Source organism: Numenius arquata, chromosome 19, assembly GCF_964106895.1.
Source record: "Numenius arquata chromosome 19, bNumArq3.hap1.1, whole genome shotgun sequence".
NCBI classification, from domain to species: Eukaryota; Metazoa; Chordata; class Aves; order Charadriiformes; family Scolopacidae; genus Numenius; species Numenius arquata.
This window is the reverse complement of record NC_133594.1, coordinates 1,817,108-1,886,315: the sequence shown is the minus strand read 5'-3', so window position 1 is coordinate 1,886,315 and position 69,208 is coordinate 1,817,108. Positions and strand designations below refer to the sequence as shown.

Sequence of the window (69,208 nt, the reverse complement as noted above, 5' to 3'; positions counted from 1 at the left end):
AATTCATCCTCAGTGCTACGTAAGGTAGAAAAGCCAACAACCCGTGAGTTATTGCCAGAGCCAACAGCTCTTATTACGGCAGTTGGTTTCCAAACAGCTCGGTGACTGGTCACATGCTGTCAGTTCTTTGACAAATGACCCCAAAAAGAAACGGGAAAGGCTCATTTTAGGGCGATGGAGCCCAGTTTGGGAGGGCAGGGTGGGGCGGGAGCTGTCCGTGGTGCTGAAGGGCCCCTCCAGCGGCCACTTGGTACAGGGAGTACAGGGAGTACAGGGGCTATAGGACCCCCCCACAGCAGTGAGACACCCCCTCGAAGCTGCGCGTGTTTCCCCTCTGCCCCCCAAGTCTGCACCGGTGCATAAATTCAGCCCAAGGGCAGAGCTTCAGGGTTGTCCTCGAGAGGTTTGGTGGGAGTGGAAGAATCTGCACGGGTCCTGCAATTTGCGCAGATAACCTCTGAGCAGAGCCAAGAAGCACTTAGCAAACTCGCTGGGGACTTCTAAGGGCTTGGAACAAATATTAACCGGGCTGCTGCACACTTCTATGGTCATCAGTACAGCACAGGTACACCAATAAAACACGTGTACAAGACTACTGTGTAACACAGGTACCTGGGCGCTGAGGCAGAGCTTGCTGGCAGATGAGTCTTGATCTGCTTCTTGAGTTGTCCATTGTTCTGCAAATGGTTTTAATTAAGAGCCAGCACTCCTCAGATACGCCATCTCTCTCCCCTGCTGTTTTCAGACAACTCTACAAAAATGACAAGCAGGTCAAACACGGATGAAGGCTGTGCAAAAGAAGTGGCATGGAAAAACGTCCCCCAAGCCTGAAGTGAGAGGGAATTAGGACTGAGATCATATCAGAGCGCCTGGAATTCAGGCAGGCTCTGAAGGACAGAAGGAAATGAAAAGCAGACTCTGGGGTACAAAACAGTCTGTCGCAGTTTTGGTGGGGCAGAAACCCATGCAGAGGACAACTCTTTCAACTCACAGTTTAAGCAGGTGCAAAAGGAACGGCGACGTAGCTGATCACTGATAAAATCTCATTCTTAAGCAGCAGCATGTGCAGGTTTGCAATTGCTTTGTGAAACCAGGGTGGAAATGAGGCCAAGCCCCTTCCTCCGAGGCACCCAGTCCAGCTAGTTGGGCTGGAAGGAAAATCCAGGACACTGGAGTAGTCACTCAAGTCACTCAGCCTTCATTCCTTGCAAGCCTGACGGCTGCAGCCTTACCATTCTTTTGGGTTGTTTATTTTTGGAGCAAAGGCACTGAGGAACTGGACTGTGTCATTCTGCTACTCGGGGCCTATTTCGCTCTTTGTTGGATGACCATCTGAGCCTCTTTACTGCTAAAGAGGCTTTAAAAAAATGGAGGTGGTAGTCACCAGTCGGTATTTATATTCATTGCAGCCCCAAGGGCACACTGCAACACCAAAGATCACCTTCCTTCAGGCTCCTTGGAAGCACCCATCGCCCCATTCCTCCACTCGGAAGATGGTGTAACTGACAAACCAGGAAACCCACCCTTTCTAAGGCTCGCCATTGACCCAAAACTCACACAGTCTCCAACCTACATCACAGAAACACAGCAATAATTGTTTTGTTACAGTAAATCAGAGTTGATCTAAACCGTGTGTTTGACTTGTTGCAAGTATTGGCCTTTTAGAAGGAACTTCTGAGCTTCACGTTCCCCTTGTACAGGGCCCAAAGGCTGCAGGGATTCCTCTATCTAACAAGATAGTCAAGGACTGGAAACACCAAACCTCCCACACACAGGCCAGACTGAAAGATCAGTCCAAGCAGCCCCTACAATAGGCCATGGAGTCATGATCCAAAATTCCTTTGGCATCCAGAAGATACAGTGATGCCCCACAGGCAGCAGTCAGGCCACAAGCATCTTCAAGTGGAAGTACCTCCACCCAGATACAGTGCTAGTAAAGGTGGCTCTGGGGTCCTAGGGTCTGGTGTCTTCAAATACCCCAAGCAGGACCCTGTGAGTTGCAGGGGTGCTTCCCACATCTCCATGCTCACTTGTCCTCAGCCAAAGCCCATGAATGTGTCCTGCTGGGACAGGGGAAATGGAAAACAGATTCTCTGCTCTGCCCTTTGGCTGCTCTTCAAGGAACCTGCTTGTAAAAAGCCCTCTGTAATTATATGATTATTCATTGGAGATTAAACAGACACCACGGTGCTCATTTGGAGCAGGCTGTGGGTTGGTAACTGGCTGTGACCTACTGGACCAGATTCGTTGTTGCTACCCAGGCTTCATTTCAGAAGTCAGTACTGACTCTGGCCCAGTGACTCCGACACCTCAAATGAGGCTTCATGTGCAATTCAGGGGAACAAACTTCTCCTGAGGACGGATCTCTCTCTCTCCTCTCATATTCACATGCAGCTTCTCCTTCCTAAGGACCCTAACAGATCTGGAACAGAGGGGAAAGTAGAAACGCAGCTGCCAACAGATCCAGAAGATCTCAGCCTTTACAGCTGACAAGAAAATGAATTTTCAGAGTGAAAAAGAAAAAGAGGTACCGCAGAGTCTGTCAGCACCTTCCACAGCCTCATACGAGTCGACGGTTAATAAAAGACAAAGAACAGATGCTCTGAGACATATTTCTTCTGAGGATTTTAATTGCTTCTACCTACAAATGTGGTTGAAAAATCGGCAATATGAAACTTGTGCTCTTAATCATCAGGTTGCTTTGGATCAGATTGCCAGTGACTCACCACTCGGATTTTATAAACATTTCGCCGCTTTTTAATTCTGTTAACCCTGATCAGCCAACACAGCCTTGGCACAGCAAAATGATGCGAGTCTGAGGGGAAAAAAAAATAATATTAAAAACTACTACTAATAGTAATAGTTGCCTGAGTTCTGGACTTTTTTTCTATGACAACAGCACAGGAACCAGCAAGGGTTTGGTCTGATTCAACCTGGATGGTTGGTTACAGGAATTATCTCCCTTCCTTCCTTCCTTGCCATGGACCTGACATTCGCAGAACCTGGAGAAGAAGGAAAGACACTGATACCCACTTCTGGGTCCAATACTGCTGCTTTTCCTCCTCCCTGAGCGCAGGCCCCACTGACCAGGAGAAGCACCTCAGCATAGCAGCCTGTAAGCCCAGGTGAGACACCTTTGCCCCTTGTGCAATTGTTTTGCAGGAAAAAGAAGCCGGTTTCGCTGCATCCAGTTGTTCAGCTTTGTCCTTCTCATCAAACTCCCCTTGCAGGTCCAGCCGGCCAAAATCCACCCACGCAGACGGTTCAGTTGCTTTCTGTGAAGTTATCCTTCAAGCTGGACTGACCTCGATATCTTTAGTATGGTCTCCACATGCTGATGGACACTCCTCTATTCGCTGTTGGCCCTTCTTGCACCACAGAGGATGGTATTAGCCAAGTTTAAAATCTGATTCCTCTAGAAAGCAAGAAACTTTCCAACATCAGCGTCTCCTGCCAGAAAAATCTTATTATTAGGGGCTGACACATAAACCCAGCGCAAACTAGAGGCAGTTTGTAAGTGAATTCCCAGCACATGAGATTGCCAATAGACAAGTAGAAGCTGCTCACAAGGTCCCTCAACAGCCCAAGCTGAGCTGCGCTTTACCCCCAGGGCAGAGGCCACGCAGCTGTAAAGGCGGAGGGAGCTGGGGCTTTAGCACACACAGCCACACATCACCCTTCTCTCTGGACAGCCAAGCCACCAACGCCACACATGGCTGGACGTCCTGCCACCACAGCCATAAAAGCACCAAGTGTCCTTCCCCAGGAACCCCCCTGGAGGGAAGGGTTAAGGCGCCTGCCCTCATCTAGATGGGAAAGATCTCTGCCATTCACACTGCCTGGTCTGCTGGGGTCAGGTAAGGGAGAGGAGGCATGAGCAGAGAAGACAACGGAGCTGAAGATGATGGCAACCAGTGCCAGGTGACCCAGGTCAAGAAGCAGAGAAGAGAGGACCTGGGAAAGAGCAGTGAATGCGGAGGATATCCACGAATGGCAAAGTCTGGAGTAACCATAGAGCTGAAACCCAGTTGATGTGTCCTCAACTTGTTGATGTGACCTGAACTTGGGTGGAGTTGCCCTTAATCCCTGTTTTACACCCACCTGAAGCTCCAAGAAGCTGACTTGCCCCTTGTTTTTAACGCTGAGCCTGGCTCTGGGGAGGAAGAGTGCTGGCAAGGATGCCCACAGCATGTCTGTGGGTTCAGAGCTATGGGGATGGAGCTTGGACAAGTCCAGGAGTCCTGCTGGGCTCAGCCCCGATCAACGTAACAGCCTAATGGAGAAATTAAGGTGAGACAGCAAGCAGAGAAAACGGAGCTCTGTGGTCACAACGGGATCCATCAGAGCTGCAACGGTAATTGCAGAAATACTTACTCCTCCTGAAAAGCTGCTCCATCAAGACGTCTCTCCCGAGACAGCTGTATTAATAATGGCATTTGTACGCCAGGACAGACTTCTTACCGCTGGACAACAGAAAACATAAAGCAGCACCTGTGTGTCATCCATCAAAACTGCAAGAAAGGCCAGAAACTCTCCAAATCGCCCTGTGCTGCTCAATCTCCTCTGCTTCTGGGCGAGACCCACAGCGCTCGGGCACCGCTCCTGCCCCACACAGCCCTGCCGATGGTCACCCCCCAACACCACCTCCCTTTGGCTGAGACCCAACCCCAGCGTACGGGGATCCAAACCAGCATTTAGAGCAGCTACAAGTACCTTTGTACGCACCCGCGGGCAAAATCTGTGGTGTTCTCCAGCCTCACGTGGCTGAAAAAGGAATTAACAAGATTTTTCATGTCACTGCCTTTTCTGGGCCAGATTTAACACTCCCAAAGTCAAAGCAAGACATTCATCCCAAGGAAGCTGGATGAGGGGACCCTCGCTTACAGGGAAAGTCGCGTATCAAGTCTCCCACCTCACGCAACTCATCGGAATTAACCTAAAGGCGACTGTAAAGCCTGAACCACACAGCAGCTCTGCTGGAGAAGTATCTTGGAGAGTGATAATTGAGTTTTCTGCTGTGCAGCATCTGCTCCAGCCTTTGTTAGACACTCCTTTTAACTGTCGATCTTCCCCCCGGCCATCTGCACCACGGCCCATTGTTCCCCACCACTCTTCCGATGGATCCGCTGCCCACAGCGCTAAGGAGAACGGCGTGTTCTGCCAACAAGCAGATGCTTTTGAGCGTTCAGACTTGTGAAGACGCATGACGATGCCTTCCAACTGCTGGGTCCCCACCTCTTATTACCCTTTAAGTCCCAGTGTAGCAGAGCCCACCCTGACAAGGGTCCCAGCTGTGGCTTTTGTGGCACTATTTGGGAAATAGTGTCAATGGGTTGGAAACCAGATGTTGGCAACCAGTGCTCTCCAGGCGGATGATTTCATGGCCATTCTTTTCCAACAACTTTGGTTTAATTCAGAGAAGCGCAGGAGTTTCAGGCTCCCAGAATCCAGCCCTCTTTTAGAACAAGAGGCTTCCTTTCAGGGCTGAAAATTGGTGCAGTGGAGTTTCGCACTGCACTCCTAAAGATCCTACCGAGGCCACAGCACAACCGAAGGGTTCCCCAAAAGAAAGACCCCCGAACACTCTGTCGTGGCAGCAGCTATACCTTACCTGCCAGGATCTCCAGTCTCCTTGTCCTCCCGCTGCTTCAGAGCAAAGGAGATGTGAGAGATAAAACATTTTAAGTCTTTGAGACTTCTCCTAAAGGCACTGGGTGAACACATGTGGACTCTTATCAAAGTCCAAGGTTTAAATGCCTTAATTGGATGGATCTCAGTGGGAGGGCAGGAGGGAAGCACTAAAATACCTTTTTATTTTTTAAGGTAAAATGCTCATGTTCTTTCTGAGCGTGTTCCAGCCAAGCAGGACCCGGGTAGACGTCACCAAGGCACTGGAACAGCAGCAGCAAGAACCACACCAGTGTCTTCTTCCCGACTGCCAGGTTGTGGCATGGCTCTCCAGGCAAGGGGTGTGCTGCTCTCCCACCGCTCCTCTTCTCTTTCCTCCTGGAGAAATCCATCGAGCAACACCCCTGGTGAGCTGCAGGAAGACTTTTTAAGGTCAGGGAGATCTCACAGCACATCCGAGCTGGTGCAGCAGGTCAGCACTGGCCAGTGAGAGGCTGTGCCTCTGCCAAGTGAAAGGACATGCCCTTCCCCAAAAACCAGCAGAGGTGGTCATCCCAGCCTCAGCGACACCAAAGGCAGAGGTGTCATCCCAGCCTCAGAGACACCAAAGGCAGAGGTGTCATCCCAGCCTCAGGGACACCAAAGGCAGAGGTGTCATCCCAGCCTCAGGGACACCAAAGGCAGAGGTGTCATCCCAGCCTCAGCGACACCAAAGGCAGAGGTGTCATCCCAGCCTCAGGGAGCAGGAATAGACTTACTGAACTGCAGACAAAGCCAGGAGGGTCAGGACCCCCCAACAGCCCAGGACAACCAGGGTGATGGCCACATCATGCCCGGGTTTGACCTCCCACTCCCACCAGACAAAGGTGCACATTGGGAACTGGTACCTACCGCACAGTTCTGCATTTCTCTGCAGCAGAAGTCTCACCAGGCCAGGAAGATGCACCTACTCTGCTTCCACCACACGCTGCCCCAGCAGCCAATCTTTGAAGGATTTGGTGGGTCTCCAGGCACTCCAGTAGCCAGGAGAAAGGATCAAGATGGCTGTTTGGGACTGACAACCTCTGCCCTTTCCCAGGGAAGCCCTCAGGACCAGCAGTCCTCCTTCCGTTGTCCAGAGATGAACAGGTACAGCACAGGAGAGAGTGAAGGACACACCACGTGAAAACACCGTGGATGCTTCTCTGCGGTCCCCTGGCTGCTGAAATTATTAAGATCAAAAAACCCTGACAATTTATTTTTTGAAGTTTTAAATGTTGAAGAAAGGAAGTGCTGTGATTTTTGTATTTGTCAGTAACTTTGCTGATGAGGCTCACTGATGCATTTTCAGAGCCATTCCCCTGGCGAGGAACATGCTGGGACAGTGTTTGGGGCAGCAGAGACTCCCCACAGGAACCCACCTCTGCCACTCCAGAGAGCTTTTGAGAAGGAGGGGAGGGCAGGTCGTAAGCCTGATGCCCTGCTCCTTGCTTTGGCCAAAAATCGAGCTTTACTTGAGGCAGCACAGTGGGCCGAGACATGAAATTAAAAGAATTCCTTATTTTGAGGGTGATGAGACCCTGGCCCAGGTTGCCCAGAGAAGCTGTGGCTGCCCCATCCCTGGAGGGGTTCAAGGCCAGGTTGGACGGGGCTTTGAGCGACCTGGTCTGGTGGGAGGTGTCCCTGCCCAGGGCAGGGGGTGGAACTAGATGGTCTTTAAGGTCCCTTCCAACCCAAACCATTCTATGATAGGCCCAAGTCTTGTAGCCAAGTTCAAGCCAGGGGAGACGACCATCAAGTACCATTTCCCTTACACAGGGCCGTGCCAAGGCCTGCTCAGCCTTGAAAGGTGAAAGCTGGTCCCTGGCCATCACTGACAACTCTCCATGAGCTCTGCATCTGTAAAGAGGAAATCTGGCCACTCCACCGACAAGGCAGAGCGGCATCACCGAAGGAGCAGTAGGGGAGCTGCCAGCAACGACCAGTTCATCCACCCCAGCAGAGCAGACTCCAGTTGGCCTGCTGGGACCTGTGCTCCAGAGCCAGACACATGGGGACCATGGACATCAGGACATGTGTATCATCATGGACATCAGGACCATGAACACGTGGACTTCAGGACAACCCGAGTTTTGTGTTCACCTCTGCGAGAAGACAGCCCAGACGTGGAGGCCATGCACGGTCCCAAACTCCGCTGCTTTAGCTCAGCAAAGGAATCAAACCGCCCATGAGCAGGACGTGTCCTCCTGCCGCTCCCCAACCCCCAACGCTGCACTCGCTGCTGGAACCCCCTTCTGGTCTCGGGGAGAAACCTCTAAGGTCTCCCTCAGACCTGGTCTCTCTTTCGACTCAACCCCTAAGCCGTGGCCATTTCTGAGGTTAGACTAACACCTCTCTTTGCCCTGTTGGTTAAGAAATCCCACTGCTCTGGGTTGCAGTTAAATACAGAAATTGGGAGAAAAAAATATATTTCCTCTGGATTTCAGCCGATTCCTTTCTTAAAGTGTTTTCAAGAGAGTCAAGATAAGCCATCACTTTCCTTTGGGAACTGACCTTCTCACACCCCAAGAAAGTCTCCGGCATCGCACTCCCAACAGAGCAGACATCCCCGACCAGCACCGTGAACCGAAACCAGATGCCTGAACCCAACAGGCTCCTGCTTTCAGCACTGAGCGTTCACATTAACTCATTCATTTATCTTCAAAATTAAACCTATGGCAGGTTTCCTTTACACTGATGTACAGAGAGAAGGCCAGGAATCACCTAAAAACCCAACAGTTCCCAGCAAAACAGAGAGGACCGACAACAACTGAGGGGTATCCAAGGGGTCTCCCTATTCTTTCTGGCCAAGGAGATCTGCTTGGTCTCCTTTTATCTCGGTCCACACAGAGCTATCCTGCATCAAATCAGTACATCAAACGGAACCTGGCTGTTTTGAAACGATGCTAGGCATGCTTTGGGTGTTGGGTAGTTTGGCAGTAAAGAATATTTCGCTATAATAATCATCTTTTCCACTAATTTTATGTAAGACCTGGTTCCTCTGCTGGCACAGGCCTCACCAACTGGCTGCTCCTATCGACCCCTGCAGTTGCAGTGCTCAATCCATCTCCTTACCCAGCTCAATCCAAACTGTTTGTTTCACAGCTCAACGTAGAATTTCAGTTAAACGTTAACCATCCAAAAAGCCTGAAGAACCTCTCTGGACTATTGGTTACTCCGATCTCTCAGGGTAAGCACCCAGAGGACCAGGCTGCTCAAGCTAATTACAATTCATAGTAAAAATTCACTCCCTGGTCACACACGGCAGGTTTGGAGAGAATACACTTTTTTTCCCTATCACAAAGGTATCACACTCCTGTTGTAAAGACAAACTATGACCTAAGCGGGACGGATTTCCAGCAACAAGAGGACAAGGCAGGGCCGGGGGGGGGCACCCCCCTCTAGTGCACACCCACAGCACTGCATCCCACACAGCGTCCCGGCTGCGGGCACGGACACGGGGCTGCGGACAGAGACACAGGAAAAAGAGACCAAAAAAAAGGAATTCTCTCACACTGTCCAGCTGTGCTTCAGCGGGTCCATGTGCCTGCACCCGTCCGGCACACCAGGATCTGGAGGAGCAGCAGAGAGCACACAACAGGAGCCTGTGTGATTTCTGGCACTGGGGGGAAACCATTCTCACCTCAAAGAATGGAAACAGACCAAGATGTTCACCACTAGAAGAATGTTTTCTGAAAAGCATCTCCTCATCACACCTTTGTGCAGAAGGCAGCCAGGAGACACGGACTGGCAGCTATTCCCACTCTCCGCTGCCCAGATTTCCCCTCCTTGGCCAAAGTAGCCACCACCACAGGTAACAGCCAGTTTGTACTCTGGGATTCAGTTTCTTTATGGATCTAAAAACCTGAAAAAAAAAAATAATCAGTATCTCAGCACTGTGGGTACAGGCTGAAACACAAGAGGCCTTTCCACCAAGCAGTATATCACAGAGTCAGCCTGGATTAAAAGAAGTTCGAGCTGCAGGACAGCACCAAGTCAGCACATGGGAGGAGGGAAACCTGTAGTGACAGAGAGAATCCCCAACACAAACCCAAAATAACCTTAAAGTCTAAGCAGAGCAGGGGCCTGAGGAGGTTCATTGCGAAAGGTCTCCCAGCAGCGTGGGATGTTATTTTGTGTAAGTTACCATGACACTTTAAACCGTTTAAAAACAAAACCAAGCAAGAAAGATCTGATTGTTATACCCAGTTCCTGTTTCCAACACGTACCGCCGAGAGCCTGCCAAAGGCAATACCGACCCCGGGCGCCGCGGTGCACAAAGGTTGTGTGGACGGGAGGACAGGGCCCTTGTCACATACACAAACCTAACCCGCCTTCCCCGTTCTCCCGCAAGGTACAGACCACCCCTGCATAAAAGGAGAAATAAAGCACCAAGGCGATGAACAGGGGCGACGCTCACTTTCCTCATGCGGCCCTTGAGAACCCAAGAGGAAGAAAACCAGGGAAAAAGGGAGTCAGCAGCTTCAGGGAGGGATTTCCACCTCTATTTAACTAGTGTCTGTTTCTTTCTTTGTTTTTCCTTTTTTTTTTTTTTGGACACAGCTTCAGGAAATGGAAAAGTCTCATCAACATGACTTGGCACTGGGAGTGCTCAAGTCCCAGAAAAAAAGGGGAAATGGGGGAAGAAAACCCAACCATCATAACCAGAAACATGATGGACAAGAAAGTGACAGGGCACGGCCGGCACGGATGGGTACGTTCCAAGGGTTAATTGGGCCTGACAAACCCAATAACCTTCCACTGAGATGCCTGGCTCGGCGGATGGGGGAGCGCGGTGGCAGCTCACCTTGACTTCAAACAGCTTTTGGCACAACTGCCTGGAGGATCCATACGGCCAAACCGGTCTGATACAGTTCAGATCACTGCATGGAAAACTGGGAGGACACCAGGCTCACATCAACAACACAAAGTCCACGGGGCAGCCCCCGTTACTCACGGCATTCCTCAGGGGTCATTAATTGGGCTAATATTGTTCAAAGGGACCCCCCTCAACAGGCTGGAGAAACAGCCTGACAGAGACCTCACCAAACTCAACAAAGATAAATACAAAGCCCTGCTCCTCAGCATCCTCCCCTACGCTGGTCCTGCTGTCGGGGCTGGACCACGCACCCTCAGAGGTGCCCTCCCACCTGAATTATTCCGCCATTCAGAGTAATTCAGAGAGGCAGCTTCCTGCTTACAGGGGACTGGCAAGATTCTTTTTGGGCATATTGTACCTGGTGAAATCAGTGTAAATTCCGTTGTAAACTCACACAACTCATTCTTCTCCCGTGCCCATCTTCCTCTACACTCCACCTGAGGCTTATACTGAGGCAGCAATAAAAGCCAAACAGGAATTAACTGTAATGGTACAGGCAGCGACACAAATGAGCCATGAAGAACACGCTACTTTTGCAAAGACAGAATTTCACTCCACCTACACTCCAACTCCAATATCCCAGTTTGGGTTTTTTTTTTTTTCACTGGCTCCAGGGCCCATTTCAAGCCACTCCTTTGGAGAAAAGCGAAGAGCCTACTACAGAACTAGGCTCTGTGTAAGAGCCTAGCTGAGAAGATGGCTGTTGACTGCTTCTTGGTCTAGTGACAGTGGTGGACATCTCTGACCAACGCTGCACATCTTACCATGTACCAAAAGAGCTAGAGCCTCAAACGGGACATTGTATCAGTGGAGCTTATCTCCTCTGACATTTCCTTCTGTTGAGCATCTTCTCCAAAGACCCAGAGGAGCAAATGAGCGGCCGAAGAAAGCCAAGCTTAGCTTTTGGCAGTTCACACCACCTGCTTCAACCATAATGGAGTTAAACACTCAGTGATTGGTTCTTCAAATAGAATTTAAAAACACAAGATGCCAAGCTTAAAAATACACGTTTTCTTTTTGAAAAAAAAAAAAAAAAATGTACAGTCAGATTTTAAGTGGATCTACAAGAAGACATTCCGCTATCTTTAAGAAAAGTAAACCTTTGCAATGCACTGCATACAGAGTTTTCTAACCAGCAAGAGCCAGTGAGTTGGGTAAACTGCAGTGTTTCCTGAAAGAGCTTCAGTGGCTTTTTTGTTTTGTTTCCACCCCATAGGGCAGAGACACTTGAAAGGCAGAAGAGGGCCTTCACGCTGCAGAGCGCTGGGTTAGTCCTTCTCCCGTCTCGCTCTACAGACACAGCTCAGCGTGAGGCTGGTGTGGGCACAGTGGGCAAGGGCAGTTCCATGGAGGGAGTCTCAGTTGCTTCAGCTGGACTTGGCTTGCGAAGCTCCAGTTTCTCTGTGAGCTGGTTATAAAGCTCCTTCACAGCTTCCCCGCTCTGCACAACGAGAATTAGGGAGGGGAAGAACAGGAGAGTCATACTTCATTCCAGCTGCCACTGGCTCAAACACTAAGTATGCAATTACCCTGTGTGTTTTAACACAAACCAACACAGAAAGAGGAAGTGACAAGGTAATTAAGACAAAACTTGGTACACTTGGAAAGCAGAGCTCATGTTCCATTGAGCAGCGTCTGGAAAGGCAGCTGCTTTCATTTGCAATTAATTTTCCCTTTCTCGTGCTTCCCTTCTTACCTGCTTGGTGGGTTCCAAGGCCTTCTGGAGAGACTCTAGTTTGGCAGGTGCCACTTTGTGATGCAGATGAAGCAGCAGCCTTAGCACATGTCTGTGTACATTCTCCTTTCTGCAAAAACCAATTTTAAAGCAGAGTAACCGATATAAACAAACACCATATTGAGAACAAGAAAGCTACAGCGACAGTATCAGAATAATTCACACACCCACAGCTTGGCAATTTTGTTATAATTTTCCAAAACACCTGAGAACTGTAGCCTGTGTGCTCCAAATCCTTACATTTTCAAGCAATTCATGTAATTATTCAACAGGAGTGGACTAACTGTAGCAACCATGAGGAAGGAGGGGGAGAGGTTTTAGGCCCAGACTGTATAATCAACACTTAAAAATTTTGCTGATAAAAATTTGATCACCAAATACGAGCCTCTCCTTAAAGCAAAACAGCAGCAGGCTAATATTTCCACTATACACAAAGAGTTTGCTGAACTATTAAAGTATAGTTCAAAGCAGTAGAACCTCTTTCGGGTATCCTGTAAACTCACTTCATCTGAGGAAAATCAGGTTTACCTTGAGCAGGCAGTGAGAAAGAAGCCATCAAAGAGACTGGTGCAGAACTCCTCCAGTGCAAATTCATCACCCAGCAGCGTGAGGTTACCAGTGAGCAGATGCAGAAAAATATCACTGAAGGCCAAGTCACTGAACGTCTCAACTATACAACATGAAAAGGAAAGAGACTGATGTGCCAAAACCTGACCTACACAAGATGTTCCTGCTGAAAACTTTGTAGTGAGATTTCCTTTTAAAACAGGCAGCCCAAGCAGGTGGCTTTGATCTTTCCCACATAAGAGATTAGGAGCAGAGGGGTGAGAAGAATATGTAGAAAGCCCATGTTTCCACCGAGGCTGAAGTCACAGAGCAGCCTGCTCCTGCCAAAATCACAAAGTTCCCTACTAGTGATATGGTTTAGCAATGGTTTTTGTCAGTGTTGGGTTGATGTTTGGACTCTATGATCTGAAAGGTCCCTTCCAACCAAGGCAATTCTATGATTCTATCCTTCTCTGCCATCCTCTGTTCACAGTCACATCCACCTCCTCGCACTCCTCAGACCCCGCAGTGAGCAGATACAAATCACTGACCAGTGGAAAACTCATGGAAATGAGCTGCCAGTTCAGCCAAGGGTTCAAAGATCACCAGAGCTGGGCGAGGGAGTGGGAAGTGAACCCCCGCCTCCACTACTGGGAGCTGCAATTCCTAAGATTGCTTCAGAGCTTTCCTACAACTTACCCCCGAGAAGTCAGTGAAGAAGGTAATCCCAGGGAAGAATTTAAGGCTGTGTTTGGTCCTTTTTTGTTACCCTTTTTTTCACAAGAATTTCTGGCCACCTGCAATTACTACGAGCAGTGGCAGAATTAAGGCACCTGCTCTTCTATCTTTCTGATTCACTCCAAACAGTTCTCAACTGATCTCATTATTAATACAGCCTTTGACCTAAGGAACTACTGACCTTCAGCCACTATCCCTAAATTCTCAGATCAGCAGAGAAGTATCCCAATTGCAGACAGAAACAAACAATTCTGCAGGGCCTCATCAGAAGAGCCAAAGGCAGAACATTACATCTTTGACTCTGAAAGCACTTTCACTCCAGGTTTACTTCCCTCCTGGGTGTCCAGCACAAGAACAGAGACAAGACAAAAATTTACCTAGTGCTGGCAGGAGCCTAAGGAAAGCGTTCTTGTTCCTCAGTTTCGTGATGTGAAGGATGTAATACAGCCCGATCTCACAAGCTATTCTGTTCTCCTGCAAGAATCTGTTACGGCAGAAGCAAAGTTTCTTAATCAATAAAGCTAAACCAGGTTTTGGGGTTTTTTTAAAGAGGATAGCAATCAAGCAGTCACAGCAGTGGCTAACCTCAAACCCACCGAAGAGCAGCTACTTGGTGACCGAGTGTGATGATCATCACTATGTTCTCTACCACGGTCCAGAAAAAGCTAGCATTCAGCAAACATTATGCTGTCTCCCAATCAAACAGCTGGATTTGACTGTGAGCATTTATAATAGTATTAACGGTGAAAGTGCTATTCAAAATGGGTTTTAGAAGAAGCTCAAATACTCAAAAGTCCAATACTGTTTTGTTTTAGTTTCCCAAAGGTCAAGTATCAACACCATCGTAGAGGAGAGTACAACCACCCAGATACAGTACTCCAGATTCTGGCACACAGACAGGAGTTGTGTTGGAAATTAGTGCAAATTCTGAGTACAACAGAGAACACAGAGGTTTTATTTATCTTTTTGACGTCCCTGGAGTGATAGGTTATCAACAGAGAGTGAGTGTCTGTGTGACAAAAATGCCAGCTTTACAATTTACAATAGCACTCCTCAGAACCAAGCACAGGCACTCGTCCAGGTGTGCACAAATATCACTCAAACACTCCCCATTCCCTGCTTGGGAAGCTGCACAAGCAGCGCATTTGAAAGCAGTGATACCAAATACTTTCCTATTCAATCTGCCAAAAGAATGGTCATTGTAAGAAATATTGCATTATGTAAATGTTATTTGAGGAATCACAGTGGAAACCTGTTCTGCTAAAGGAAAAGTTCAGGCTTGATTAACTGGGATTAAATTTCACCCCAAGAAAGTCTTCACTTTACCACATACAGTATTTTTTGTTGGCTTTGGTAACAAGACTATTTGTACAGAGTCAGAAAGAGATTACATACTTGGTGAAAGCTTCAGGAATGGTGCTGGGGTAAGGAATTGGTCCCTTCTCTTCCGAGGGCAGTTTCTGATCGACATTGAACGTGTGGTCATCCACCACGAAGGACATCAACATAGGCAAGAACTTCGTGATCAGCTCAGCTTCCTTAGAGGGATGGAGGAAGAGAGGGAAAAGAACAACACGTTCATCAATCACTTCATGCCACCTAATGGTCCCAGAGTGCTGTAACAAATAGCGAGGCAATACTATGAGCCCCATCCTACACTTTGGAAAACAAGCTGTCAGACATCCAGTTCCAGTCAAAATTATTGACTGATTCACTTCTACACGTTCCACCAGTAATAAGGAAAACTGTACTTCACCTCATCTACAGAAACACTCCTGCGCAAATCCTTTCTTTTGACAGTTAGGTAGCAGTTCTTCCGAGAGACCTTTTCCAATCACTGCACAGTAAGAATGGTACCAAACTGCTTTCACCAAGTATTACAAATCATTTTGTTCATGCCCTAAACTGACAGGAATCGATGCACAGCTGGAATAGCAATATTAAAGAGTACCTCCTCACACAAAGCAGATCAACCTACGCTGTGTCACATTCACAGCGTGGGAGGTTACAGCTTGTGGCAATCACAAATAAAACAAATAAAGATTTGGAGATTCTCTTTAGGAAAACGTTCACAGTTTCTTTCTAAGAGATTCATGATAGCACCTCCACGAGTCAAATCACAGTTCTACCCTTGGAGTTTTGGTCACCCTCACTGTTACAATGTAAGTTTAAAACACATCCCTCCCATGGTATATTTAAACACACAATCAGCGAGTAATATATATTTTGGAGACTTCAAATGTCTCCCTAGGTAGACATTTGCTGCTTTATAGTTCAGAACAGAAACAGCAAATTTCTCTTGAGAAACAGTCCCACTGTGCACCACCATGGGTAGCCTTCCTGCCATCAGCTGAACACAACCTGCTCCCAAACTACACCGGGGCTGCCTGTAATACTGGGCAAAGTACTTCCAAAGCACGGGGAGATCGTAACTGAACGTGGCACTACACGAAACTGCTACAACAGACAGCTGGAAGGAAAAACATTTTTCACATCAATGCACTGCTACCAGAGCTTCAGACCAGCCTCTGAAATCCTGCTTTGCTCATACAAAATGTCTTTACAAACTCGTCCGTTTTGTAGAAGTTCCCAGGAACAACAAGCAACCAGTGCAGAATTTAAGAGAGGTACAGTCTGATTTTTAAACAGTAAGGGCCAGGCATTCTTGTAAATACAAAACCGGGTAAAAAAAGCTTACAGCACGTCCACCTGAGCTGCTGCTCTGGGACCGCTTACGCATTTTTTCTAAGAAAGCTGACAGGTATGCACAATGAACATTAAAACAGGGCCGCAATAAAATAATAAACAAGTCTAAATCTATTTAATTAAATGTGTTAAATTCTAAACATCAAAATGGCTCACCATTTTTGGTTCCTTGAAGACTTGGCTGTCAATCATGTCCCAGGCCCCCTGTCCCAAAGACAGCATCCGAAGGAGCAGCAGTAGATCTGGGCTTTCCTCGAATTTTAAGGGGAGAAGAAAAACAGCTATTTTGATCTTCCACAAGTTGCACATATAGGCATTTATTTGGAAGTAGTGCTTTAGATTCAAAGCTCTCCTGGATTAGCAGCTTTATCAAAGACTGCTACAGGCATTCAGTTCTCTGATTTAATTCACAACTGGTTCCTCAAATGGGAATAAAGTAACAGACACACCTGAGTGTTTGTGGGTTTATGTAACATTTTATGTTGTATGTATACACCAAGAAGTACGCAGCCAATCTGATCACAACATCATTTTTAAACGTGTCCTGCCAAATTAGTATTCTGAAATATAATGTGTGACAGGACAAATCAAGTCATCTCAGCAGAAGTAAGAAAGAGAAAGCGCATGTAAGAATGACAACGGGTTTTTGTTTACATCATGCCCTGAAACCAAAACAGTTTTCAGTCTTAAATTGTCATGAAGAAGTTGTTAAATTTTATTGTTGGGTTGAGTAACTCAGGGATGAAGCCAGCAAATGGCTCACACTGTTCAGGCACCTGTAAGGCGACCCTCCTTCCCTCCTCTAATGCTTAAGCACCTCCTGCAGACACTGCTTCCAAGAACCGTATTATATCGCAGCCAACAGACCAGAACAGTGTAAAATAATCCACTGCATTCAGTGTGGCAGGGAAAAGATGCTGCTGGCACTAGGCAAACCCATGGAAGGACAAAGCAAGGAGGCACATATTCTATATACGATTGTATATATGCATGGGTTTTAAGATAGAATGAGTCACGCAAAGAATGCATTGTCAATTCATAGAACTCCAGAAGGCCCACCTCCAAACAGTGCTCCTGCAGAGCTCTAGGGTATGTGCTAAAATGGAAAGATAGTATCATGTTTCCCTTATTTCAATTTACACAAGCATTTGAGAACATAATGGTATTTCTTCTACAGTGCCAGCCCTTTGTTGATGAATGCCATTTATTCAAGTAAGACTACAGTTCAGATTAAGTACATCAGCTGCGACACTCACCCTGGGTAAGGTGTCCTGCCCAACCAGGTCCTGGAGGTGCCTGATGGTACTCAAGGCCAAGGTGTTAATGGCAAAGGGATCACACAAGATCATCGATAAGTCCCTGAGAAGCACAAATCAAACACGCCATACATAACAAACCCCACCCTACAATTCCATACCCAGCTGTAGGACACCAGTGTGTTTCACTGGAGCAAGATGTTTGAGCCTGTTCTTTGTTGTAATCCTCTCAACCACCAGATGTAACATCAAAGTATTGTGTGCATGTGTACACTGTGTTTTTATAAACACACACACTGGTGAGTTTACAAAGAGAAGCAGACACAGGGCAGGTACTGTAACAATACCCTCACTGTGATAATGTAAAACCTGAATTTCTGTCTTTTGTCACCTACAGGTGTCCACCTGACCAACCTTCTCCTGCCTTGTAAAAGCACCACGAATGTTATTACTTTAACTTGAACAAGCACATATTCTGAAACAATTACTGAAGGTCTTCTGCACTGAAATCAGACAGGAGACCTCCCCCAGTCATTACAAAGGCCACAGGGAAGACTCGAGGGTGGTGACCGTGAACGTACTGGATGTGACCGCACAGAAGCGCTGCTGGCTGTCAGCTGGCTCTGGAGAAGAATTAACACCTACAACACCCATCAAACGTTGTGACTGTCAGGAATCCATTTCCAGTTTCTCAATAAACAGCCCAAGAGCCTCACCCCAACACTTGTTCTTGTCCCTTCTTCACTCCATCCAGAAACCCTTGCAATTCCCGAGCTCTCTTGTTGTCCACAAACTTCTCCCGAATGCAAGCATCAAGGCACCAGGTGAACTGTTAGAAAAAAGGAGAAAGCTTTGTGAACCCCAGCAACTCAGTAAACCAGCAGTAAAATACACAATGCCAGAGAAAACAGGCTGGAATGACCTCCAATTATCTGGAATTAATACACTTAGGTATGGTAGCAAGCTGGTCGCAAACACCGAGGTCAGAAATAAACATTCCAAAAGGAGGTCAGAGATATCAATGTCATTTAACCCGGTGCCACTTTCTCCCCTTCCAACAGAGGAATTCCCTGGCAATTAAGGAAGAGGCATGTATAAAATATATATTTCTCAGCACACCTGACTGAGGTGGATCTACACAAGTAGGAGGCTGACAAAGAAGCAGCATCACTTAGCAATAATAATATGGGATATTTTAGCCATTGCAACACCAGTCCCACCCTCTAAGTAGGGGACATGAACAGCGGAGGTGCTTCTGCTTTAGAGCTGTGCTATCAAAATGTAAAAGAGACAATTAAGTGAAATGTTTTATCTGACCTAAAAATAAAGGCTTTTTTCCCCTTTCAGAAAACAACATACATTTTCCCCCAACGTTTCAGCTGTCAAAAAAGAACAACTTTCTGAATTTTCTGAAATGCTTTCATCGTGGCTTCCTTTCCTTGCAGCAGTCACTGCATTTTGCAGTGGCAAAATGAGGGCACTGAAAACAATCTGCAACTTGAACAAGAACTGCCCTTTTTTACTGTCTGTACACTGATTTGGGGACTCTTGATCAGAAGACATTAAAACACATGCGGTAACATCATCACTCTAGGAGATATTCTCTATAAGCTGAACACACATAGAACTTAGCAACATTCCTGAAAAGAAAAAGCTTTGTTCTAGATGAGAGTGATGCTGACCACAGAAAAGATCCTGGTGTGACATTAACACCACATCTGTTACTCCCCAGTATTTTATTAGCTTAATGTTTTCTTAAATTTCAAGATTCAAAGTATTTAATGTTCCACACACAGTTTACTGACCGATGGAGTGTATCACACCAGGCACAGCAGGGAGGGAAGCAAGATTTGATTAAGAACCTGGGGCTACCTAGTGCCTGTGATTATTTTTTGCAGCACCTACATAGATCAGATGTTGTTTTTAACACTGCACAAATACCATAAATTTGAATGATTTATGGGTTATGAAATGAAAGCAAGCTGCTGGTTAACCAAGATGAAATTTTCACCTGAGGTTCCAAGGAATATAAGATGACTTTTGGATTCAAGGTCTGAACTCTCTTCACAGAGAGGAGTCATCTTCTCTGGGCTGAAGTCCTGCAGGGCAGCAGGTACGCACAGGAGTGGGCGAAACAGAAAATGCTCCAGTAATATTCCTATCTGTCCCACATGATTAATACCTTGTGACAGGGGTCAACGGTGCAGATTTCACTGATTTCCAGGTCATGCAGCGACATCAGGAGCTCTGCCCGTAGCGTACAGTAATGGACATTCCTTGTCCGAAGGAACAAGGTTCTCAGAAACTGCAACACCATATCATAGAGCTTCACGTTCTTCCCAATCATCTGGGTCAGCTTCTGAACCACCTACACTCAAAGGGGAAAAAAATGTGCACTCAGTACCAAGAGATACTGTTATTTCACACACAAAAAAAAGGTAAAATAATTCTTTTACATTATTTATCAAGATTGAAACTTCTGCATTGACATGAGTTCCTGAAAAGGAACTATTTACACCAAGATCTCCGAAAGTGTTTGTTCAAGAGCTGTTCACTGAAAGTTTCATAGCCATAATGAAAGAATAAAGAATGTCAAGAAAAAGCTCTCTCGTAAAAGGAAATTGAAGTATTTGTGAAATAAGGTGCTCAGCTTTGTGAAACAGGTAAGAAGTAGTACCTGTTATTGATGAATATAATTTACGATTATTGTAAGCTGAACAAAACTCACTTTTCTTGGGAAGTCCTTCTTTATTTCTCTCTACCTTCTGGCTACAGGCACAAGAATGATAGTAAGGCTCCTACTGGTTTTGGCTGGGATAGAGTTAATTTTCTCCACAGTAGCTTGTACAGAGCTATGTTCTGCATTTGTGCTGAAAATAGGGTTGATAACACTGATTTTTAGTTACTGCTGAGCAGGGCTTACACAACATCAAGGCCTTTTCTGCTCCTCACATCGCCCCAACAGTGAGTGCTGGGGGTACACAAAGAGTTCGGAGGGGACACAGCTGGGACAACTGCCCAAAGGGATATTCCAGAGCATACAGTGTCCCGCTTGGCAATAAAACTCGGGGGGAGGCTGAGGGGGGCCACTGCTCAGGGACTGGCTGGGCATCAGTCGGTTGGTGGCGAGCAATGGTTTTCATTTGCTCTTGGGTTTTATTTTCCTCTCTTTTTGTTGTTTTTTTTTCCTTTTATTTTTTTTTCTATTTCTTTTTAATTATTAAACTGTTTTTCTCTCAACTGATGAGTCTCTTTCTTTTACCCTTCCAATTCTCCCCCCATCCCACCGGGGGGAGTGAGCAAGCGGATGTGTGGTGCTGAGTTGCCCGCCGGCGTTAAACCACAAGCCTGCAGTGTAAACCTGAAGTGAATTGCACCAGAGCACTTACACTAAACGGGCTTTAGAAAGCCAGACCCAAACCAACCCCCCCACGTAACAGATGTGCTACCCTCTCCAAAATTAAAGCTTTCTACTGCCACATCACTGCAATTCTTTAGCATTCTCGATAGCAAGGTCCTTACAGAAACCCTGGTATTTCCATTTTGGAGCAAAAGCCCCCCAAGGTAAAGCGACTCATTACAGCTGAACCAGTGTAATTGCTTGCTGTTGCCAAGAGGAGACCCCTTTCTGACACTTAGAACACTGCTCCCCCCCGCCTCCAAACCTGCCTGTGTCACCCAGCCCTTCTCCTTGCAATGGTGTCGGTGCCAGCTGATCTCTTCTTTGAGCAGGTCCAACTCACTGCCTTGGAAAACTACTTTTTGGCTTTATTTGCTGGAGTTTCTGTGGCAATTAGTGAGCTGAATCGGCTCATGGGAGGGTCTGATAATCACCAGAGCTGCAGAGAGGGAGGGAAGGAGCAGCACCTGCCCTTCCTGCAGCTGAGTGTTGGATCGGCTCAGCCATCTCATGTAATTCCATTCAAAGAGCAACTGTCTTCCAAATGCCACCTTAGCTACAACTTTCAATGTCCCTTTCCATCTTTACCAAGGGAAAAAAAAAAGCTTTTCTCGGGCTATGTCCTGCTAAAAAATAGTCCCAAGAAAAGAAATTAAAGAAATTCAAACTGATTTGATAGAGATGCTCATCCTTCACAATACCTGAGGGTTATCAAAGCCAGACTATAAAAGAAAAGAGCCAGAGTAATAAAAGAAAAAATTTAGCCTTGCTATTTTTTAAACGCTCATAAACAGTTTAAAACATTAATCAATTATTACACAGCACTGAGTAACTATTTAAATAATTCCTGTTGCTTTCATCAACACACGCGTGAGAAAACAGCCTCGTATTTCTTGCAAATACTTTGTTTAGCCAAACATCTTCAGTAGCGAAGTTGGGTGCGTGAAATGGACACTGTTATTTGACGAGGTTGACTGAAAGCTAACGAGTTCCATTCACAAGCATGTAGTAAGAAGTCTCCTTGTCCTTACCTCTCCTTGACGTCTCGTTTTGGGAGACGGACTGAAGAAATTGTGCAAGACAGAAATATCGTTGCTGAAGAGAATATTTTCTTTCTCCAGGATATACTGCTTCAGCAGCGGAGACACCTCATCACCAAACAGAGCCTGGTTATCCTGCCAGATCTGGCGCTTCACCTCCACTGCACATGCTTTATACAAATCCTTATCGGCCATTACTAACTTCAGCTTCTTTTCAGGGACCTAGGATCAACAGAGCAGTCACCAAAGTCCAGAGCAGCTTACCCAAACCGACTGTCCAAGAAATATGTAACTACAGACTACAGAAGACATCTATATCATCATCTCAGGCACTCTGGGAATTTATACAACAAAATAATTACACAACAAGCAGTATCACACTCATCTTTGGCCTTCCCTACTCCTGCAACAATAAGCCAATCCTGAGGCACTTAAGACTTCCTATAAACCTACGATGCTAAGATTTGAAGTGATCTTTCAAAACTCAGTAATTTGTAAGTTCTAGCAGTGGTTTTGAATCCATTTCCTTAAGTGCAGTAAGATGCTTTTAATAAGGCTACTCCTAGAGATTTTTGTTTCACAGATCTGAATCTCACTCCTGTCTACTTCTGGTTGCATTCTTCAAATCTTATTTTCCACTTGTCATAGATTTTTAAATCAACTATGGAAAAATCCACCTATCAGTGAACTTGACTGCTTTTAGGAAGCTGCACATACTGAGTAAAATAGGGAAAGAGTCTCAGCTGGTTATAAAAATCTAAAATGCTTTTTGAATTAGTCTACTAAGTTGTTACCAGATACAAGAATGTAGTAAATTTTCAGTCAGTTCCTAACACTGAACAACAAACTTGCAGAAGGTCAGCAGGTGGATACACAAGGGAGATGTAACGGAACAGCCCAACCGGCGGAGGGTTTTACCTTGGGCAAGTGCTTCATGACACACATCACCACAGGCTGTATGGAAGGCATCTTGACCAGGGAAAAGCTCTTCTCTAGGAGATCTTCCAGCTTCTTGTATCTGAAAATACATAAGAGCAAGAGACTACATACCATGTTACAGCAAAGGACCAAAGTGGCTCACCTCAGAGCTACTGGAACTTGATCCCCCAGGAAATTCTCTTTTGCACAAGTCATTCATCCACTGTAACTAATTTTCATACAAAATCCCCAGCTCACTCCAAATAACCGACAAGACTGACGACAAACCTCTCCTCGACTTTCCCTTCCAAAGCGATGGCAGAGACCCTCTCCAGCAGCTTCTCCCTCAGCTCATCGAACACCGACTGGTGGAACTCCAGCCGGGGGGTGCCGTGCAGGTCCAGGAAGGGCAGGGCCGACTGCAGGGAGGGCAGGAGCACTCCATTTTCCGTCTGCCAACACAAACAGCGGACAGGGACGGTGGTGAGGGGTTAACCGGCTCAGCCAGCCACCAAACAACAGCAGGGACTGCTAAAGACATGCTGGTTACAAAATAAAAAGAGGAAAATACCACAAAAGACCCCCACTTGGGGCATTTCTCTGCTCTCTACCAGCCCACAGCCCCGGCCCACCATGGGCCCCGGTGCACCCCCGCCATGGGCGCTGGGCATCTCCATGGCGACGCGCCCCACCTGGAACTGCTCGATGGCCTTCAGCGGCTCCGTGCAGTTGGTCAGCGTCTCCTTCAGGTCCTCGCCGTTGGCTACCCCCAGCTCCTGCAGCCCCGCGTACATGGCGGCCTGCCCGGGCCCGGCCGGGCCCGCTCCCGCCACGGCTTCCCCCCGGCCCCGCTCCGCTCGGCGCGCTCCGGCGCTTCTCCCCGCCCCGCGGAACCCGCTCCGCCGCAAAAAGGTTCCGCCGCACAAAGGTTCCGCAAGGGGATGCCCGGTCTCCCCGCGGGCTCCTCCGGCCACTGGCCACCGGCTGAGAGGTGGGGGAGGTGGCGAAGCCCCAGAGCCCTGGGCTGGGGCACGCTGCCCGGCTAACACCATCACAGGAGCATGGATGGTTGGACTCCGTTATTTTAAAGGTCCCTTCCAACCTAGAGGTGTCTATGATTCGGTGCCGGGGTTCCTGGAGAACTTGGGTTCAGCCTGGAGAAGAGAAGAGCGAGAGGGGATCTCATCAATGCTTATCCATATCTAAAGGGGGGGTGTCAAGAAGATGGGGCCAGACTCTTCTCAGTGGTGCCTGGTGACAGGACAAGGGACAACAGGCACAAGCTGGAGAAAAACTTCTTTACTTTGAAGGTGCCAGAGCCCTGGAAGAGGCTGCCCAGAGAGGTGGTGGAGTCTCCTCTGGAGATATTCCAAACCCTCCTGGACACGTTCCTGTGGGACCTGCTCTGGGTGACCCTGCTCTGGCAGGGGGTTGGACTGGATGATCTCCAGAGGTCCCTTCCAACCCCATATCATTCTGTGTGATTTCTGTGGGTGCGTGAGAAGTCCCTTGCACTTGGCTGATCCCTGGCAGACAGCGATGAAAACAAGAAACGCAACCAAAAACAGCTTCACAAAGGAGAAGTGGCCTTTCCCCATTCGCGGTTTGACCTTGGGAGGCTTGGACTTTCAGGATAAGCTGCTACAGAGCGAGGGGAAGAAACATTCTAATTTGTCCTTCGTGAGATCTGCAGCCGGGCACCAGGACTGTGTAGAGCTGCATCAGTCCAACCCATCACAGAAACCCCTTTGCCGTCTGCCCACCAGCCAGTACAACTATAGAGCAAAACCTACGTGATTTAGAGCCCCGCAAACCACTTGGGTCTGTCGACAGACCCCTGTGAACCCCAACATCCAGATGGCAGAACGGAAGCGCTCCGCTGTTCCCAGCCCTTAGGTCCCTCATTTTCCCTCTCCGTGTCCCAGATGGAAAAGCAACCCCCACACGGCTCAAAGTGGACGCTGCTCTGCTGGTGGAGCAAAGCAGGACTGGCCTGACCATGGCAGGATCTGGCAGCTCCTGGCAGGATATCCCTGCTGGATATCCTTAGGTGCTGATGATATATCGGGATATTGGTATAAACTACTGGTACAAGCTCATGGGCATGAGCCATCAGCCAACCCTCAGCCACTCCACCCATCCCATGTGCAGCATTTCTTTGAGCCAGGAGGATGCCTGGGGCTCCTGTTTTGTTTGAAGCGCTGCAGCAAGATGAACGCTGCACAAATCCTTCCCAGCAAAGCACCTGAAAGCCTGCCTGTCCCCCAGGGCAGGCACAAGAGCAGGGACAAGGAGGATTCTCAGCACTCTGACAACATTAAGTTTTGTCCTGTCCCCTTTGCAAAGCAGAGCACTGTCAGTCCAAGTGTAAGCAAAACAAAGAATCATAGAACGGTTCAAGTTGGAAGGGACCTTAAAGATCATCCAGTGCCACCCCCCTGCCCTGGGCAGGGACACCTCCCACCAGATCAGGTTGATCAAAGCTGCCTCCAACCTGGCCTTGAACCCCTCCAGGGATGGGGCAGCCACAGCTTCTCTGGGCAACCTGGGCCAGCATCTCACCACCCTCATCCTAAGTCCCTCATGTCCAATCTAAAACTCCCCTCTTTCAGCTTAAAACCCCTGCCCCTTGTCCTGTCACTACAGGACATCTGCAGACACATTCTAGTTGCTGACCAGGAAAATCTCAACTGGAGTCTAAACTCTGCAGGAAGATGAGGGAATTCTGGCACTTTGCTTAAAACAACTCTAAGACAGAGAGATGTGTCAACAAATACCCCTGCAACACCAAGAAGGTGTCATTCCTTTAGCTCTGCAGAGGCCTGGCTGGTGAAGCCCTCTGGTGGGGACAAGATGGCCTTGCCAAGAGATGGTCCAGCTCACACAAACCAAAATATTTCTTTAGAGAAGTTGCACTTTTATTCCTAGACCTAGTCACTGGGAGGCAGATGGGGACAGCCTGAAAGAAGCAACTCTCCTGGGACTAACTCATTTTTCTTCTGAAATTCTGGTTTTGGGGATGTGTCTTTGTGGCACCGGAAAGAAGAAAGTGGGTGCGTGTTCTGTAAACCCTGGGGGTTGGTTCTCTTTCACGGGGAGGCTGTCAGGAAGGGGAATGCAAGCACCTACACTGACTCTGGCCTTCTGCGGGGAAAAGACCTGAGCAGACCCTGCCATCTCCCCCCACACCACCACCAAAGACCAAAGCAGCCAGAGTCTCCTGCGGGTGGAAACCCAACCGTGCAGATGTTCTCTTGTCCCAGGTGCCACCTCAGAGTGACTGAGGAGGCAGGAGGAGTCTGAAGGAACCGAGCAGAACATCCGCTCTCTGCCCCAACCGATGGACGCGTGCTTGAAGGAAACCCCCCAGGTCCACCCCGGAGCCTGCAGATATAAGGTAAACCCAGCGACAAGCCGGTTGGTGTTTCCACGCGCAGCATACCAAACGCATGAGTTTTGCCTGCTTTCTGCTTATTACACAGCTGAGTTAACCTCACATTTCTGTTTACCTCCAGCCCGTCGCCTGGGGCGGTTTCGAGGTTGCACCGCTGCCTTTGCAAAGCCAGCACTGGAACGGGCACGAAGCCGTCGTTTTCTTTACTGCGTGGAGCGATGGAAGGGAGAAATGCCTGACGCATCGCAGCCGGGCCCAGGCGCTCCTTGTGGTCCCTGTGGCTTGGGGCTGGGCTGAAGTCAAGAGCCTGGCCCCGGCCCCGCCTCTCTCCTCTTTTTAAAGGTTATAAAAAGCCGCCGCTGCCAGTTTGCTGCTCCGCTGCTTCCTCTTTTGACTCTTTGCAAAAGGAGAAGGCGCTTCATGTCTTGGCGTGAACTCCTTCCCCCCTGGCTGGTGATCGTAGCAGGACTGACAGGCATCGTGCTCCTGTGCGTCTCCACTAAAGATGTGCCCGTCACCCCTCTCCGGACCAAGGTAAGGGCATCCCCGAGGGGCGGCCAAGCTGGGGGTCAAGCGGGGCAATAAACAGAGGACCTTCTCCTTGTCTGCGGGGCTGCTTCTTAAGGAGAACCTTGTTTCCTTGTGCAAGCCGCATATTTAAACTAAAACCTGGTGTGTTTTGTTGCTTTTTACATTCATTGCGCTACTGAGTTAGTTACTAGCCCGAAACAACAACCTGAGAAGGGGACTCGATCAAGACCATGAGGATGGGTTTGCATCCTTCAACATGCTGTAGCTTTTCAAGCTGAAAACAAGCCAAGCCCTTTGGCTGGTCAGGGAGATACAGGCTGGATGTCATCCAGCAGAGATGCTCACCACAGGCTGAGGAGAGGCAGCCCATGGCAGGGGCTACCCCAGAGCAGCAAGGGACCAGCGGTGTCTGTGGAGGGAAAGAGCTAGGTCCTTCTTGAAAGTCAGGAAAAAATTTGGCCCTGAACTTCTGCTTCTCCTCCATGCCTTCTCCTCTTCTGTCCTCTCTTGATTCTATCTGAAGAGCCAACCTGCTCTATACAGCAGGGTCAGACCTGCCCGGTGACCAGGGGCTTAATGCCCATCTGCTCTGCCTCTTGTGCACCCGCTGCTGAGGTGGCATCAGTGGCACGTTGTGGTATAATCAAAGGTAGGTTAACCTGTGCGTTTAGAGACACCACCCCTCCTCCACACTCCTCTCAGAAACAGAACTGAATCAAAAAAACCTCTTATTGCTCCATACTCTGCCCTTCCCTGGTGCTGAGCTGCGGCAGAAATGCGGTGATCCCTTCTCCTCCCTTGTGCTCCTCATTTTGTGAAGGAGGAAAAAAAATTCAGGTTTCTCCACCAAAACCATTCAGTTCTTCCTCTTCTGCGGCAGCTGACATGTCCCTGCGAGAAATACGAGCTGTCACTCCTGTGGGAGGGTGCCAGTAGGCTCGGGCAGGGAGTTCCATCCTCCTTTCGCATTTCTGCTCCAGCTCCAGTCCCACCAGTTCCTGGCCCGGGCGCTGTCTGGTGCAGCTGGGAGTGCCCAGGAAGGCAGCAGGCAGCCAGCTTCACTCAGAGGCTGCAGCCAGGCTCTGTCTTGTGCTAAAACCTTTCTGACGGTGTTAACACCAACCTCTCAGGATGTTTTTCCTCCCACTCAGTCACAGCTACCCCTATTTCTAAGATACAGCTTAGACCACGCACTACCACATACTTCCCAGATATCAAGTTCCTTTCCCGTCTGTGTAGGAGATGTCCCAGTTTGAGGTCAGGTAATAGAATCATAGAATGGTTTGGGTTGGAAGGGACCTAAAGATCATCCAGTCCCACCCCCTGCCCTGGGCAGGGACACCTCCCACCAGACCAGGTTGCTCCAAGTCCCCTCCAACTGGCCTTGAACCCCTCCAGGGATGGGGCAGCCACAGCTTCTCTGGGCAACCTGGGCCAGGCTCTCACCACCCTCACAGCAAAGAATACTTTATTGAGATCTCATCTACATCTCCCCTCTTCCAGTTTAAAACCATTCCCTTTTGTCCTATGGCTCCCCTCCCTGATCAAGAGTCTCTCCCCAGCTTTCCTGGAGCCCCTTTAGGGACAGGAAGGGGCTCTAAGGTCTCCCCGGAGCCTTCTCTTCTCCAGGCTGAACCCCCCCAACTCTCTCAGCCTGTCCTCACAGCAGAGGGGCTCCATCATAGGAGAGGTGCTCCATAGGGGAGGAGGAGGAGACCTTAGGCTAGCACTGGGGCTATTTTGAGTGTGGGGACATCCAAACCAGGAACAGGGCTGTGCTGCAGGTACCCCAGTGCCCTCTCATTTCTTAACCTCACACATGAGGTGTAGCTCAGCAAGGCTCAGTCAGCAGCAAATAGAGCAGACGCTGGGGGCTGCAAAGAGACTAAGAAAGCCCTCGGCCTCGCCACTGGACAGTAGGAGAACTGTCAGTGGACAAGGTGTTGAGAAATCTCATGTTTGCTGCTGCTATTTCTGCCAAGACGTAACCTCGTAACCAGGGCTGTTGCACTGGACAGTGAAGGTGCTGGTTGGTCCCAGCGCACTGCAGCTCCCACAGGTCTGGCAGGCATCGGGGCAAACCCAGCCCATGTCGCACCACCTCCGCAGTGGGGCAGAGTGGGAGTCTCCGCTTGCTCAGAAGCCACAGCACTCCAATTCCTGCACAAACCCCTTATCTCTTCAGCAAACCAATCCAGCAGCAGTTTGAGTCCCAGAATCAACCAAGAGCCTGCGCAGTGCCATCTCCCACTGCTTTAGGACCTGTTTTTCCTGAGCTCCAGGCAGCTCAGCTCTCAGCAGGAGCCCTCTGCCTGGTTTCAGGAAGAGCTACAGAGCGTGCCACTGCAGGGCTGACGTATTTCTGGGTGTTTCTCCACTCCTACTGCTCCTCATGTATATTCAGAAATGCAGATGGTTCCCTGAGAATCCACTTCATCTTCTGGCTTCACCCTTTCTTTGAAGGGAACAAGCTAACTCAAATACTGCAGTGCAGGCTCCGGGCTCACCGGCAGTACCTACATAATGCCAAGCTACCCTACAATAACAGTGGCATTTATCTAGAATGTTTTGGGGGTTTTTTTCCAGTATGGCATTGTCCTGGATGCTGGCCCATCCCGCACCATCCTGTTCATCTACCAGTGGACCACCATCAAGGCAAACAAGACCGGGGTGATCAGGGAATGTAGTTCCTGTCCCATACAAGGTAAGGTGCCTGATTCATGGTCTGTGGGAGTGGCATGGGATGGATGGAAACCTAGAGATCTGTGCGCGGACCATTGCTGCAATTTCCTTGGCTCCTGGATCATCTAGCAGTACGCTGAAATAGTGGTGATCGTGAAGCACAGGCTGCCTATTTTCAGCTTGGTTCTTCTTGACACGGGCAGATTTAGCCCTGCACAGCTGGACATCAGAGCACTCTGCAGTAGCAGGGGACAGGTTTTTTGGCCTGCTACAGGCAGGGAAGTCCACAGAGGGGCTGGTCCTGATGTCCATGTGGATCGGTGGCAGAGCTTCTCACCCAGATGAGACAGGGAACAGAGACAAATCTGGCTGCAGGGTGACTCCTGGTATCTCTGTCTCCTCCTGTACTCTGGGCAGAAAGTGGTGTAGCTCCAGGACAGAGCTACACCAGAGAAGATTCCAACCCCACATGCACAAGCATGAGTTCAGTTTGGGTTTAGATGTCACGTTTTGGAGAATATTGGGGTCTTCCTCACTAGTTTGAATCGGTTTGTCCCTGCTAGAAGCAGCTGTAAGGGTTTAATGCATTAAGGCTTGGGGTTTTCCTTCCCTATCTCTCCATCTTGCTTTGATGTTGAAGCCTGATTGTAGCAGGATGCTGGGAAACCCTGAACTCTCGGTAGCAGTGAGCTGTGGGAGGGCAGCTGCACAAGCAGCAGGGAAGAGGGTTTGTGCCCTTCCAGACTGTGAGCAGCACAAACCACATACAGAAGATGCAATAAGGGCTCCCTGAAACCTTGTTATATGTGTCCCTTCACTGCTGCCATGTTCACTGGCTGGTTTAAAAACAGCAACCATAGCTGTCTCTCTTCTAGATGTGAGTAGTGGTCCTTGGTCTGCATGGCAGCGTGGTCACAGCCTTTGAGTGGCCATAGGGCAAGCTCAGCCCTATACTGGGCCCGGGAGAACAAAGCACACCGGTGAGGGAGTCGCACAGCCTGGAAGGCAAGGGGGCAGAGGATGGGGAAGTGTGGCTCTTTCTGGGTAGCAGTTCAAAACCAGCATTTCAGACCCCAATGAATCTTGCCAGACAGATGAGTCAAGGCTTGCTCTCTGCACAGCACCAGCTTCCTCTGGAGCAGAAGTGTCTTGCTTGCAGGCACGGGGCTCGGAAGCCACCTCCACCAACACAAGAGGAAGTGGAGAGCGCTGACACATCAGCCTCAGCTCTATCCGCGTGACAATGTCTTTTTGCTTATCTTTTTATAGCAGCCACATTTCTTCTTCTGTGGGCCGATAGAGCATCAGTTAACAACATGGTCATTTACAGGATGGCTCAGCAGCAGAGCTTGTGTTCACTTTGTGCCATTTGGGATTTACACACACATGCCATTTTGCTCCCTGTACCATATTTCAGCAGGATGGCTCCCTGGAAGAACTCCTTCATTCTGCCTGTGACAGGTCCTGTCTTTAACCATGCCCAAGGACAGCAACCTCTTGGGTAACAGCTCTCACACTTCTCCCATGTCTTTCCCTAGAAAATTTCATTCTTTCCCCTGGTCCTCAGGTCTGGGAATCTCCAACTACTCAGAGTCTCCTCAGAAAGTAGGGAAGAGCTTGAAGCAATGTTTGAACTGGGCCCAGAAAGAGATCCCGGCAGAGCAGCACAGCCAAACCCCCCTCTACGTGGGAGCAACCGCCAGCACAGGGCAGCTGAAGTGAGTGAATGTTGCAAACCCACACCCAGAGATCAGCACACATCACGTGGATCATTCCGTAAATGCATCTCACCTTGTCTGCTCTGCAGTGTGTTTCATCCCTAAGCTGCTAGTCAGGTAAACCTTCTGCAGGTCCCCACGCACTTGAGGGGAGTACAGCATGGCTGTGTCTCCATACTGTCCCCTCCAAGCAGCCATGAGGACAGTCTTGCCACTGGTACTGGTCTGTGTAAAGTCTCCTTCACAATTAGAGCTTGGGAAAACATCCATCAGTGTGGAAGTTAAAGTGTTTTCAGTTTACACGACAACCCAGATGGCTGTGCAGGGGTGCTTCTCAGCAGCAGGTTGGGAGCAGTGGTGGGAAGATCCACCTTATCATACACACTTTGGTGGACCCTGTTCTATGTCACCTCATTACTGGGACCTTTATCTCCTTTTAGACACTGGGGAAAAGTAAGGACTGGAGGGAGGCAGGTCAGTAGGGCAAGGCCACAGGACCCCTCAGTGGCAGAAGGTACTGAACTCCCAAATTCTTGCATGGTGGCACAACTGCTCAAATGATCCCTCTGCTGTTGTTATCCTCAATGTCATGCGTGGGGAGAAGGAAGTAGCACAGGAATAGGATTGTCATTGTGTCTTCGTTCTGCTATCTAAAGTGAGGAGCACAGCAGCAAGCCCTGCAGGGGCTGTAACAACGAACATGCTTTCTTTTTCTTTTCTGTTTAGTCTCACGCGTCCCACCCTCGCTGACGGCTTCCTTGCAGCCCTGACTGTGGCCCTGAAGTCATCGCCCTTTAACTTTCAGGGGGCACACATCCTGTCCAGTCCAGACAAGGAAGCATTCAATTGGGTTGCTGTTAACTATGTCCTGGAGAACTTCTTCAAGGTAAAGGACAATCCTGCCTGGGGGGTAACAGAACTGAGCTGAGCACAACTCTCATTAGCAAACAGCCACAGAGACGTGTGGAGGGATCATTAAAGCCCTGTACTTTAAACAGCACTTAAGCACAGCTTCCGCTGTCTTTTAGAGAAGGCAGGTTAGATCCAACACCAGCTCTGGGGGACATAATGTAAGATGGTTAAAACTATACTGAAGGATCAAACCTCTAATATTGCCTTGCATGGACATGTCCATGCAGTTGCCCTAACAGATGTGAGGCTTTCTGGGCAGCACATCTGGGATGCTCACACAGGTAACCTTACAGAGCCTGGCCCTGGGGTGTCAGTGAGAACTCCACCGCCCTGACTCCTTGCAGCTCTCACTCAGCACCACTTCACCAAAAGAGTCATCAAGCAGTGGAACAGGCTGCCCAGGGAATGGTGGAGTCACTATCCCTGAACATATTTAAAAGCTGGGCAGACGTGGTGCTGAGGGACATGGGTTAGTGGTGGCTTTGTCAGTGTTGGGTTGATGGTTGGACTTGATGATCTTAAAGGTCCCTTCCAACCAAGACAATTCTATGATTCTATTCTATAACCTTACATAGCCTGGCCCTGGGGTGTCAACAAGAACTCCGCTGCCCTGACTCCCCGCAGCTCTTGCTCAGCATCACTGTCAAAGAGAGGTTGCTGCTATCTCTGTGCAATGCTGGGGGATTGCCACGGCAGTCCAGCTGTCCCAGGGGACACCCTGCCGATGGTGGACAGAGAAGCAGAGTCTTTTGCTGCCAAAGCAAAAGCCCATCAAATTTCCTCTCATTGATACACTAGCGAGAGTACAGCCCATGTCCCCAGCACAGGGGCCTAGCCTGTATTCAGAAGGCACTTGCTAAACAGAAATACATTTAAGTTTCCTTGCTCTACCCATGGCTTCTCAAGCCAAAGGGTCTCAAGAAGAAATCAAAGGGCGAGAGAAAGGTGGATTAGACTGAGTTATTCCACATCAGTGAAGTGAAAGGCAGTTCTGATAACCAGCAGCAAGCACGCACTGGTTGGGGAGTTGTTAGCCCTGCTGGCAGCAGCACAGCTTTCCCCAGCCAGGGACAGCTTGCACCCACATAAGCTTTCCTTCCTGTACTGCTAACTCCAGTGTTACCCAAATCAATTCTGCAAGACTGCAGGAGATGAAACCACAAGGTTCTTCTGACAGGAGGATCGCTTTAGCATCAAGGCAGCACTTAAAGCCCATATCTGCCCACCTGGAAATCTCCCTCCCATTTCCCCACCACTCCCCTCTCTTCTCTCCCCTGCTCCTACCTCCCGAGACCAGTGCCTTCAACACCCATCCAGGGTGGTGGGCCCTGTTTGCTCTCGCTGGTTGTGAGGAGTTCTCTGCGCAGAGGTACTTGTACGATGGCTCCTCTGTTCCCTCCAAAGCCACCAGTTCAGCATCCTTATGTCCTGTGGGGAAAAAAGAAAAAAGTTGGGCTGTACTGCACCAGAAAGCTGCCTTCTCTCTCTGTGCAATAATTCTTGCATCTGACTGTGACCCAGATGCAGAAGTCTTAAGAACTGACCTCTCTGGTTCGTTTTGGGTCAGTACGACTGGCGAGGACAGTTGGTCCCCTCTGGGAAGGGGATGGCAGGAGTCCTGTCCGTGGGAAGAACATCAGCATGGCTCACGTCCAAGGTGGAAGAAGGGAACCAGGCACCAAAAGGAGTGAGGCTGCAGCTGTATGGGCAGACGCACGACGTGCACACTCGCCACTGCCCTTGCCACGGCACCGACCAGCTCCGCAGCAGCCTGCTCTCTACACTCATTCAGGTGAGTTTCTGCCAGAAGGGCATTTGCAAGGTTCCTAGATACAACATCACTAAATGACAGTCACACCAAGGGGTAGCTGCTAACAGGGAAAATGCCACTGTCTTTAATAGAGGGCATTTGCATACATCTAAAAAAGCTCAGTGCATTTGCAAAATATACTCTCTATACCCAAATCAATGCCCTCCAAGCAGACACACAGGCACCCATGCAAGAGTTTCCTACTTGCAGGCTCTATTTGGCTCCTTACTTAATAGACACGAGAGCAAAACTGCTCTCCTCCAGAGGTACTAAGATCACCTTCAGAGTGGAGAGAGGCAAAGACTTCCCTTGGCTCCTCTGAACGGCTCCTCCATCCTAGAGGGGAGCCTAAACAGCAGCGCCCAGGAACCAACTGGGACCTTCCATTTGAGGTATTTGTGTCTCTTGCTGACTTAAATCCTGATGCAGTCTTTAAAAGAACAAAATTGCATTTTGAAAATATGCAGGTGTTTCAGTTCTTCCAAACTTTGTTTCATTTGAGGGGGAGGTGACAGGATCTAATGCAAATTTAGGAATCATTTTAGTCTCCACCAAAACTGAATTTTTCAGAAATAAACAACTACTCACTGCCCATTCTCTCGCCTCCCTATTAACCACACCTCCCCTTACTGAGACCTGAATGTCCCACATGGAGACCCACTTCATCACAATTATATTGGGGAATTCCAAGAGATGAGAAACTGATGCTTATGGGGTTGAGCCATTTGGAAGGCAGACAAGAACAGCCTCTTTCCTGCAACTAGAAAAAGGACAGGATTCATTGAAATCTTATTTCTGATCTAAGGGAGAGCAGATAGGGCTGGGACTCTGGATAGGGTCAGCAGGTTGAGGGAGGTCACCCTCCCCCTCTACTTTGCCCTGGTGAGGCCCCATCTGGAGCACTGGGTCCAGTTCTGGGCTCCCCAGTTCAAGAAGGACAGGGAACTGCTGGAGAGGGTACAGCAACAGGCTACCAAGACGATAAGGGGACTAGAACATCTCTCTGATGAGGAAAGGCTGAGGGACTTGGGTCTGTTTAGTCTGGAGAAGACAAGACTGAGGGGGTATCTGATCAATGCTTATAAGAGTGGGTGTCAGGAGGATGGGGCCGGTCTTTTTTCAGTGGTGCCTAGTGACAGGACAAGAGGTAACGGGCTCAAACCAGAACATAGGAAGTTCCATCTCAACATGAGGAGGAACTTCTTTGCTGTGAGGGTGGCAGAGCCCTAGAACAGGCTGCCCAGAGAGGTGGTGGAGTCTCCTTCTCTGGAGACATTCAAACCCACCTGGACACGTTCCTGTGCAACCTGCTCTGGCAGGGGGTTGGACTGGATGATCTACAGAGGTCCCTTCCAATCCCATATCATTCTGTGATTCTGACTCCTCAGCCTCCCACAGCAGGTCTGGGCATTGCAGCTTGCCCTGAACTTTGTGGGAGCTGGGATCCTGCTGCATCACTCTTGCAGTTGACTAGTTGGAATAAGGTTTGGCAAACCTTTTGCAGCCTGAGGGCTTAATTACAACATTGTCATGCCAGAGGAAAACTGTTCTTTGCTGTGTTACATTTTGCCTTCCTTTGTGAAGCCCTGGGATGCCAATGTCCTGTTTTGCTGTCTCTGTTTTATTCTGCTTCTCTAGGATCAGCGAAGAGCTAAAACTGTGTCTAATCCCTGCTGGCCCCTCTCCTACTCCCGGGAAGTGCAGTGGCAATTGGTGCATGCTGGGCCTTGTGCTATCAGTGGTGACACATGGGACATCCCTGGTCCCGAGGAGGTCTTCAACATCACCGGCACCAGCAATCCCACCGCCTGCATGAGACTCGTGCAAAACCTGCTCAACATTTCCTCTTCCTGCAGCTTCCTCACGCGTGCCCCCAGCAATGCTTCCAAGCCCCTCCAGACCAGGTTTCTGGTGGGTTCTCATTTACACTGGGGTAGGCAACTGGTATGGAGAATCCATGAAATGGGACCAGTTTGATCATTAATATGTTCTGCTCTCTGCTAGCCAAGAGGGCCAGTGCTCTGGCTAATGCTGTACACGTGTGCTTTGTCCTGTCCCCCTCATTGACACAAAGCTGTCCAAACATGGACCACAGCTTCCCACCAGTGACTCTGGTCGGGCTTTCTTCATCCATGTCTCAGCAACATCTGCTTGCGAGACAAACTTTGGGGCTCCACGGCACCATAAGGGAGTTCATGTGAGCCAGCTTAGGGCAATCAGGAGTTCTGTTTTGAGCAGGTTTTCCCAAACAAAGTTTGTGGTGAAGCTGAAGGTCCTCTGCCACTCCCTTAGCAAACATCTGGGCACACTCCACCACAAGCATACTTAGATCTGAGACCCCGAACCTAGTGTCCAAAGTTGTTGGGTTGTTAAGCCAGGACCAGCTTAAGATCCTAGGAAAAATTGAGCACAGAGGGAGGAATTAGAGAAATCTCCCCATCTTCCTGCTCCTGAGAGCCTCCCATGGACATGGTCCCAAGGAGCATATGGTCCTGCCTACTTAGCCAGGCAGGGCCAGGAAGGCTGCTGCATGCAAGCTAGAAACAGCCCAGTTTGCACCCACGGGAGGCCCTGTAACCACCACCACAAACACACAGACAGGGCACCCTGGCAACGTGCCCCACATGCCCCCACAGCCACTGACTTTCCTACAGGCACCATACACAACACAAAGACACAGAGCGCAGTCCAACCTGATGATCATTTCTGCTCCTGTTGTAGGTGATTTCCGAGGCCACGGACTTCCTGAGAGAAATGGTACCCTCTCCTGACTTGGGTCAGGCAGTCAAAAGGCTTTGTGGAATGTCCATCAAAGAGGTAACTGTGGAATAACTTAGTGTGCAGGGAGAGAGGGAAGCAAAGAACAGTCCGTTGTATAAGCCCATGTGGCTCAGACTGACAGAGCCATAAGTTACTGTCTCTCTCAGGGTAAAAATTGGATTTGCCTGTTTTGGGGTTTTTTTAGTGGTGTGGTTTTTTTTGTTTTTGTTTTTTTTACTTTGAGGAAACAGGCTTCACTTATTTTTCCTTCCTCTCAAATCCCAGCTGTGGCTGGTAACACCTGGACTTAGTTAAATGAAAAGCCACAAGTATTATTTACTGCATATTAAGGAGTAAACAGGAAGGCTGTCTGCTCCCTCCTGTGCATCACCTTGGTCTTCCTGTACCCTCCTCTCCTTCGACGCAAGGAACACATTCACTCAGACTCCAGGGGCTTTCCCATGTCACCTGGGCTCACAGAGACCAAACCTGGGGAAATTTAAGTTCTTTCTCTCAGTTAATGGCTTGTGAGGTCACCCTCACTTGCACCTACACTGACCTAGCACCCACAGTAACATTCAAATTGGAGAGTTTCTACAGGGTTTGCTGATGGGGCAGCAAAGCCCATAAGCTGTTCCCTAAAGCCTTCTCTTCCGGATAGAAGAGAAAGATCTTGTTAGTGCTCCTATTGAGAGAAAGGCTACAGCATTAGCTCAGCCTAATTAGAGAACAGAGAATCATACCAAGCAGTTCACCTGGAGGAGACCTGAAACTGCCTGGTCTCTAATAAGATGGGGACAGAGGCACTAAGAGATAACACTGGTTCCCAGACCACAGCCCAGTGGGTGCAGGAAACATGGATTCAGCCTGCATGGGACACAGCCCCCTCCTCCAGTCACACAGTCAGTCCCAGAGCAGGAGAGGAGAGGTTATAGCAGACCTGAAATTCAGCTATTGAATATTTACTACTTTTCTTTTTCCCCCCCATCTTCTTTTGGAAATGGTACCAGCTGGTCAAGGAGTCCCAAAGAAGCCTGGATACACTTGCTGATTACTGCCTTGTGTCTGCCTTCATCTTTCACCTCAGTACGAAGGGATACGTTGACTTTGATGGGTCCGTTTGGACTGCGTTCCAGAAGGTCAGTGGCATTTCCAGTTAGAAGGGAGAGCTGGTTTCAGTAACGCCAGCCCATCTCCACTCCTACAAGCCCTCCCCAGCTAGGTTTCTCCAGCAATATGTTTTTGCAAAATAAATTCACAATTTCACTGAATTTTCACTGAATTTTTTAGAGTTGGAAGGGACCATAAAGATCATCTAGTCCAACTCCCCCGCCGAAGCAGGATTGCCCAGAGCAATTGTGATAAGCAAGAAAACCAGTGTCAGAGACCTAGAGATCACACTCGTCCCCACTAAAAAAGAGATGGGTCAAAACCTCATCTGAAGCAATACCATCTTTAAGAGTCTGTGCCCAACAGGGAAAGAAGTATGGCTTGATCACCACTTAACAACAAATAGCTGATAATACTTCCTGAGCCAAAAGATGCTGCCCTACCTCTCTGCAATCACCTTTATACTAGTGAGGGTTTATAACGAGCTTATAAGGCCTGAAATTGCTTCAGGATCTGCAGCCCCTGAGGAAAAGAGGATTTGATTCAAGCCCTCCCCTTCACAAAAGAAAAGACAGCCTGTTCCCAGACCTCTTCACAACTCACCAGCAAGGTGATGTCCCACTGAGCAGGGTCACATCAGTGACAGCAGTTCAGCCAGCCACGTGGTGATGATCAGGCCAAGGTGAGGTAATGAGGCGGGTCCAGGGTCCATCCGGGGAGTCCACTCTGGAAAGCCAGAGGCAAGCTACCTGCAACATAGGTCTGAGGTTCAACCAGGCAACAGGGCCAGAAACAGAAGTACCCACAACGTAGACCCCAGGTCGATCTGGGGACACCAGCCAGTCAGCAGGAGAAGGAACAGCACACACCTACAGCACAGCTTAAGAAAAAGATGGCTGCCCAAGCCAGGGCTTAAATGGAGCTCCCAGGCCTATGGGCAGAGGGGGTGGGTGGAAGTGCCAGGTGAGACTTGTCAGGGCAATTAAGGCCAATTAGTACACTCAGGGCACTGATAGTGGGAGAGCTCCTCATTTTGAGCCTAATTCTTGGATCAATCTCAAATAACTCAAATAACTCACAGGCCTTGGGCCTATGCACAGAAACGCAGCTGGAGTCCAGGCTGTCTCCTTCTCTTCTTACCTCTTCTCCTTTGTATTTCAATAGATGGGTGATACAACGTCTGGCTGGACTCTTGGGTACCTGCTCAGCCTCACCAACACCATCCCCCACGACAGCTCAAGCTTCCTCAAGGGGATTGAACCAGGGGTCTGGTCTTTGCTCCTCATCCTCTTTGTCACGCTGCTCACTGGCTCTTTCATGCGCATCTCATACCGAGTGATGGTCAAGGAGAACAGCCTGAGTAACAGGAACAGCAGTGTTTTTGATGACAACTGACCGTCATTCTGGGACTCGATGCTCTTGCCAGAGTAACAGGGTACAGACAGAAATCACACAGGTGTAAGTCACTGGGGGATGGAAGTGATTTTCCTGCAGGACTCCCAGAGCCTCAGTGCCTTATTTCAACTCGCTAACACTTGCACTACCGTACTTTGAGACAACGGATCCTCGGCAGGAGGCCTGTGCTTCCCGGTGGATGGCAAGCAAACATTCAAATGCCCAAGAGAACAGCCTGCGCAGATCTTGCTCGGGCTGTGGCTGAAATTGCTCACGTCAGCCTAATGAAACGATGCCTTTGAGCAGGCAGGCCCTGAGCTATTATAAAGTTAATATTGAATAATGCTGTCTAATCAGGAGAGGTGGTGTCTGAAAAAGGTGCTCTGTCCTCTTCTGTGCCCACAAGAGGGATGATACCTGCAGTATCGCCACTAGTGAAGACTGGAACAGTATTAAAATATAATCAGAATATAACAGCCAACAACTTACTGTGTTCTAGGGAAGAAAGGAGGTATTTTCTGCCAGCTACTACTGATCTGTCTGTTCTTCCACCTCAGCAGCAGTATCCATGCACCCCTTCCAGCAAATGCTCCGACTGACCAAGAGTCCTTGAAAAGCAGTAGGTTTTGGTCTTGGACCCTACAACATGTAGGATCAACGTGGTCTCGGACCCTACAACAGAGCATCAAGGGAGAAACAAAGGGGACAGAGGTGCAGCTGAGTTCCCCTCAGCTGACTCATGGCAACACAAGGTTAAAATTGCCAATTTAAACTCTTTAAGCAGAACTTAAATTAACACATTTCATTTCACATCTACTAGAATCGGGTGCATGCTGTGCTGAAGTTCCCCACTTTGTTCGTTTGCACTGAACTGCTTGTCTCGCTGACTCTGAAGAATCTCAGCTAATATTGTCCTTTAGGCAAGAGCAGGCCCAGGAACAGAAGCTTCCCTAATTGCCAGTCCAATGACTTTCATATTAGATTGTGACCAGAGTTACTTTATAATCTAATAGTCAGGCTTCCTCTGGCACTTGGCCGTCATTCCAGCTCCTCTGGTCTGCTCTGCTCGCCTAAAAGATCAGGTGCTGTACAAATTCCTCATGCTATTGTGGCAAGGGGAAAAGGGATGGATTCAGACTAAGACTGTCCTTGGACTAAAGCATTGAGAGTTCACTTCTCCAGTTGCTTCAGAGACTTAAACACACAGGCTGTTAAAAGCCCAAGGGACAAGTGTCTCCTACTCATTTCAGACCACTTTAAACAGAAATTTAAATGCTCACAGATGCAGTGATGTGCCTTGCAGGATTTTTAAAGCTACCATGTCACCCAACTCCTTTCAAATTTGGTTATTAATTACTTGTGCTCCCAACTAATATATAGAACACCTCGCATCCCCCATAATATTGGGGTATTCATAAATTTTCAGGCCAATTAATGAAGGTTTGGAACCTGTCGGTCAAGTTTGGAAGGGTGCGGAAACAGATTTAAACAAGCTTCATATTCATTTCTTTGAGTTACACGTTAGATATTTTTAATTATATCATGTTATTAAAGATATTTTAATAGACTGTCTGTGTTATTCTTGGCAAGAGATCAAAGCAGGGGTGCTATTGTGAATACAGAGGGTTTCAGTGAGGAGGATGGGGGATGCTGATTTTGCCCCTGTTTACTCAAGAGCTGTGTACTTTCGGGGTACACAATGAGAACCCCTGAAGGCACTTTCTTCCCAGTGGCAGGCAGAAAGAAAATGACTTCAGATAACCTGGCTGCTGCTATTTAGTTGATGAGAGACGTGTCTACATCTTTGATGTGTTCTTTGCTGAAACCATCTGAAGAAGGTAGGAGGGATTCAGGCAAGCCTGCATAGAAAAAAAAGAAAGAGGTTATCAGGGAGTCAGCGATATCGGGGAAATTCCTGAGACTTCATTCCTCCCACAGCTGGAAATGCAATCATTAGACACGGCCCTGGCTCTTTGACCTGTCAGCACGCAGGAGAACTGTGGCACTCCTGGCTGAGATTTGTGACCGGCCCAAGAAGAATCCTGCCACTGTCACAAATGGAAATAAGCCAGAGAGATGCCAGGAACCCCAGGAGCCCAGGTGTTCTGACCAGCTCAGTCATTACACCCTCTTGATTTGAATACTAGATCACAGGCTCCAAGAGAAAAGGACGTTGGCTGGAACTTCTCCAAGCTCTTGTTTAGAAGCTTTGGGACTTCCATGCAGATAAGAAGTGAGCAATTAGGCCAGAAGCTCAGCATGTCCTCCTGACACTTTGGTTTTGTGTCTCATTTGCCACTGGGCTGTATTGAGTGATGGCACGTACAGGTGGCCTAACTTGCCCCATTAAATCCATGACACTTGAGCCAACATTTGACATCCAGCCACTGCTCCGCAATGCGAAGACAACCCACAACTGCTTGATTTAGAGCAGAACCTAAACTCTTGAGCTAAAAGCTGCTGTGCATATGTGTTCTCATATAACTACTGTGCTGTCCGTCTCAGGCTGCAGCCCCCAGCAGCTCCAGGAAAGATTCAGCTTCCTCAGCACAGGAAGGACATGGACCTGTTGGAGCGGGGCCAGAGGAGGCCATGGAGATGCTCCAAGGGCTGGAGCCCCTCTGCTGTGAGGACAGGATGAGAGAGTTGGGGGTGTTTGGCCCAGAGAAGAGAAAGTTCCAGGGACACCTTAGAGCCCCTTCCTGTCCCTAAACGGGCTCTTCCAGGAGAGATGGGGAGGGACTTTTTACAAGGGCATGTAGTGATAGGATGAGGGGTAATGGGTTCAAACTGAAAGAGGGGAGATTGAGATGAGAGCTCAGGAAGGAATTCTTAGCTGTGAGGGTGGTGAGACCCTGGCCCAGGTTGCCCAGAGAAGCTGTGGCTGCCCCATCCCTGGAGGGCTTCAAGGCCAGGTTGGAGGGGGCTTTGATCAACCTGGTCTGGTGGGAGGTGTCCCTGCCCAGGGCAGGGGGTGAAGCTGGGTGGTCTTTGAAGCTCCCTTCCAACCTGAACCATTCTATGATTCTCTTTCCATCTGGCAGAAAAAAGAAACACTTACAGATGTATTTACTAGGCAGTGAGCTGATTGGTATTTTAAAATCCCTGAAGAGTGTTTTTAGTCCTAAAAAAGGCAAAAACCAGCAAAGTGGGAACCTGAGAGACTAATGGAAACTAAGTAATGTATTCCTTTCTCCCTGTTCTCTATGGAAGCAGCTCCTTCATGTCAGCACTATGTAAATTTGCAGAATTAATCCCCAGATTACCTGGACAGCAGAAATCTACTTAAAAGGAGATTCTAGATTAACTCACTCACTTTGAAACAAAGATGCTTGCAGGCCTTTGGTTACACTGCAATTGTGGAAATGATTAATAATGAGGATTTTCTAACTGTCCATAAATTCTTTATGTTTATGCATAGCTCCCTCGTTTCTCACTGGGGCTGGACCATGGGAGAGCTCTTCTGACAGATAATGTCTGCTGACATGTAACGGCAGTTCTGCTGCCATCAGCAAGCATCAATAAGAAGGAAATCTAAAGTACTAGACATAAAAAACTGACACCAGAAACACTTTCTCTATTTTAGCTCCAGAAACACAATAGGTTAGCTGACCTGCTGCTGGCTAGAGCGGCCTAAATGTCATTTCAGCATGTTTGTAGGAGGCTCCTGTCTTTCTTCCAGTTTATACCACTTCCAAAGCATCATGGATTCCCAACCAGTACACCCCATCTGGGTTGTGCCAATGAATCCTCATGAAAATTGAGAGAAATAATAGTTTATTGCCTGCGGTCCCATTCTGCAGTACAAAGTTCACCGCCACAGGACCAGAGCTCTTCTTTCTTCCTATTCTGACACACCCAGGCTCCATGTGGTTGTAGAAGAGAGACCTAAACTGAGTCCTCTCCTCCCTCTTGGTACCTGCTGTACCCGAGGCGGGGCTGTAGATAACTGTAGATAACTGTAGATAACCCGAGGCGGGGCTGCTTTTTGAGATACAGGTATTTCACAGGACACTTATGGATGAATTAGTTCACTGGGATTTCACAGAGCAGGGCTCTCCACCAGGTGCTGTCACCTACCTTATCTTGGCATCATGAGAAGGTCACGCATGCTTCAAGGACTTTGCAAAAGGGCAACGAGGATGATTCAAGGATTGGAGCATCTCCCTTATGAAGAAAGGCTGAGAGAGCTGGGACTCTTTAGCCTGGAGAAGAGAAGGTTGAGGGGAGACCTTATGAACGCTTCCAAGTATCTAAAGGGTGGGTTGAAGGAGGAGGGAGCCAGACTCTTTTCAGTGGTTGCCAGTGAGAGGACGAGGGGCAACGGGCACAAGCTGGAACACAGGAGGTTCCACTCAAATATGAGAAAAAACTTCTTCCCAGTGAGGGTGCCAGAGCCCTGGAACAGGCTGCCCAGGGAGGTTGTGGAGTCCCCGTCTCTGGAGATTTTCAAGACCCGCCTGGATGCTCCTGAGTAACATGCTCTGACATGCTCTGGGCAATCCTGCTTCAGCAGGGGAGTTGGACTAGATGATCTTTATGGTCCCTTCTAACTCTAAAAATTCAGTGAAATTCAGTGAAAACTTGTCATATGGCTGAGCTTCAGCTTCCCATCAGTAATGCAGTGATTACTCCTTCCCTCTTTGAGATACTGTCCTCCCTGTGGAGATACCCAGTTCAGTGGTTAAGGGAAGGAGGCCTCTGGAATAGCAAGTGTAGAAACAATGTACAGCACCAGGGACTTGCACTCATTTCAGTTGTTTGGGGCTGTTACAATAATGAAATAACTTGAAACCCACAACCACTGGTGGAGCAACTCCAGCAGAACATACAAGGAATGCCTTTAGGATGGCTGGATTTAGAGATCGATCAGTACATTTTTATTTTGTTCTTATACCATGCCTATGTATCCAAATATCTTCCAGAGAAGTAGGAAGCCATATGATGTTTATATCCTACCTCGTGGACTGTCACTCCTACTTCAAGAGCTAATTCAGAACACACTGAAGTAGTCGGAAATGCAATCAGAAGAACAAGCCCAAATGAATACTGGGATCAGTAAAACCCCAATTTTTGCCACAACTCTCTTAATATAAAAGTCCTTTCATAATGCCATCAAACCCAGGCAAGTCAAAGCGTTTGGATGCTCTGCAAGTGCAAACATCACTGTATACTCCTACACAGAGGAGACCATGCAAAGAGGTGTCTTTGACCTGGTTTCCACCAGAGAAATTCAGAGCCTACCTGCAGTAGGATGCTTTTACATCCCTTGTTCAAGTCAGATAAACACAGAGAGTAAACTGTGGCTCCCCTGAGTGTGTAATGACAGGGATTAGTCACAAGAGGGAGGCTGGCAGGACAGCACCTTAAGCCTCAGGAAATCTCCAGCACAGCTAGTAGCTGGTCCCACCACAAATCACATAAATTAGCAAGCAGGCTTGTCTGGAAACTTGTCAAGGAGACTCTAAATGAAAGACACGCTGCAGTATGGAAGCTCTCTCTGTGTGGGATGTGAAACCAGCTCTAATCAGTGATTTAAGAAGCCGTGGTATTACCGGAGGAAGACCTCTATGCAGGGAGGTGGGCACTAGCATGGAGTATCGCAAAGGCTTTTTTGGAAACAAGAGGGAGAAAGAATAATCGCTAATAGGAAGAGGATTGCACTGGGAGTGAAGAAGACGAGGTTTGAGAGAGACAGAGGGATGATAAAATCAACTTTTGTGTGAAGGAAGGCTTATTTTTGTTCACAACAGGGGGTGTCACCATATGCTCACCTCATGATCGAATTAGTCACCACTTCTTGGTGGAAATTCTCCAGAGAAACAAATATCCTGAGTGAAAGAAAGCGATACCTATAGGGCTTATCACTGGACAATGTACAGCAGTGGAGCTGCAGTGCTGAACAAGGGAAACTTTATGGGAACAGCATTCAAAGTTCACTGGTTTTAACCCTGAAGGAGATATAAACTGCCAATTAATGCTGAACCTTACATCCAGTAAACACTGGTTTAGTATTACCTTCCGTTTCATGGTAATCACTGACAATGTTTAGGACTCTCTTGAGGGCAACCTTTGAAGTGACAGGCTCATGGCCTTCTTCTGAACCGAGGAGCTCCGCAGGAACCATCAAACCAAATGGAAGGAGCTCTTCTTCCACACAGCTTGTGGTTAAACCCTGGGACTCAGCATGACAGGAGGTTGTTTATGCCAAAAGTTTACATGGCTGCAAAAGGTGATTAGATAAATTCGTAATAACCCATTGGGGCTATTAAACAAAAAATTGCTTGTGGCTAAAGAATTTCCTGAACAACTGGCCACATCTGTTTATGTTTGCCCTATTCTTTGGTAACTGCTGCTGATAATTAGAGACATGATACTGCCCTGGATGGACCCATGGCTTGATCCCCTTCAGCTGGTCCTGTTTCTCCACAGCAGGAATCCCACAACTGCACCTCTCCCTCACCGGGCTCTGGAAGCAGCCCCTCACCTTCAGCAACTTCAGTCTCTCAGGAGCAATAATTTCTAGAAAACAAAGTGTTGTTTATTCTTAGAAATTCCAATCAGAGAGATGAGAATGACAAAAGGTCTGCACATGCCCATGCCATATTTCAGTGTTACCATAAACCTGGAACGACCCCAACACCGAAAGCTCTTCAGTTCTGGAGGGAGGCTTCCACCCACATGCGTTCTGCAGTCTCCTTCTCTTGAACTCAGGGCTTTGGATTTTTACCTATAAAACCAGATGAGTTCTGCGATCTCTGTTTGGGCTCCTGCCAGCCCCAACATCATCCCAGCCCCAGGTACTCAGCTCAGTTTAGACTAGGATGCTATTTCAGAAACAGGGACTGTTCTCTTGCTGGTTAAGCATCAAGAGAAGAATTATTGCCGTTGTCTGTCTGTCTGCCTGCCGAGGGGAGGGATTGTCTCTGTACATCCCATAGTACGTAAAGAACACTGGTTCAGTAAAAGGGGAACGCAATGCTCAAAAGTTAAAGAAAGTATCTCCCCACTCTGCTCAAACCAACTGTATTCTCACTAAAATCTGTTTCCATGCTGAAAGCAGTACAGCTAGTTAAAAAATCCCAAAACATAAACAATTGCGATTAAAAGTTAAAAAATAACTAATAAATAGTTTAACAAAACAGAAATGCAATTTCCAACTTCACCATGTATTTATTTGGATCCAACCCAGAGACTTTGGCCTGGTAACAGCAGCCCCTAATGTTTTCCAGTATCCCTGTTACAGCCATTAATTGACACAGCAAACTTACAGATGGCAAATTTAGAAGCACCTAAATGAGGTGAAACCTCCTTGCTCGTCAATGGCAGCAGGGTTTGAGGAGAGCTTTCAAAGAAATCAAATACCAGATAAAATAGATGTCTTCAATGAAAACATGATGTGGGAGCCACGTACCTCCCCACCTTGGTTGAGCTGTTCCCTTCCCTGCTGTCCCAATAGATTTCCAACTTCTCCCCACTTCCCTGTCCCAGGAATCTGCAGCAGCGGCTCTGTGCCGGCTGCCCACTAAACCAACAACAATAAAAACACATTTAAGCATTTTGTTCAGGCAGGACCGTGGAATGTGCAATTTTTTTCTCCCAGAATTTGCCCAATTGTCAGCGTACAGATGGTTTGCCTTTGAAGGAATGCTTCATGTGAGACAAGGTTCTGGCAGAAACCTGCCTTGTTACTTGCCAGCTCACCTTCTGGTACGCGTTAATTAGGTTGCTGGGCTGCCACGGCATTAGAAGTCGCAGGGCTAAGATGGTCGGCAGCTCCAGCAGCTCTCCATGGAGATTCCTGGCAGCTTGGCTGTGTTCCTCCTCACAGAGATCTTAGAAGTACTGGCATTTTACTTTAATTTAAAAAATGCAAAAATATTTAAAATAGAATTGTCATTTCCTGTGGATCTGCATGTAGCTAAGAACAGAAGTACTAGCTGACTGGGAAAGAATTAGAAAAAAATAAATGTTGCATGAATAATTTGAAATGCCTCCTAACCCATGGATCTTCAGGTGGCTTCTCCCAGGGAAACCTCTGGAAGCTCAATCACAGGTGCAAAGTTTTAGCTACCCCAAGGGGTACCATCCCCTGCTCTGCTGGGCGCAATCCTGCTAGCATTTTGGAGATAAGATATTGGAAACCTTAACCAAGCAGAGTATTTCCACTTCTTGGTGCCACTGGGAACGCTGGGGGTGGCAACCATTTCTCACTCCACATGATACCAAACAGCTTCCCAAACATTAAAGGCAGAGTGAGCTGAAGCACGAGCTGTGAGAAGCACCAGCTACAAAGGCTTGTGATTTCTAACAAAGTAAGGAAATAGATCTGCCACTGATGCACAGCCCTTCGCTTTCTGGCCCTGGCTGAAAAAAACACCCTGTACCTGCATTGAATACAGCAGCACTTGTACCAGCAACCCCCCGACTAGCCCTGCAGCGGCTCCTCCTGCTCCATTTTTGGGATGGTTTTCTAGGGCTCCACAAGCACAGATACTTGTTAATGCTGTTCTGAGCACACCTCGATGAGAATTTATGCTGAATGGATTTTCCTAAAGAGCAAACCACAGGCGATTCCATCTCCTGAAGCAGAGAGAAGACAGTATCCATTTTTTATGTTACTCTGAAGAGATGGCATCACATCCTGGAGGAAAAGCTGTCTTTACTGATTGCCTTGTATGAAATCTTAAGCAAGTCTGATCCGGATTCATCCCAGCTGCCTTGGATACTTAAATGATACTGAGATTTTGGATTTGGTCACCTCAAACACCTTTAGAGAGAACAGAAAGGCATCATCAGAGGGCTGTTCAGAGCGGGAGCGGGGCGAGCCATCCCTTTCCACTGCCTCTGCTATGACTGCAGCCCAGAGTTAGCTATTCAAATCAATGTCTATAATTAGGTGGGATAAATGTGGACCCTGATGCCTTTGCATTACTCAGCTATCTCGAAGTAAACTGCATAAACCTCCTGCGTTCTGGCTTTGAATATGGAAGATAAACCATGCGTGTGTCCTAGTCATGCCTGGGCATCTCTGGGGCTGATGAAGGTCTCTCCCAGGGTCTCCTGGAGCTGCCCAGGGTCCTCTGTGGTCACTCCTGATGCTCAGGGGCTCCTCACAGTGGCTCTGGGGCTGCTCCTGGGCTCCTTCCAGCATCTCTGGGGGAATATGTTGTTTACATGCCAGAAATATCAATCACCATAACCTTTGAATTAAGCCAACTACCAGGCGCTATTTCATCTCCAGCAAAAGCCTTCAGAGCGCTACTCTTCTCCTGCCCACTTCTTCCCCTGACCCAGCCACAGAAGCAGTTGGGATTATTGTTATCCATGTTACCACAGTACATATGTATATAAACCATAATGTCCCTCTGCCTTATAGGAATGCCTGAATGACACAGCACCAGCCCAATGCACTCTGTGTAGAATCGAGGTCATCTGCCGCTCCTGCCTCAGTCCACCCCCACATCAAGGCAGCAACTTGAGACTGGGTTTGGGGAACACAATTAGGAGCCTCTTTCAAGTTTTAGCTACAGCATGACAGAAGAAGAGATGCTAAGACTTGTAGACCATGCTGGCATCCTAATGAATACGTGCGACCATAAAAAGGCTCTGCTAAAACAATCAAAGTATGCTTGGCAGAAGCCGTGACCAATAGATGAACCGTCAGTGCAAGAATGTGCTAACAAAGTTGGATGGTGGAAGGTGAACAGTACGGCAGAGTAAGGGACACAGAAAAGGTCTGTGAGAGAGACATTTATCCAGCCTGGGATGCTTGGCTGTCTCACAAACAGAGGTGTCACGGAGCATTGCGCTGAGCCAGCCACCCACCTCCAGGCCTGTCAGAGGACCCCACCTCACCCAGGCTCCCTCCCGCGGCGACACCACCTCACACAGCGCTCCCCTGACAGCGCAGGCACTTCTCGCACAGGAGCTGCCAGTAAACGGCACCCCCCGAGCGCCCTCGGGCTCACCGGGGCAGAGGCCGCGCCCCTCCCGAGCACCTCGGGCTCCCTGAGGCAGCGGCCGGGCCGCCCTCGAGCCCCTTTGGCGAGGGAAGCCCCTCCCCGACCCCCTCAGGCTCCCCGAGGCAGAGGCCGGATAGTCCCCGACCCCCTTAAGGCTCCCCGAGGCAGCGGGAAGCCCCCCGCGACCCACTCGGGCTCCCCGGGGCACTGGCCGGGCCTCCCCAGCCGCCCGGTGCCGCCGTAGGCCCTGTCCCGGCCCGGCCCCTTCCCGCCACCGAGCGCGGTTGCCATAACAACAGCCGCCCGACCCCGCCGCCTCAGGCGGCTGCGCGCCAGAAAGTGCTAGAAAGGCGCCGCAGCCCGCGCATGCGCAGACGGGCCCCCTGCCCCCATGGCGCCGCCGCAGCGCCCCGGGGCCAAGTGAGGGAGAAGGAGGGGGACGGGGGTGGCGGCGGGGACGAGCGGCTCTCCCCGGGGAGCGGAGGGGAGAGGCGGGGACGGGGGGGCTCGGGACCGGTGGGGGTAAGCGGCCCGTCCAGGTTTCCCCGGAAACCGCCCTCCCCCTCTCCCGCAGTAAGGAGGAGCCGCCGCCTACGCTGCGCAAAGTGCGCACACGGCTTCGGGAATGGGCGGCTGCGCGGGCCACCGCCCAGCGCCTGCTGCGGAGTCATTGCGACGGTTACCAGGGCACTTCGTTTTCACCCAATCAAATGACGTTAGCTCATCCCTGAGGCCCACAGCCAATCATGCCCGGCATCAATCATTCAATTCAGCCAATCGGAAGTGTCCTGGGCCAGTAGGGCGGGCATTCGCGGGCCCCCGTTGCCTAACAGTAAAATCAACAGACAGATGGGCGGAGCAAATAGGAGCCCTGCGATTTGAATGACAGCATCCCAGCCAACCAGATTTCCTCATTCGTAGAGCCTCGTTACGAGTAGCCAATAGCTCCTGTGTCTGGCCGGCTAGGCGGGGAAGAGAAGGCTGCGCGCGCATTCCGCTGCTATATAAGGCTTGGCGGTTGCTGCACGCAGATCAGAGTCGGTTGGGGGAAGAGTGGCGTGGGCTGGGAGTGAGCTGTGCCGCCGCCATCATGAGGGAGATCGTGCACCTGCAGGCCGGGCAGTGCGGAAACCAGATCGGGGCCAAGGTCCGAGGGGTGGGGAGGGGGGCGGCGGCGGGGCGGGGGAGGTGAGAGAGATGGGCGGTGAGGGGCACCCTCGGCCCGGCCGCCCCTGACGCGATTTCCCCCGGCAGTTCTGGGAGGTGATCAGCGACGAACATGGCATCGACCCAACCGGGACCTACCACGGTGACAGCGACCTGCAGCTGGAGCGCATTAACGTCTACTACAATGAGGCCACAGGTAGGGCCCGGCCCGCCGCCCGCCCCCTCCCCGCGCCGCCCCCGCCGCCGCCCTCACGGCTTCTCCCTGTCTTGCAGGTGGCAAGTACGTGCCCCGCGCCGTCCTGGTGGACTTGGAACCCGGCACCATGGACTCGGTGCGCTCCGGGCCCTTCGGCCAGATATTCAGGCCGGACAACTTCGTGTTCGGTGAGTGCGCCGGGAGCGGGGGAGGGACCTGTCGTGTAACCGGCTCGGGGTGGGGTGGGGAGGGCAGGGCAGGGCCGCTGCACTGCGGGCTGCACCGCCCCACATGCTCCGGGAGGGGGGTTAATCCCGCCGCTTCATGACGGGCATGAAATACCGGGGATCTGTGGACAGGGCGTGATGGCAGCCGCTGGGAGAGCGGGTCTGAGAAGGCACAGGAGGTCGTTGCTCTTCCTATTCTCATTATCTCCTCCATAATACCAGGAGAAATCAAATGGCTGCTCTATCACTGATAATGAATGTGTTCCCTGTATCTACCGAGCCATTTCAGAGGTGCTTGTGTGAAACCACAGCTCTCTGCTCCATAAAATGAAAGCTTTTCTGGGGGTTTCTCTGTAGCCTGATGCTCCTAAGCTTTGCTTGCAAGCAATAAGCAGGAAGCAGTGACCGTAATCTAATACGAAAATGGCTCTCTTCCAGGTCAGAGCGGAGCAGGAAACAACTGGGCAAAGGGCCATTATACGGAAGGTGCTGAATTAGTTGATTCCGTGTTAGATGTTGTAAGAAAGGAGGCAGAAAGCTGTGATTGTCTCCAGGGCTTTCAGCTTACTCACTCTCTCGGTGGTGGTACAGGCTCTGGCATGGGTACCCTCCTCATCAGCAAAATCCGTGAAGAGTACCCTGACCGAATTATGAATACTTTCAGTGTTGTACCCTCCCCTAAAGTATCAGATACTGTAGTAGAGCCCTACAATGCCACACTCTCGGTGCATCAGCTTGTGGAGAACACAGATGAAACATACTGTATTGATAACGAAGCCCTCTACGACATATGCTTCAGAACACTGAAGTTAACTACTCCAACCTACGGTGATCTGAACCATTTAGTGTCGGCAACCATGAGCGGTGTCACCACCTGCCTGCGGTTCCCAGGCCAGCTTAATGCCGACCTGCGGAAGCTGGCGGTGAACATGGTTCCCTTCCCCCGTTTGCACTTTTTCATGCCTGGTTTTGCCCCGCTGACGAGCCGTGGGAGCCAGCAGTATCGTGCTTTAACCGTGCCAGAGCTAACGCAGCAGATGTTCGATGCAAAGAACATGATGGCAGCCTGTGACCCGCGTCATGGCCGCTATCTGACCGTAGCTGCCGTTTTTAGGGGCCGTATGTCAATGAAAGAGGTCGATGAGCAAATGCTAAACGTTCAGAACAAAAATAGCAGCTATTTTGTTGAGTGGATTCCTAATAACGTTAAAACAGCGGTCTGTGACATTCCACCTCGTGGCCTGAAAATGTCCGCCACCTTCATTGGTAACAGCACGGCCATCCAGGAGCTGTTCAAACGCATTTCTGAGCAGTTCACGGCCATGTTCCGCCGAAAGGCGTTCCTGCACTGGTACACGGGCGAGGGCATGGACGAGATGGAGTTCACAGAGGCTGAGAGCAACATGAACGACCTGGTCTCTGAGTATCAGCAGTACCAGGATGCTACAGCCGAGGAGGAGGGGGAGTTTGAGGAGGAGGCTGAGGAGGAGGCAGAGTAAAAGCTACGCAGATGAACACCTGTAAATTTTGTTTAAAGCTGTATGAACTCTTTCATTCAAATCTTCTTTGTCTGTGTTGTGTTCCTCTTCCTGTCTCAAAGTCACTTCAGATGCTGTACAGGCACCATTAAAGCATTTTTCACAGTGCACAAGCTCGTCTCTTTTGTTGCTTTTGGTAAACTTTGCGGGTGCTGTTTCCGTAGGTGAGGGCGTAGGTGTGGCGGAGGTCTGGAAAAGGAAAAGGGGGACTTGGTGGCAGCCCTGTCACCTTCCGCGAGGCAGCCGGGCTTCCCTCCAACCGGGGGGGGACAACCTGCTGGGATGCAGTGGCTGGGAACTGAAGAAGCTGGTTGGATTTCTAGTGACAGGTCCTGCTCCACGGGGCAGGGGGGGTGGAATCCGGCTCTGAGCTGCATCTAAATTTAGGTCCCTGCCTGTGGCCTCCTGTCCCAGGGCTGGCTCTGGGGGAGCTGAGGGCTGTCCCCACCGCAAGGGACACGGGGGTGTCTAAGCCATGGTGTACCCTAGCCCCTGGGGAGCAGCGGGGAAGGTGCCTCCCGTAGAGGGGGGTGTTTCAGGCCGAAGATGAGCCCGACTGACCACTGCAGCGTGGCCATGGCCTGTCACAGGAGCTTTGGGGACAGCTGTGATGAGCTGCTGCCGAGGACGAGGGACACCGAGGAGCTCCCATGTGCACAGCCTGGCTGGAGCCGCGTTTGAAAATGGGTATGGAGAGGTTTTAAAATGAAAATTTTGATGCGAGCTGAACACCTGATGCCAAATCCCACGCTTGTTTCATTAAAACCCCCTATTAACAAAGCACATTTTTACTGTGGAAACAGTTAATAGTTACCCAGTCAGTGTTACCCAAGTGACAAACCTGTCACTGAGTAGCTGGACAGGAGACAGCAGGAAGCTTCCTGCTGAAGAACCTCTTCAGTGGTCTTTGTTATAACTGATTTGGGGTTCATTTTCCCCGTCTTAAAAATTTTCTCCTTCCGGAGCGGGACTGGTTGGAGCAGTTGAGATTGCGCTGACTGGTGGCTCCTGGCCTGGGAGGGGGGCGAGGGAAATCTGTCTATGGAATGAGGTGGTGGCTTTCGGACTAACCAGGGGATATTGCAGCTGCGTGGAGTGTGGCCGCAGAGGAGATGGGCTTTGCCATGGGCCACCCCAAGCTGCCGGGCCAAGGATGGGGACAGCAGCCACTGCGCTTGGCCCCTGCACCAGAGTGGGGTGACAGAGGCCCAAACGAACCCATTTCTCTCCATCTTTGAGCAGAAGAAGGTTCTCAAAGAACTCAAAGACCTGCCCAGCCTCACCTTTCCCCATCAGCGTGAGCTGCTTCCACCTTTTTCCCTGAGAATCGAGCTCCTGCTGAGGGGTTGTGTGGTAAAAATGGCTTTTCCTGCAGGGCTCTCCCAAGCCCCAGAACACGTCTTTCTGGAGCCACATTCGCAGGCTCAACAGACACACTCTCTCTCGGCCACCATCCATCCCTGAGACTGGCCACCATCCCACCCTCAGCTTGCAGTGCTGCCCCGTTTTGTGTCTCCTGCCATTTCCCTCCTCTTTTATCGCATTAAGTGCAAGCGGAGTTTGCTTTTTTTCTCCAGCTTATCTCCACGCTTTCCTGGCCCACGTTATAGAGCTCTGGGCTTCAGCTGGGGCCAAAGACACCAATATTAATTGCTGATTTGTTGACATTTTAGCCCAATACCTTGATGCTCTGCTCGGACAGACACAAAAGGACTTTCTTCAGACCTCTCCGTTTCGGTGTCACAGATGCCTGACAGGGAGCAGGCAGACACTGCAGGGTTGTCACCGCCTCTCTGGATGGCCGATACCATTACACTGCATTTTTTTGGTACTTTCTCAACCCTTTTGTATCATTTACCTTTTGCTTTGTATCAGCCTTTTTAGACCAGAATCGTGCTGGAAGAGGGGCTCTCCTGGGGCAGGGCAGGGGGTGGCCCAGCTCCAGCCCCTCTGGGGGGAAAAAAAAAAATAAATAATCTCCTACCCATGTGGATCATTTCTGTAACTGCTCACTGCTAACGGCGCTGCTTAATGACGGCAATTAGTATTAGCGCCTCTCGTTTTCACTCGGCTGATGGACTCACCTGGTACGAAGCCCATGTAGGAAGGGATCAGCCCAGCGCTGGTGTAAATCCTGTAGTTAGGCCAGTACGTTTGGGGAAGTCTCTTGCCGAAGCTGCAAACTGGGTTTCTCTGCAAAAACTGGAAAACAAACAAAAAGACACACACCCCCCCCAAAGTAGGGTTCATTTAAAACCATATTGTTGTTATCCAAATCATGGGCTGTGACTCTGCAGCAAAGGAAATATTTAAGCCAATGTAAAGCAATTCTCTTTCCAGTTCTGTTTTCTTCTAATTAGGAACTACCTCCCATCTTCCCTTTTCCCACTTGGAAAGCTTTTCTCCCCAGGGTGCTGGCGGCAGCCTCTGCGAGCTCCGACCCCGGGGGCACAGAGCAGCTCCTGACCTGGCATCATCCTTGGGATCTCCACAGCCCGGACTGAATGATTCCCTCTGGGCATCGGCCACAAGCACCTTGTGATGCACCATGAGCATCATGTTTGGTGCACCATGAGCCACCAGCCTCTGCCAGAGCTGGGTCCGTGCCTCGGACCCACTGAGGGTTTGGTTTGACCCCTCCAACTGGTTCTGTTTCTCCACGAGTGCCCCCGGGGGTGATTAGCCAGTAATTCCCTGGCGGGGAGAAAGAGGAAGGCTTAGGGAGCGTTAACTGAAGGGAGAGTGTAAATCTTCTCCCGGGTCTGTCCCTGCCCTCCCGGGTCAGACCCAGCTGCGGGGCTGCGCTGGAGGATGGAGGTTCCACCTCTCCCCTTCTCTGCAGCGACAAAACCCATCCAGCTCTCGCTAACTCCGGGCCGCCCTGCCCCGCTGGGGAAGGGAGGGGGTTCGTGGAGCCCAGCAAACGTGGGCACCATCGAACCCTGCTGCGGCCGAGGACGGGCCGGTCGCCACGGTTCCCCACGCGCGGCGCTGAAGCGAGAGGATGGCGTTATTTTGCCTGATGCAGACAGTAAGCAATGAGCCGTGGCGCATCCCAGTAGGTAACCTAGGGCAACAGAGATTTAGGGCAGAAGATTAGTGGCTTGAAGTCAGAAGCCATCTTAGGCAGAAATGCGGTGTGATTCTTTTTTTTCTTTTCTTTTTTTTTTTTTTCCCCCCTTTAGCTTCTATTCCTTCGGTGCCTGATGCCGCAGCCACCCTCTGCCAGCCCGGCTTCTGCTGGATCCTGCCGCTGAGAAACACCTCCCTCCCTGATTTACTGCAGGGCAGACAGTTCTTTAGGCATCAGGGGCAGAAAGGCTTTGCAAACAGCATGTTTACGTTTGATAAAGCCTGGGGTTTTTTTGTTGTTTGCTGTATTTCGATTCCTATTATCAGGAGAAGGAAGGGATGAGAACCCAGCGCAGGGAAATGCATTTCAGCTCGAGCATCAGGCTGCCGTGAGCACCCTCAGCTCGGCTGCTCTCCCCGCTGAGTCATCCCTTCCCAGCCGAGTTCCTCCGAGCCGGGGAATCCTCAACCTTGGACTTTTTCTCTACATCAGACCCATTCGCTCTGGGACGAAGGCACCGCAGCGAATCCCGGTGACCGGAAAGGGCTGGGAATGTTGTACCCCTGATTTCATGGAGCTGGTCAGCCAGTGCTGGACCAGCGAGGCGGCTGCGTCCCAGGGAGCCCACCCCATCCCGGCAGCAGGAGGAAACGTGTAGCTTTGAATGCAAAATATCAACTGCTGTGGGAGGGATCTCATTTTCCCGTGTAGGAGGATTATACGGCATTATACGGGGGGGTGGATCTTACAAGCAAGGGGGTGAAATATTTTTTCCAGTAGGGATATTTCTGCATCCTCCCCAAAAGGAGGAGAAAGAAGATCTAGAACCCTTTAAGACAAATTACGTTAGTAAAGGAAAAAGCCTTACAACCAGTTAAAAAGGAGAAATAGCCGTCCAAGCAGCCCAGGGAGCCACCCGGCGCTGCCGTCCAGGTGACACGGTGCGGAAGGGAAGCGCAGATAGTTGCACCCTGTCTTTCTGCACTCAGAGCACCATTTTTTAATAGCCACCCTTGAACTAACCCTCAATAGATTTGCTTAATCCTTTTATGAACTCATTTATCCTCCCTTAATGTCCCAAGGAAACAAGTTACAGAATTTAATTGCTCATGATTTTTTCAACGTGTTACCTAATAGCATTTTACTTTGCTTGCGCTTATAACCCCAGCTCTAACGCCGCTGCACTAAATGAAACCGCTTCGGGTGTTGCGGAAGAATCGATACCAACATCATATTCTTGAAATAAGACTTGTGGATATAATCTACCTGGTGTTGTCCAAATTCGTTCATGGCGTCCTTCACCCCCTGGATGTACCTCACGCCATAAACCCAGGTGAAGCGTGGGATGAATCCAGTGTACCCTTCGGATGAAGACAAGAGACAACAGACATATCGTATAAGGATCAACCAGTCTGGAAGGGGGAGAGGCTGGGATAAATATAAAACCTTGGCAGAGTATAGGAAGGAAAAATTCAGCCATTTAAATTGTAAAGTTAACTCTTACATGTAAAGTATCTTTTCTGAAAGAGTCTTTTTTTTATGATTCCCAAGGGAAACTCAGCAGGGCTGAACTGATCTCCGCTGGTCTCCGTGAGGTTTGGAAGAAACATTTCATTTTCTTATAGTCTTTTCTTTACACCAACAGCTCTGTTCCTCTCCCCCAGTTTAATACACAGCCAGGGGCAAACAACTGGGTGTCCAACCTTTCTTCCTCACTTGCCCTGCCCAGCCAACAAGTTTTCACCCATTATAAGACAGAAACTATATAAAGTCCAAAACATGATAAAACAGGAAGAGGTACTACCTAAAAGCAGCCAGAACTCCCTCTTTTCCAAAGCCAAGCTTTGGAAGGAGGGAAATTTGTCTTCTGCATCCTAAAACATCGATGCTCTTTCATTCCACCTGAAATGCTTCGACCGGCAGTCCCTGCGTTTGCTGAGGGTCGGCTGCGGAGCGAGGGCTCCCTCCCGCCGGCGTCGTACCCTTCGGGGGGAGCTCAGTCCATCACCCTTCGCACTTCTCCTGCTCACAGAGGAACGCTCTTCCAGAGCAAGGGGAGACCTTACAGAGCGTAACCCCTCACGAGACAGAGTTTTGTACATTTATGAAGGTGTGATACACCCCTGTGTGTTGATTTGATGATCCAGAAAAGCGCCTTATTTCTAGGAGAGAAATAACCACCTCAACGGTAACAGATACTCATCGAGCCGTGGAGGTGGTACAGAGCCCGTGACCCAGCTCTCCTGCCTCTCTGCAGCATTTTCTAGCCTGGCCCCACAGCTGTGGGGAGCTGAGGTGGCTCCTGCATCCCTTCCACCACGGGCATATGTCCCTCGGGGGGAGATCCAAGGGGGTGACAGCATCCCAAAGAAAAACCCCTGGCATGGAGAGGAGCAGGGGCATTTTTCCATCCCAAAGTGTTCAAACGAGCTGGAGCAACCAGTCAATGTCCTTGAGATTTCCCCAGGGGACAAGGGATGAGATGATTTCTTCTCAAGTGGACTTGTGCCGCACATGACCTCCCTCTCTTTTACCTGGAATGACTTTCTCTTGGATCACTCTTGGTATGTCCAGTCTTGGTAACCGATTGTCCTGCTCTGCAGTGTCAGCCACTCCTGGCAGAGTCACACCTTCAATTTTTACAGGCTCAAAATAAAAGCAGAAATAAAATGAACACCAGTAAAACCTGCTTCCTCCCTTGGCTCCGTTGCTTAAATCACTGCCAGAGCCTGGGAACAGCAATGGCCATTTCTGTTTCTGCCTTGCTTTACACTCAGAGCTGCTCCAAGAATTTCTGGTAAAGTCAAATTACCAGATGAGCTCTCCGTACGCAGAGGTTTTGCAAAATCCCCAGGGAGAACAAGGGGCTCTGAGCTCCTTCACAAATGCGTTTCTCAGAGCAAGGAGCAGGAATGGCCCTCCTCGGGATTTATATCCGAGCCAGCTTTTGACTCGATACGTCAAATCTCTAATCTCTGCCTTCAGGGGATTTGCAGCGCCCCGGCCGGCTCTGACCTGACAAACGCTGCCTCTGGCTCCAGAAGGAATAAGGGGCTCAGACGCGATGGTCCCGGGTGATACTGGCTGCGCTGTGCAAAGCAGCACCCAGCTCCGCCGGCAAATCCCAGTGCTTGTGTTTGAACGAGGGATAACGATGGTGGGAAAGGCGGGAGGGAGCAGTTCAGGGGTCAGAATCCCAGCACGTAACCAAAGGTGCCAGGAGCCTGCTCTTTTCAGGAGGAGGATGAGGAGAAGGAGGGTTCCAGGTTCACCCGAAGGAAACAGCAGCCTGGCTGCGTAGCACAGCAAAACACGAGATTTAATGCCTGGGATTTGAAGCTAAAGCTCAACCAAATAAGAAGTTACGCCTTTTTGATTAGGAAGAGAAATTAATGATTATAACAATTTCCTGAAGATGTGGTGGATTTGTTGCTGCTAGAAATGCTCATGTACTTGATATTTCTCTACACAACACTCTAAACTTTCCATCCTTGACACCCACGCCCGTATGAAATTCCCTCTTCACACCCCTGGACCGAGGAGACACCTTCCATGCCCACCACTCCCCAGACCCCATCCCTCCGCCGCAGCATCCCTTATCACACGTCTTTTCCACCCAAAACCACTTACCGGTTTGCTCCCTGCCAGGGCTCCGCACCTTCTTCCTGGGGTTATCTCGGGCAGTCGCCACTCTTGCCCCTCAGACACGGGAAGGCATGAAACCCTCCGTGGGTACCCCCGAGGCAGTCGTGTCCACGGGACATACTCGCCGGGGTGGTCCTGGGGCTCGGGGTCCATGTGCATCCTTATCATCTCTGCCTCTTCCAGCCCTGGCACCGGTGGGAGAGGTTTTGGCTCAATGACCGGGTTGGGGAAGCTTGTTGCAGCCTCAGCTTTCACATAGGGAAAGTATCCTGCGGGACAGAGACCGAGTTATGGGAAAGGAGTGGTCAAATAAAGATGAAGGATTCCCATCGTGCTGGACCTTGGCCCCTTCATGCTCCTCTAGAGGGATGGAAAGGAGCCTGCAGGTCAACAGCATCCCTCAGGCTGAGTCCATCCTGCCAGTGCCATCAGCCCCATCCCATAAACCAGCCTGCACAGAAAATCTGCACAAATATAAGTTTAGTAACTTAATTTTTTTTTTTCTAAGCAATGCCTAAACTGTAAAATACCATCACCCAAGCTATAAAGATTAAGGGGAAAACCCCCACCCCGTTAGCCTTTTCTCCATGTGGCTGCGTCAGGACACCCCAAACACAGACACCATGTGCCCCCCCACCCAACGAGGGGTTCATACACTGGCTTCACTGCTGCTCGTCGAGGAAAGGCTCTGCTGTGACGCTGGCTGGAAAAACAATTATCTTACATCCAGTGGATGCTAAATATCTCCACTGTGACCTAGGGACAGAGTCCTGCGCCTCGGGACTCCACAGGGACAGCCGAGCTTGGCAACTTTCTCCTGAATTTCCCTTAAAACCACCCCGTGATGTGGCTCCCCGGCCCCATACCACACCTGCCCCGGTGATGCCTCCTGCCTGGAGCCAGGATTGGAGTCAACATCTCCCTGTTCAATGGGTGCAGAGAGTGACCACTCTCACCCCCCACAACAACCTTCTCCTTATCAAAAAACTGGTTTTAGGTCACTCTGGTCTTTTTTCAACAAACCAAATTCCTTCCATTTTTGCCCTCCTAGGTCTTATTTTTTCCAGCCCTCTGGTCATTACTGCCTTCCCCCGACCTCCTCATGTTCCACAGGCATCTGGATCCCCAGCACAAAGCCCCAGGGATAAGACACCATCTTCCAGTGAAGGCTTCATCTCCAGAGAGTCCCAGGGACCTACAACCTGTCCCGGCTCAAAGAGCGCGGAACGAAATCTGCCCCTTTCTGCAGGAGTATAACACTTCTGATGGGCACTGAGGTTTGTAATCCGCTTATGTTTGGCTTATAAAGTACATATTCACTGTTTAGAACTTTGTAAAGTGTATATATATATATATATATACTCTATGCAAGTGAGTTATCAAGTGTTGTCCAGGCTAGCAATGACGTAAAGACAAATCCTCGATGAAACTGATTTTTTGATACAGTGTGCAAATTTTAATGCAGGTTTGTCTGAATATTTCCTTCATTATTAATGAAAATATTGCATCTACTCTTTTCTTTTGTATCCCGCAAGCCAAACAAAAAAGAAAAAAGACATTTTACACTTGAGAAATCCATATAAGCTCTTATTTATGACCCTGAGTTTTGCAAACTTATTGATTCAGAAGGGTTGCACAATATGGCATTAAATTAAAAGCCAGGAGAGCACTGTGCATTTGATTTGAATAAACATCTGTATGTTTTCAGCCCAGTTCCCAGGGAGCAGGTGCCTGCACGCTTGGCCTGTACCATAACCCCCTCAATGCCACCACCCCTGGAGATCCGGCATAACCCTGGTTGACATCCCCAACCAACTGAACCCGACCTCAGTTCCAGGAGAAACACAACATGGGATTCAACTGATGGAAAACAGCAATGTACTTGGTGCCCATCTACAAGCCGCTATCAAAAATAGACCTGGAGAAAAAGTCTTCAGACTGAGTTTGCTGAAGGCAACCACCCAGATCCAACTCTGCCCTCAGCTCCTTGATCTCCACCATTTAGAATACCCAGAAGGGTGCCAGGCAGTAACTGATGGATTTTGCAGTGAAGGGTTTGAGGGATCGCTCACTGACAGCAGGAGCTGTTGATGAGGAGTTACCAGCACAGAGAGGTGCTGCTCCCTGTGGCCACATTATTCGGCATTTCACCAACAAGCAGCAAATGTGAGCTCCCAGCTCCAAACGTTGACAGATGATGTAAATGTTGTCAAGAAGAAAGCAAGAACGAGGACAGGATAATGAGAGAGTGCACAACCAGGTCAACTGGTTGGTTGAGTCCATCCAAACTACATTTTAGTCCAAGGAAATGCAAATTTAAATATCCAGGAATGAAGCCTGTAAATGCCACCTGTGCGGTGGAGACCTGGATGCTGGAGCAAAGGGCTAGGAGGAACAGAAGGGCCAGAATTTTGCAAGAAGCTACACAGCCCAAATTCCCAGCATGAAATGGGAAAACATTGCTTCAGTGTGGCTGTCCCCAGGGAAATGAAGACCCAGATCCCACCTGGGCAGGTAACCTCTGCATTCAACGGGGAGAGGACTCGCCCCTGCTGAACAGGGTGTCCACAACAGCTTCGGCTCAGACACGTGGTGTGGTCTGTGGCAACTGAGTCTCCAAAGGAGGTGTCCCCAAGAGGGGCTGACACAGGGTCCTGGTGTAGCTGCTCCTGAGCCCTGATTTGGGTCTGCTCAACAAGGACCAGGCACCCTGCCCAGAAGGGCTGGGACTCAGTAGGAGATTCCTGCAAATTCCCGGTGCTGGGAATCTACAGGAGCATGCCAGTGCCCGATGGAGGAGATGGGGCCCATCAGCAGGAGTGGGGAAGGTGGGAAGGGCACAGGAGCCCTTCTGCCGAGCTGAGGGAGGAGCAGCAAGACCCAAAATGAACCACAAGCTGCGAGTAAAAGCTCTGAGCACAAGGAGCCGTGGACCAGGTGGGTCCACAGGGAAAGGGGTCGGAGGGGGCAGAGCTGACCTTCCCCAGAGAATCAGATTTTAGCCTGTGGAGTCGTGCTGGGTTTTGTTGGGATAGAGTTAATTCTCTTTGTACTAGCTTGCACGGGGCCATGTCTTGGATTTGTGCTGAAAATAGCGTTGATAACACAGGGGTGGTTCAGTTACTGCAGAGCAGCCCTTACACAGCACCGAGGGCTTTTCTGCCCCTCACATCGCCCCGACAGCGAGTGCTGGGGGCGCACAAAACATTGGGAGGGGACACAGCTGGGACAACAACCCCCAAAGGGATATTCCGGACCATACAGGGTCCCGCTCGGCAATAAAACCGGGGGGAAGGCTAGCTGGGGGGGGAGGGCACTGCTCAGGGACTGGCTGGGCATCGGTCGGTTGGTGTTGAGCAATGCTTTTCATTTGCTTCACTTGTCTTTCCCGGGTTTTATTTCTCTCTTTTCGTTGTTTTTCCTTTCATTACAATTATTAATTACTATTATTACTAATAGTATTATTATAATATTTCAATTATTAAACTGTCTTTATCTCAACCCACGAGTTTTCTCACTTTTACCCTTCCAATTCTCCCCCCGATCCCACTGGGGAGAGCCGAGAGCGGCTGCGCGGTGCTCAGGAGCCACCTGTGATTAAACCGCAACAGGAATATGGAGGAATTGGGGAGTGAGTCCATAATGTGCCATAAAATAATTTATCTTCATCTAACTGAAGATAACCTGCGAACTCAAACTCGCCAGATTCAGTGTGAGAGGCCCCGTGCCAGGTGAGGTGGGTGCCCCAGCTGCCCACCAGTGCCGTTCTCCAGGCATCCCTGCTCCTACTCCAGGAGACTCCAGGTCACTCCATGGAGAACATCCCATTTCACCTCAGGAACCCATCAAGGATGGGCACAGCCCCCACTGCCCCTGATTGACCCCATGCTCGTTAGCAGAGCCCGTTCTGGCCAAGTGACAAGACCCCGGGGTCTGCTCACCTGGACACCCAGGGAGATAACCCTGGACACCGTGCTTGGTCTCACTGAAGTCCTCGATGAACTTCTGCTTGTGCAGCGGCGCCAGCAAGGAACGAGGGCTCTTCCTGACCCCGGGGTCCGTCAGCAGCCGGTACGTGGTTTTGCCATAGGTCTCCCCAAACTGATAGTTGAACTGAGGGACGTAGCCCTCGTAGCTGAGGAGGAAACCAGAACAGAGCAGTCACTGAGGTGGTGCTGGAAGGTGTCCACTGGGAGGATACAACCTGCTTCAGAGCTTTTGTATCCTGGAAAGACCATGGCCAGGAGCACACGTGGCTGGGAATACCTGAGCCCGGGGACGTGCCTGGGAGCGTGAATGTGTCCCTACCACCAGAGCACCGAGAAGACACGTGTGGTTACGCGTGAAGCCAGGCAGGCGTGTGTTTGCACATGTATGCTTTTACATGTGAGCATGAAAACTGGCTCACAGATTTACAGGTGTGTGTATATACACAGGCTCGTGCTCCGGTTCACACACCAACATGGGACGAGGTGAGGGAGGGTGGCAGAAGCAGCACCTGCGGATGGGAAAGCTTACGGTGGGAGCACAGCCTGGGCTGCAGTCGCTGCGTCAGCGCTGACATCCACAGCCCCCCAGTTAAAATACTATTTCCAGTTAAACACGCCTCAGCTTTAAGTCTTGCAATCCCTCTTCTCTGCTCTAAAACTCAGTGAGTTTCTGGGAATTTCCCAGCGTCCCTTTTTCAATATCAAAACTCAAAAAAATCAGAAAAATTGCTTGCTGGTACCCTCCAAACCTCTCTGCTCCAAACCCTTGTGGCAAGGAGGGGGACCAGGCTCACACACCCCCCCAGGCCCCACATCGCGCGGGAGAGGCAGGGGCGCAGGCGGATGCTCAGCCCCAGTAACAGACATCGCTTGATTTTTTTGGGGCCCTTCACGTGGGGTGCATAGGGACACGCTGCTTCTCCGTTCCCCCCATCCCAGGATGGGCAGTTTGACTCTTTGGTGGCTCGGGGCAGGTGCTGGAGCTCTGGCTCCGCTCCCGAGTCCACCAGTACAGACCAGAAATTTCAGCTATTCCCAGTATTAAATTTCCTAATGGTGATGTTATCCCAGCACTGAAGAAGAGAGGCAGAGCTGCCAGCTACAATGTACAGACAGAAATATTCAATCAATGATCCCACTGCGTATCTGGGGATAAAGCCGGATGATGCATGAGGATCATAAGATGATGAGTAAGTACTTTCCCTTCCAAATACTTTAAACAACAGCGAGCAGAGCCGTGCATTTGTGCTTGGCAAGTTTTCCCACTCTGCCTGCGGGATCTCTCACCAGCAGCCGCCGGAGGAACTCGGTGCCTCGGCCCCATTGATTTTTCAATGAGTCTTGCAACACGGGGGGAAGCTACTCCGGGACGATAAAGCTGAGCAAGAGCACAAATGACACAGCCCGAATAATTACAGGATGGCCAGAGGGATTTTGATCACGAACAAAATAATGGTAGGGCTGAGAAAGGATTCCATTCAGAAGCAATTAAAAGCGAGGTAATCCCAGGAGCTGGGGCGAGTCAGTCCGGGTTTATGGAGAAGGGACCTGCCGCAGAGCGAATTACAAGCGCTGCTGGTGAAAGCCCTGGCGCCTGGGGAAGGGACTGGCCTCGGCAGAGCTGTTTGACCTTCTCCTGCTCGGTGTTCCGATTGAGAAACCAGAGAGATCTCCCATTTCTGTAGTTCACGCTGCAGCCGCTGCTCTCAAGCCTCGTTGGCGAGCGGTGAGTAACCTGCTTTCCCAGGGCTGAGCCCCATTTCACTTTTCTCTTACTCAGCCATACCTCTCTCTTCCATCACCACTCCCCAGACTGTGTCACCTAAACCTGCTCAGCCCTCCTGAGCGCCAGCAAAAGCCTTGGCCCTGGGCCCATCCTCGCTTGGCTTCGTGCCCTTCCCAGCTCCAGCAAGCCGGGATGGGGCTGGTAGGGCTGCGCCCAGGATTCATGGATTTATCCCTTCTCTGCGCACCAAGTCCTGCCCAAACCATCCATGGAATCATAGAATGGTTTGGGTTGGAAGGGACCTTAAAGATCACCCAGTCCCACCCCCTGCCCTGGGCAGGGACACCTCCCACCAGACCAGGTTGATCAAAGTCCCCTCCAACCTGGCCTTGAACCCCTCCAGGGATGGGGCAGCCACAGCTTCTCTGGGCAACCTGGGCCAGGGTCTCACCACCCTCACAGTAAAGAATTCCTTCCCAAGATCTCATCTCAATCTCCCCTCTTTCAGTGTCAAACCCTTCCCCCTCCTCCTATGGCTCCCCTCCCTGATCCAGAGTCCCTCCCCAGCTTTCCTGGAGCCCCTTTAGGGACTGGAAGGGCCTCTAAGGTCTCCCCCGGAGCCTTCTCTTCTCCAGGCTGAACCCCCCCAAGTCTCTCAGCCTGTCCTCACAGCAGAGGGGCTCCAGCCCTCACAGCATCTCCGTGGCCTCCTCTGGCCCCGCTCCAACAGGTCCATGTCCTTCCTGTGCTGAGGACTCCAGAGCTGGAGGCAGCACTGGGGGGGGGGGTGTCTCCCCAGAGCGGAGCAGAGGGGCAGAATCCCCTCCCTGAACCCCACACGTTGGGTTTGGCTTCTTCAGTTTGGTTCTCGAGCTCTGCGGTGGCGTTTTCAAAGCCCTGGCCCTGATCATTGCCCGAGTGACAGCAACCAGTTTCGATGTCCTCACTGTGTTTGCGGGCTCACTGGCACAGCTGGGTACGGCACATGGGACAGTGGGTGAGACGCTGCGATGCGGCATCTTCCTCCTCCTCCTCCTGCCAGCACCGCAGCTGAGGGTGCAGCGTCTGCCGGCAGCAGAGCCTGGGCTGCGGCGATGCCCTTCAGGCAGCTCCTCCTTGTGCTCAGCCACCCAAACCAGATGCAAAGCAGCACCTTCACCACCCACAGGGGTTCCTCTGGGGCTTGGGGTGATGCTACGAGCCTGCACCGCCCTTCAAAACGCTGTAGCAGAACCTGCTTCCTCCTCCTGCTGCCTTCAGCGGCCGAAGCACCAGCACGGAGAGGAGCAGCCCCGGCTGCTGTGTCGGTATCAGGGCTCCAAGCTGGTTCTGGGGGGGTTCTCTGCAGGCAGGAGCGAGCCAGGGAAGGTTTGGAGGCTTTTGGAGGTGCAAACCCAGCCTCCTTGCTGTTACTCATCTCTCCTAAGCCGCTGCCAGCGCACAGCTTTGACAGGGTGACAGCAGGCAGGGAGTAACACATCCCATCGCTCCGACAGCCGCAGCAGCGCAAAAACGCGTTAAAAAACCCTCAACCTCAGAGCTTATGTAAGTTTGGAAGATACGGGGATCAGCAATGGAAAAACCCTGCACGCTGCTGTGCTGGGAAGGACTGGTGTGATCGTCACAGCAGGAGCATCGTTATGGCAGGAGCATCGTTAGGGAAGCCCGCTCCACCCTTCACCCGCAGCTGGGATCTGCCCCGACCTGCACCCGTGGCCGCCCTGGCTTTCTCTACGCTGAGGCTTGTGGCCTGCTCCGTCACCGTCCTCTCCACCCAAGGAGGTCCCCACACCCGTTGGAGCTGGGCTCAGGCTGGATTTTGTACCAAGAGAAGTTTGCCTTCCCTCGGTGGCCGTCCAGCCCTCCCAGCCCCTTCACATGTGTCACAGACCACGTCTCCCAGCACAGCTCACCAGGGGAACCCACACAACTTCCCCACTTATTCCTGCCGTTCGTGATTTATCTTTTCACCAACAACTCACGGCCTCTTTCCAAGCCTTTAGAGGAGGATGTTGCAAAAAGCTTTGAAAAAACCCAACACCTACATACGACCTAGATCACCAGCGTCCACAGCGTCACCGACTTCTCCAAAGAGGAGGTCTGGGGAGCAGGACTGTGCTCCAACCGATTTGAGGAGAGCGTATCGGGTGCATGCAACTATTTATTCAAAGGAGACCCTCAAACCTCCTTGATGCAGAAGTTCTGGCAGTTTGGGAGCCAAACCCTGCCCAGCCGCCCTGGTAACATTTGGCGGCTTAAAACAAATGAAGAAAAGAGGGAAAAAGAGAACAATTGTGACTTTACCGTGGCATCGTCTTTAATTACACCCTGTTACAAGGTGGTGCTGCTTCTCCTGGAGCCCCGTCTCCTTTGGAGAACTGTAATGTGGAATACTTAATAGTGTCTTAAAAAAAACCCCAAACACCATGAATCATAAATACTACGTGATCCCAAGGGGAGGAGCCATTTGCATCAGAAACGAACAGACATTTTGGATGAACTTCCCAACTTACCCGGGGATATAGCAGGGATGGGGCGGGAAGATGCTGCTTTCCCTGGGGGCTTCCATGGCAATGGGGCCGCTCTCGCTGGCGGCCGTGGGAGGAGGGAGCTGCAGTCGCCCGGGAAACCTCTGTGATGCTGCCAGGAGCGGTACCCGACAGCGTTTCCAGCTGCAGAACACAGCCTGTCAGGTTTTTCTGGACGTGTCTTTTTTTTCCCCCTCACCTGGAAATTTTGGATGAGCACAAAGATTTTACAGCGTTTGTCAGGTTTCCTGAAGGCTCGTAGCCCTTGGGACACCGGTGCCAGATGTTCCCATAAGCAGCCCCAGCACAAATATGCGTTCACAGCGCAGCTCGTGTCCAGCACACACCACTGGGGAGGGCCAGCCCAGCGTTATCCACACACACCGGCCCCTGCGGACACCTTTCTGTCCAGGAAACCTCAGGGCAGAGGTCCTGGGACTCACCGCTCTGCGGTGGAAGGCTCAGCCCTCCTCTCCCTGCTCCTCACTGCCCTCCCGGTCTGGCTGCTGGAGGATGCAATCGCTGCCTTGCTTCATGCAGAATGTCCTTCCCAACATCATATAGAACCACAGAATCGCCCAGGTTGGAAGGGACCTTTCAGATCGTCAAGTCCAACCATCAACCCAACACTGCCCAAACCACCACTGACCCACGTCCCTCAGCAGCACATCTGCCCAGCTTTTAAACACCTCCAGGGATGGCGACTCCACCACTGCCCTGGGCAGCCCATTCCAATGCCTGATAACCCTTTCCATGTAAAATTTTTCTTAATTTCCAATCTAAACCTCCCCTGGCACAACTTGAGGCCATCTCCTCTTGTCCCATCGCCTGGGACTTGGGACAGGAGACCGACCCCCCCGGCTACACCCTCCTTTCAGGGAGTAGGAGAGAGCGAGAAGGTCTCCCCTCAGCCTCCTTTTCTCCAGGCTGAACCCCCCCAGCTCCCTCAGCTTCTCCTCATAAGACTTGTGCTCCAGACCCCTCACCAGCTCCGTTGCCCTTCTCTGGACCTGCTCCAGCCCCTCAATGTCCTTCCTGTCGCAAGGTGCCCAAAACTGGACACAGCACTTGAGGTGGGGCCTCACCAGTGCCCAGGACAGGGGGATGGTCACTGCCCTAGTCCTGCTGGCCACACTGTTCCTGACACAGACCAGGATGCTGTTGGCCGCCTTGGCCACCTGGGCACACTGCTGGCTCACTCACATTCAGCCGCTGTCGACCAACACCCCCAGGTCCTTTTCCACCGGGCAGCTCCAGCCACTCTTTCCCCGGCCTAGAGCATCCATATGGTCAGTGTGACCCAAGGGCAGGACCCGGCACTAGGTCTTGTTGAACCTCACACCATTACGGTCATGTTGTTTTGTGTGGGGTGGGTTTCACCCCCCTCCAGCTGAAGGCAGGCCCAGAACACGAGTCTCCCATTTACTGAATAGCCACGGTGGCCAGTACGCCCTTAAGTCAAAGACCAGCACTCCTGTTACCACCAGCAGCGTTTCCACCAAGTACAACACCAGCAGCCAGCCTGGTTCACTGCCAAAGTCCCTCCATGGCCATGAAGAGCTCAGCCACATGGCCGGCAGAATCATTTTAAGGTTTCAGAGCTACTGACCAGAAACCATGGAGTATTTGAGGGTTGTCCTCATCTGTTTAGGTGCCTGTACTCCACCCAAAATCATATCTGAGGAGATGAAAATGTTGGTTTAACCCTTGGTGCCTAAACGCTTTGAGAGATCTGGAATTTCCAGCCTTTATAAAAGTATTTTAATTTGCCCAAATATCCAAGTTCTGATGGGTCTGTGAGGGGCACGATGGCTCTTCTCAGAGGTGCGCAGTGGAAGACCAAGAGGTAACAGGCACAAGATGCACCAAGGGGAAGGCCCACTGGAGTCAAGGAGAAAATTCTTCTCCCTGGGAGCAGCACAGCCTTGGGGCAGGGTCAGGGGAGGTGGTGGCACCTCCATCCTTGGAGATCTTCAAG

The 69,208-nt window shown here is 50.1% G+C and overlaps 4 protein-coding genes across 9 annotated transcripts; 2 read left to right on the top strand and 2 right to left on the bottom strand.

Moving 5' to 3' along the window:
- Positions 1–10,201: 10,201 nt before the first annotated feature.
- On the bottom strand, positions 10,202–23,717 carry NELFB (negative elongation factor complex member B). The gene is made up of 13 exons (XM_074161185.1): positions 23,557–23,717; positions 23,153–23,316; positions 22,865–22,964; positions 21,938–22,168; positions 19,689–19,874; positions 18,223–18,335; positions 17,507–17,609; positions 16,407–16,502; positions 14,940–15,082; positions 13,922–14,028; positions 12,789–12,930; positions 12,222–12,330; positions 10,202–11,966 (listed from the first exon to the last, which is right to left on the bottom strand). Exons 1-13 carry the CDS (start codon positions 23,656–23,658, stop codon positions 11,829–11,831), a joined length of 1,734 nt encoding a protein of 577 aa, XP_074017286.1. The 5' UTR covers positions 23,659–23,717; the 3' UTR covers positions 10,202–11,828.
- A 2,961-nt stretch (positions 23,718–26,678) lies between these two features.
- On the top strand, positions 26,679–39,176 carry LOC141473614 (ectonucleoside triphosphate diphosphohydrolase 2-like). Its single transcript, XM_074161186.1, has 9 exons — positions 26,679–26,792; positions 29,376–29,493; positions 31,039–31,189; positions 31,916–32,075; positions 33,669–33,893; positions 35,550–35,822; positions 36,633–36,728; positions 37,682–37,810; positions 38,946–39,176. Exons 1-9 carry the CDS (start codon positions 26,679–26,681, stop codon positions 39,174–39,176), a joined length of 1,497 nt encoding a protein of 498 aa, XP_074017287.1.
- An 11,000-nt stretch (positions 39,177–50,176) lies between these two features.
- Positions 50,177–52,374, top strand: TUBB4B (tubulin beta 4B class IVb). 6 transcript variants are annotated; one of them, XM_074161337.1, is made up of 5 exons: positions 50,232–50,288; positions 50,396–50,504; positions 50,582–50,692; positions 51,170–51,261; positions 51,868–52,372. In XM_074161337.1, the coding sequence occupies exons 1-5, from the start codon at positions 50,232–50,234 to the stop codon at positions 52,228–52,230; spliced, it is 732 nt and encodes a 243-aa protein (XP_074017438.1). In that variant the 3' UTR covers positions 52,231–52,372. The 6 variants fall into 6 exon arrangements, with proteins under 6 accessions (XP_074017433.1, XP_074017438.1, XP_074017437.1 ...); XM_074161336.1 differs by having other exon boundaries at positions 51,170–51,277; positions 51,623–52,372; XM_074161333.1 differs by having other exon boundaries at positions 51,170–51,316; positions 51,416–52,372.
- CIMIP2A (ciliary microtubule inner protein 2A) lies at positions 52,370–67,271 on the bottom strand. The gene is made up of 7 exons (XM_074161338.1): positions 67,216–67,271; positions 62,929–63,122; positions 58,973–59,256; positions 57,877–57,988; positions 56,609–56,703; positions 54,354–54,471; positions 52,370–52,458 (listed from the first exon to the last, which is right to left on the bottom strand). Exons 1-7 carry the CDS (start codon positions 67,269–67,271, stop codon positions 52,370–52,372), a joined length of 948 nt encoding a protein of 315 aa, XP_074017439.1.
- Between the last annotated feature and the right edge of the window lie 1,937 nt (positions 67,272–69,208).

What these genes read in the sequence shown, in the direction of transcription:
- TUBB4B (XM_074161332.1), top strand. Translation starts at nt 50,232, where the DNA reads ATGAGGGAGATCGTGCACCTGCAGGCCGGGCAGTGCGGAAACCAGATC. An exon ending in CTACTACAATGAGGCCACAG is followed by an intron (nt 50,505 to 50,581) that starts GTAGGGCCCGGC and finishes CCTGTCTTGCAG; the next exon opens with GTGGCAAGTACGTGCCCCGC. An exon ending in GCCGGACAACTTCGTGTTCG is followed by an intron (nt 50,693 to 51,169) that starts GTGAGTGCGCCG and finishes GCTCTCTTCCAG; the next exon opens with GTCAGAGCGGAGCAGGAAAC.
- LOC141473614 (XM_074161186.1), top strand. Translation starts at nt 26,679, where the DNA reads ATGTCTTGGCGTGAACTCCTTCCCCCCTGGCTGGTGATCGTAGCAGGA. An exon ending in GCCAGCACAGGGCAGCTGAA is followed by an intron (nt 31,190 to 31,915) that starts GTGAGTGAATGT and finishes TTTTCTGTTTAG; the next exon opens with TCTCACGCGTCCCACCCTCG. An exon ending in CCCTCCAGACCAGGTTTCTG is followed by an intron (nt 35,823 to 36,632) that starts GTGGGTTCTCAT and finishes CTCCTGTTGTAG; the next exon opens with GTGATTTCCGAGGCCACGGA.
- NELFB (XM_074161185.1), bottom strand. Translation starts at nt 23,658, where the DNA reads ATGTACGCGGGGCTGCAGGAGCTGGGGGTAGCCAACGGCGAGGACCTG. An exon ending in AAACGAGACGTCAAGGAGAG is followed by an intron (nt 19,875 to 21,937) that starts GTAAGGACAAGG and finishes CTTTGAGTGTAG; the next exon opens with GTGGTTCAGAAGCTGACCCA. An exon ending in ATTCCTGAAGCTTTCACCAA is followed by an intron (nt 14,029 to 14,939) that starts GTATGTAATCTC and finishes CTGCCGTAACAG; the next exon opens with ATTCTTGCAGGAGAACAGAA.
- CIMIP2A (XM_074161338.1), bottom strand. Translation starts at nt 67,271, where the DNA reads ATGGAAGCCCCCAGGGAAAGCAGCATCTTCCCGCCCCATCCCTGCTAT. An exon ending in CCAAGAGAAAGTCATTCCAG is followed by an intron (nt 56,704 to 57,876) that starts GTAAAAGAGAGG and finishes CTTCATCCGAAG; the next exon opens with GGTACACTGGATTCATCCCA. An exon ending in CTACATGGGCTTCGTACCAG is followed by an intron (nt 52,459 to 54,353) that starts GTGAGTCCATCA and finishes TTCCTTTTCCAG; the next exon opens with ACCTCCGCCACACCTACGCC.